At 39.3% G+C, this 72,089-nt stretch overlaps 1 pseudogene; it reads right to left on the reverse strand.

Annotated features, from left to right (window-relative positions):
- Positions 1-24,213: 24,213 nt before the first annotated feature.
- LOC133256059 (large ribosomal subunit protein eL31-like) lies at positions 24,214-57,377 on the reverse strand (annotated as a pseudogene).
- Between the last annotated feature and the right edge of the window lie 14,712 nt (positions 57,378-72,089).

A 72,089-nucleotide genomic window follows, 5' to 3' on the forward strand; every position in this document is an offset into this window, starting at 1 on the left:
TCTCTATTTCTGAGTCTAGTGTTCTCTGTGTGAACCAGTCTGGTGCTCAGGTCACACTGAAATGGAGCGAGATTCTATGGTCCTTATCCCCCATCCCCTGTCCTCAGCCTGCCTTTTGTCTGTGGAAAACTTGAGTCAAAGAATAAGTTTTATCAGAGAAGTGAGAAATGCGGGAACAAAGGAAAACAAAGGAGACTAAATAATAATAATGTAGTCATTAAACATTGTCAAGGACCTTCAGTTCTTTTTCAATGGCTATAGATAATTTTCTGAGCCATATCCTGTGAGCTGTCTTATAGATACTAAAACACCAGGTGGAAGAAGTTAAATACATGATGACAAGACCATACCCACTACATGAGCCACCACAGTTCTGAGAATTGACCTCAAAGAAATGGAAACAAACCATTTCTTTGAGAAATGGAACTCTGGAACTGAAGACTAACTGTACCTGAAACAACCAAGATGGTGCTGCTCAGACCATTGATGACCAGTTTGAAAATGACTGTCAGAGATGACTGCTGTTTCTGCATGTAGCCCCCAACTCTTTCTATAAAAGCTCCGGCCCTACTGGTTGCCAGTGGTAGAGGTGGGGAGTCAGCCTTAGGACAGATGTCCACTTCCACCCGTCCCCTACTTGCCAGCATCTGAAATAAAGAAAACTTTCCTTTCCACCAACCTGGGCCTGTTTATTGACTTTTGGGTGGCGGTGAGCAGCCAGAATCTGCACTCTCTGGGTAACAACACACTTCCTTGAAGGCATTTAAACTTCAGTTTTCTCTGCACTGCTAAGCAACTCTTCCATTGACTTGCTGCTGCTGCTGCTGCTAAGTCGCTTCAGTTGTGTCCAACTCTGTGCAACCCAATGGACAGCAGCCCACCAGGCTACCCCGTCCTTCAGATTCTCCAGGCAAGAACACTGGAGTGGGTTGCCATTTCCCTCTCCAAAGCATGAAAGTGAAAAGTGAAAGTGAAGTTGCTCAGTCGTATCCGACTCTTCGCGACCCCATGGACTGCAGCCTACCAGGCTCCTCTGTCCATGGGATTTTCCAGGCAAGAGTACCATTCAAAAGTCTATTTTCTTTTCTTGTTTTTTTTTTTTTTCCTCGTCTTCTGGTTTTATACCATTTTTATTACATTATTCATTTTTGTAAATTTTAAAGAGGAATCATATATGCACATGTTTGGATGTGTTGTGTTCAGGAGGTGATCTCATGTGTAGATCTCATACTGCAGACACAGTGACCTTCCTTCGGATCTCTGACAGAAAGCACATCACTAACTGCTAGACATTACCATGGCCTGCCATCGGCTGCATTCAAATTCCTTCTCATGTCATTCAGGGCCCTTCGTGGAACTCTGACATAAACCACATCACTCACTTCTTAGACATTACCATGGCCTGTCATCGTCTGCATTCAAATTCCTTCTCATGTCATTCAGGGCCCTTCATGCTCTATTCTGTTCTGTCTTCTGTAGCTCTGTGCTTGTGAGCTGCCATGCTCAGGTTCTGATTATATCAAAGCCCTTGAAGTTTCACTGAAGTGGCATTGTCAGGCTTTTGTTTTTAACATACTATTCCCTCTGCATAAATTCTTCTTACCCTGTGACTCTCTGACTCAGGGATAGATCATCAAAGAATGAATTGTTAAGTGTGCTTCCTATGTACTTCCTCTATTTGGTGTTAAAATTATTCAGGTTCTTGTCTTCAACCTGGCAAAACTTTAGGCACTTGTGGTAAAAGGCTAACTTTTCACTGACTTATTCCCTGATTTATTCTCAGTAGCTACTACAGTACCTGGAATACAGTTGCCAAATCTATAATTAAAAGTTGACAAACAGTTAAATTTATTTTTATTTCTATAACAGAATAAAAATGATGAGTGGATAATGTTGACATGTTAAAAGTGTTCCATCTCTAGATGTAAAACAAATAATTCTTCAGTTCAGTTCAGTCTCTCAGTCATGCCCGACTCTTTGTGACCCCATGAATCGCGGCAAGCCAGGCCTCCCTGTCCATCACCAACTCCCGGAGTTCACTCAGACTCATGTCCATCGAGACAGTGGTGCCATCCAGCCATCTCATCCTCTGTCGTCCCCTTCTCCTCCTGCCCCCAATCCCTCCCAGTATCAGAGTCTTTTCCAATGAGTCAACTCTTCGCATGAGGTGGCCAAAGTACTGGAGTTTCAGCTTTAGCATCATTCCTTCCAAAGAAATCCCAGGGTGATCTCCTTCAGAATGGACTGGTTGGATCTCCTTGCAGTCCAAGGGACTCTCAAGAGTCTTCTCCAAAACCACAGTTCAAAAGCATCAATTCTTCGGCGCTCAGCCTTCTTCACAGTCCAACTCTCACATCCATACATGACCATAGGAAAAACCATAGTCTTGACTAGACGGACCGTTGTTGGCAAATAATTCTTAGATCTCCTCAAACTTACACTCTAAGACTATCTACTGGAGATACAGTTATGATTTCTAGTTTGAAAGTGAAAGTGTTAATCGTTCAGTCATGTCCAACTCTTTGTGACCCCATGGACCATAGCCCACCAGGCTTCTCTATCCATGGAATTCTCCAGGCAAGAATACTGGAGCGGGTTGTCATTTTCTTCTCCAGAGGATCATCCTGACCCAGGGATTAAACCCGGGTCTCTTGCATTGCAGGTGGATTCTTTACCACCTAAGCCACTCCTAAAACATCATCAGTTAATTAATAATATTATACTTAAAGGTTTTCTACCATATGTTTTTAAGCTAGTGCTTTTTATAACATTTTCTTTTTCATTTTATCTACTAACCCCTCAACTTGTTTTATATATTACTGGAAAATTATGAACTGGACCTCAGATAGTCTGTTCTGGTTCAAAGATCAAGCTAATAACTTTGCAGTATACTTTTGGTATATTCAGTTCAGTTCAGTTCAGTCACTCGGTTGTGTCCAACTCTTTGCGACCCAATGAATTGCAGCATGCCAGACCTCCCTACCATTACCATCTCCCGGAGTTCACTCAAACTCACGTCCATTGAGTCGGTGATGCCATCCAGCCATCTCATCCTCTGTCATCCCCTTTTCCTCCTGCCCCCAGTCCCTCCCAGAATCTGAGTCCTTTTCAATGAGTCAACTCTTGGCATGAGGTGGTCAAAGTACTGGAGTTTCAGCTTTAGCATCATTCCTTCCAAAGAAATCCTCGGGCTGATCTCCTTTAGAATGGACTGGTTGGATCTCCTTGCAGTCCAAGGGACTATCAAGAGTCTTCTCCATCACCACACTTCAAAAGCATCAATTCTTCGGCACTCAGCCTTCTTCACAGTCCAACTCTCACATCCATACATGACCACTGGAAAAACCATAGCATTGACTAGACAGACCTTTGTTGGCAAAGTAATGTCTCTGCTTTTCAATATGCTATCTAGGTTGGTCATAACTTTTCTTCCAAGGAGTAAGCGTCTTTTAATTTCATGGCTGCAGTCACCATCTGCAGTGATTTTGGAGTGCAGAAGAATAAAGTCTGACACTGTTTTCACTGTTTCCCCATCTATTTGCCATGAAGTGATGGGACCAGATGCCATGATCTTTGTTTTCTGAATGTTGAGTTTTAAGCCAACTTTTTCACTCTCCTCTTTCACTTTCATCAAGAGGCTTTCTAGTTCCTCTTCACTTTCTGCCATAAGGGTGGTGTCATCTGCATATCTGAGGTTATTGATATTTCTCCTGGCAATCTTGATTCCAGCTTGTGCTTCTTGTAGCCCAGCGTTTCTCATGATGTACTCTGCCTATAAGTTAAATAAGCAGGGTGCTAATATACAGCCTTGATGTACTCCTTTTTCTATTTGGAACCAGTGTGTTGTTCCATGTCCAGTTCTAACTGTTGCTTTCTGACCTGCATATAGGTTTCTCAAGAGGCACGTCAGGTGGTCTGGTATTCCCATCTCTTTCAGAATTTTCCACAGTTTATTGTGATCCACACAGTCAAAGGCTTTGGCATAGTCAATAAAGCAGAAGTAGATGTTTTTCTGGAACTCTCTTGCTTTTTCGATGATCCAATGGATGTTGGCAATTTGGTCTCTGGTTCCTCTGCCTTTTCTAAAACCAACTTGAACATCTGGAAGTTCACGGCTCACGTATTGCTGAAGCCTGGCTTGGAGAATTTTGAGCATTACTTTACTAGCGTGTGAGATGAGTGCAATTGTGCGGTAGTTTGAGCATTCTTTGGCATTGCCTTTCTTTAGGATTGGAATGAAAACTGACCTTTTCCCATCCTGTGGCCACTGCTGAGTTTTCCAAATTTGCTGACATATTGAGTACAACACTTTCACAACATCATCTTTCAGGATTTGAAATAGCTCAACTGGAATTCCATCAGCTCCACCAGCTTTGTTCGTAGTGATGCTTCCTAAGGCCCACTTGACTTCACATTCCAGGATGTCTGGCTCTAGGTCAGTGATCACACCATCATGATTATCTGGGTCGTGAAGATCTTTTTTGTACAGTTCTTCTGTGTATTCTTGCCACCTCTTCTTAATATCTTCTGGTTCTGTTAGGTCCATACCATTTCTGTCCTTTATTGAGCCCATCTTTGCATGAAATGTTCCCTTGGTATCTCTAATTTTCTTGAAGAGATTTCTAGTCTTTCTCATTCTGTTGTTTTCCTCTATTTCTTTGCATTTATCACTGAAGAAGGCTTTCTTATCTCTTCTTGTTCTTCTTTGGAACTCTGCATTCAGATGCTTATATCTTTCCTTTTCTCCTTTGCTTTTCGCTTCTCTTCTTTTCACAGCTATTTGTAAGGCCTCCCCAGACAGCCATTTTGCTTTTTTGCATTTCTTTTCCATGGGGATGGTCTTGATCCCTGTCTCCTGTACAATGTCATGAACCTCAGTCCATAGTTCATCAGGCACTCTGTCTATCAGATCTAGTCCCTTAAATCTATTTCTCACTTCCACTGTATAATCATAAGGGATTTGATTTAGGTCATACCTGAATAGTCTAGTGGTTTTCCCTACTTTCTTCAATTTAAGTCTGAATTTGGCAATAAGGAGCTCATGATCTAAGCCACAGTCTGCTCCCGGTCTTGTTTTTGCTGACTGAATAGAGCTTCTCCATCTTTGGCTGCAAAAAATATAATCAATCTGATTTTGGTGTTGACCATCTGGTGATGTCCATGTGTAGAGTCTTCTCTTGTGTTGTTGGAAGAAGGTGTTTGCTATGACCAGTGTGTTCTCTTGGCCAAATTCTATTAGCCTTTGCCCTGCTTCATTCCATATTCCAAGGCCAAATTTGCCTGTTACTCCAGGTGTTTCTTGACTTCCTACTTTTGCATTCCAGTCCCCTATCATGAAAAGGACATCTTTTTTTGGGTGTTAGTTCTAAAAGGTCTTGTAGGCTTCATAGAACCGTTCAACTTCAGCTTCTTCTGCATTACTAGTTGGGGCATAGACTTAGATTACTATGATATTGAATGGTTTGCCTTTGAAATGAACAGAGATCATTCTGCCGTTTTTGAGATTGCATCCAAGCACTGCATTTCGTACTCTTTTGTTGACCATGATGGCTACTCCATTTCTTCTGAGGGATTCCTGCCCGCAGTAGTAGATATAATGGTCATCTGAGTTAAATTCACCCATTCCAGTCCATTTTAGTTCGCTGATTCCTAGAATGTTGACGTTCACTCTTGCCATCTCCTATTTGACTGACCACTTCCAATTTGCCTTGATTCATGGACCTAACATTCCAGTTTCCTATGCAATATTGCTCTTTACAGCATCGGATCTTGCTTCTAGCACCAGTCACATCCACAACTGGGTATTGTTTTAGCTTTGGCTCCATCCCTTCATTCTTTTTGGAGTTATTTCTCCACTGATCTCCAGTAGCGTATTGGGCACCTACTGACCTGGGGAGTTCCTCTTTCAGTATCCTATCATTTTGCCTTTTCATATTGTTCATGGGGTTCTCAAGGCAAGAATACTGAAGTGGTTTGCCATTCCCTTCTCCAGTGGACCACATTCTCAGACCTCTCCACCATAACCTACCTGTCTTGGGTGGCCCCACAGGGCATGGCTTAGTTTTATTGAGTTAGACAATGCTGTGGTCCTAGTGTGATTAGACTGACTAGTTTTCTGTGATTATGGTTTCAGTGTGTCTGACCATTGATGCCCTCTCGCAACACCTACCGTCTTACTTGGGTTTCTTTTACCTTGGGCGTGGGGTATCTCTTCATGGCTGCTCCAGCAAAGTGCAGCCGCTGCTCCCTACCTTGGATGAGGGGTATCTCGTCACCGCCACCCCTCTTGATCTTGAACATGGAATAGCTCCTCTAGGCCCTCCTGTGCTCACACAGCCACCTTTCCTTGGACGTGGGGTACCTCCTCCCAGCCACCGCCCCTGACCTCAGATGTGGGGTAGCTCCTCTCGACCGTTCCTGCATCGTCACAGCCTGGCACTCTCGGCTGCTGCCCCTGACCTCAGACGTGGGGTAGCTCCTCTTGGCCGCTGCCCCTCGGGCATGGGGTCCTCCTGGCTTCTACCCCTGACCTCGGACGTGGGGTAGCTCCTGTCAGCCACGCTTGTGCGCTGTCGCAGCAACCTTAAAACAAAACAAAACAAAACAAGACTCTAAAGCTAGTCAAAAGTCAGATAAAAGGTGACATGTTTGCAAGTCATGGTTGAACCGTTCTTCATAAGCACTTGAGGGAAAATGAAGCAATAGCATCAGAAGGCAAAGTAAGGATTTACCCAGTGAAAGAACTTAATTATTTTTTGTGCATCTGCACAAAAGCGACTTGTGCTGTTGCTTCAGTAGTGTCTGACTCTTTGCAACACTATGGACTCTAGCCCTCCGGGTTCCTCTGTCCATGGGATTCTCCAGTCAAGAATACTGGAGTGGGTTTCCATGCCCTCCTTCAGGGGATCTTCGCCACCAGGGATTGAATCCACATCTCCTCAGTCTCCTGCATTGGCAAGCAGGTTCTTTACCACTAGTGCCACCTGGGAAGCCTGATGACTTTTTGCTTCTTATTTGTTTATTTACACACTTATAAAGGATACAAACCCCAATAACCAAATAAATGGAGAGGTGCACTGAGCAAATTGTGGGAGTGGGAGGAATCATGGAGCTTCCATGCCTCTCTGGACACAACCCTCTCCTAGCACTTTAAATAACATGTTTATTGACTACTTTGGGGCTTCCCAGGTGGCTCAGTGGTAAAGAACCCACCTGCCAATGCAAGAGAACCAGATATGATCCCTGGGTGGGAAAGATCCCCTGGAGGAGGAAATGACAACCTACTCCAGAATCCTTGCCTGCATAAGCCCATGGGTAGAGGAGCCTGGCAGGCTACATTCCATGGGGTTACCAAGAGTTGGGCACGACTGAGTGACTGAGCATGCATGCACTATAATAAAGCTGATTCTTTTTTTTTTTTGCATGAAGTCATTAAAACATAAAGTAAGACATTTAAAAAAAGTCAATCCTCAAGTGCTCTCTTTTCAGTTATCCAGAATTAGATGTCGATGCTATGTTAGCATGCATCTATATTAATAGGTTTCAAGAGATTAGTGGATAAGATCAGAGAATGTAGACATTAACTCTTTCATTTGCTAATGTAACATGGCTAGAAAGTACGATTTAGTGTATTAAGAGGAAGTGGAGTCATGGGGTATAATTGGGGGCATGGGGTGGAGAGAAAGTGGAGGAAGGTACATCAAATTTTACTCTAATTGGCTTCTTAGCTTTTAGAAGATTTAGGATAAAATCACTAAAGTGAGTGACAATCTTATAAAAGAGAACAAGAATTTTTAAGATAAAAAGAAATAGGATGAAAGAAAGAGAGAGAGGAAGAATGGGTTGGGGGGAGAAATGCTTCTTTTTAAAAATGTGAATCGTGTGGTCACTGTAAAGGCATGGGAGGTCTCCCCCAGGGGCCGATTCGTGTGGCTCCTTCTGACAGGTTCAATAATGTCACAGGTAATTGCTAGCAACCATGAAATACCCTTTTCACCTTTTTGTGTGTGGCACTCAGACTGTTCAAAATGTCCAGGTTAATTAATATGAACTCTGCCTTTTAGGTGGAGAAGGAAGATGGTCCTAATTAGCCTTGCCTGACTGATGAGCAAGTGTGGTCATAGAGGTTGGGACTCTTGCTCAAGGTCATTCTTTAGCTCAGCTGCACAGACTGAATTGAACAAGGTCTCTTGACACCCTGTATGCAGCCTTTCTTCCTCTTTCCCTCTCTCCCCCTTTCCTTCTATTTCTGTGTCTCCTCTCTTTTATTCTGTTTTTCACTTTACTGTATGCAAACAAAATCTATAAATACTGGGATAATTTTTAATCTTTAGGTGAGTCATTATTTCATTTTCAGTATTTGTTCATCACAAAGATAGTTGAACCATCTTTTATTCCATGCTCTTCTTTTTACCTGCTAGTGTGACTCAAGGTGGATAGTTTCACTTGAAGCTGTTTAATTGGGCTTTTACCCTGGATGAGGATTTGTGAAATTTTTCTTGAAAACTTTCATGACTTTGTTTGCTTTTAGCTCTGGAATTTTAAAAAAGAAATCTCCTTTGGATCAGCTTGCCATTGAGTCCCAAATCAGGCCCACTAGCTGATTGTCAGTGGCCAGCTTGTCTGGTTTTGATCACTGGGTTTGTCTTCAGTGGCTGTTTGCTCTAACATTTCCAGAGGTAGAAAATTCTGAAGCTATGTCGTTCTTCTTTTAAAACTATATCATGATGCTTTTTAAAAAAAATTATTTGATTTTATTTTTGGCTACTCTGGGTCCTTGTTGCTGTGCACGGGCTTTCTCTAGTTGGCGAGTGGGGGCCGCCCTGTAGTTGCAGTGCGCAGGCTTCTCATCGCAGTGGCTTCTCTCGTTGTGGAGCATAAGCTCTAGTAGTTGTGGCATGTGGGCGCAGTAGTCATGGCTCCTGGACTCTAGAGCACGGGCTCAGTGGTTGTGGTGCACGGGCATGGTTGCCACATAGGTGCACCATGGCATGTGGGATCTTCCCAGATCACGAGTCAAACCGGTGTCTCCTACGCTGGCTGGTGGATTCCTTACCACTGAGCCACCAAGGATGTCGTGAAGCGATTTAGTTCTGAAGCATAATTTCTTTCACACACAGAGGTGATACACAGATGGGAATTTCTCCCCTTTTGCCTCGATGGTCTCCATTTCTTTAGAGTTAAGAACTCATTTGGATGGATTCGTGCTGATTTTCTTTGGTGAACGATTACATTGTAGAGTTGTGATCTGTGTTTTATAATATGTTTTGGGCCACACCAAAGAAAGAGGAGCCATCTGGAGTGTAACAGCTTAAACAAAAGGCAGCAGAGAATGTCAGAAGAAGTTAACCCAAAGGCAGCATTGAAAAACAGAGGTCAGGGGAGGGGGCAGGAAATGGAAGCACAGCTGAAGTAGGCATCAGTGGGACAGGCATTGGGTCACAGAATAATATTCTCTGGAGGAGAAAGATACTCTTAAGCCTTTGGAAAGAAATGCAATAAATATTTCACAAACCTGCCAAGAAAAGCAAGAGGTAGAGAAGTTATTTATTACCCAGAGACTTCCATAGAGTTGTTTTCCTCCTATACCAGGAAAGGCAAACATCTTTTAACTTATCTTTATGACATTTTTTGTTTGTTTGTTACAATGAAATTGGACTGAAATAAGAAAGAACATGGGCTGTCAAAAAGTTCACATAAATAAATAATGGATGCCTATTTTCTGCCTGCAGTGCAGGAGACCCGGATTCGATCCCTGGGTCAGGAAGATCCCCCTGGAGAAGGAAATGGCTCCCCACTCAGTATTCTTGCCTGGGAAATTCCACGGAGAGAGAAGCCTGGCAGACTACAGTCCATGAAATTGCAAAGAGTCAGACATGACTTAGTGACTAACACTTTCACTTTTCACACAGGTGAATGTGCTGTTGTTTTTTTTTTTTTTCCTCCCTAGGTATGACTGAAGTAGCTGTAGAAATCAGATTTCTTCTTCTCACTATTTGCAGCCCCAGGTTTCCTACTTCTTTTTCTTCTTTGCACAGAGAATCATGCATTTCAAGCCAGAGAACGGGCATGTAACCATGCCATTGGAGAACACTGGGCACAGGTGGCTGGCATAATGGCAGCCTTCCCAAAGTGACACTTAAGCTGAATCTTAGAGAGTAAAAAGGGGGTTGGCAAAGGTAAGTGCTCCAGGCAGAGAATTGCATGGGCATAGTTCCAGAGTGACTCCGTGCCTGCTGTTGGGGAATTGCCTGTAGTCAGCCTGCCCAGCCTGCGTTGTGTTAACTATCTATGAAGGTGAGGGTTGACAAAACCCAGCAGACTGCAAACATGTAGGGTTCAGAATGGTTGGGTTCCAAGCTTGGCTTTGCTGCTTACTGGCTGTATAACTCTGGACAATTTATGTGGCCTCTGTAAGCCTCAGTTTTCTAATCTATACAATGAGAATAATAATATTAATTCCTCCTGTGGCTGTCTATAAAATCATGCATTTAAAATGCTCAGAGCAGGGCCTGTCATATCATAAGGAATCAGTGTTAACTTTTATTTGATTGTAATTAATGTTGCAATTTTACTATTTGATTGTTCACCTCTAATTATGCATGCGTGTTCAGCTTTTAATGGTGATTATTGCTAAATTATCCTGTTATTGCTGCTTGATGGAGCTCCCAGCTCTCTTCTGTTGGCTTCAGAGATTTCTCTACTATTCCAATAAGACTGACGTCCGCATTACATTTGTTACCTTGTGGACTAATAAAAGAATATTATAGGCCTCACTTTGAAAAGGATTCGCTGGCTGGAAAGTATAATACAAAAGGCCTTTGTTAGTGTTTCTCAGTTGCAGTCCAATTAATTTAACCAAAGAAGGGAGTCATATTTTATGAATTGTGGTCCTCAAAGGTTGAGCTATTACCGAGTTTCCTTAATGGAGACACTTTTTCTTGGGGTGTTAAGTCCTAATGCAGGGTTGGAATGAGCAAAGTAACCTGCTATACAGGTCTGAACAGCTAGAAGATTAAGAAGCAACACCTCAAAAATGTTCCTGCTCGAGAACAAAAGAGTTAATATTGTTCTTGATGCAAAAAAAAAAAAAAAAATGGATATCACATTAAAAACAGAGTGGAGATGGCTTATAGCTGACAATTCTATATCCTCATGTAGGGCTACTGAAGAAATCACCGGGTGTACTAGAGGATTTGACCCCTGGATCAGAAAGATCCCCTGGAGAAGGAAATGACAACCCACTCCAGTAGTCTTGCCTGGGAAATCCCATGGACAGAGGAGCCTGGTGTCCTACATACAGTCCATTGGGTCGCAAAAGAGTCGGATATGACTTAGCAGTTAACAACTGAGCTGCCACGGGCTGCTCATGCTTTGCAAAATTAAAAAAATTATTAGTTGTTTCTGCCAGTGGGCCATATAGGAGAAAATTTCCTTAAAATCATACCATCATCGGTTTTAAACAAAGGTTATAATAATAGTTTCTACACCTCAGAATTTTGGGGAAGGTTAAATGATATGATACCTGCCGGGGGCTTTCCATAGTGCACAGAAGAGTGGGAGGACTTGGTAAATGGCACTGGATGCTACCTCTGCTAGGAGGGCACGGCTGGCAGAGTTTGGTGGTTAGAGGATGTATTTGTTGTTTAGTTGCTAAGTCATGTCCGACTCTTTGGACTGCAGCCCGAATACTGGAGTGGTTTCCAGGAGATCTTCCCGACCCAGGGATCAGACCCGTGTCTTCTGAATTGGTAGGTAGAGTCTTTACTGCTGAGCCACCAGGGAAGCCCCATAGAGAAAATATAGCCTGGATTTGAAGCCCAGCTTATCACTGAGTGCTAAGTACCAGTGGGCAATTGCTTAACCTTTCTGTGCTTCTGTTTCTTTACCTGTTGAAGGTAGACAGGTATCGTTATCTGCCTTACAGGGGAGTTTGAGAAGTACATGAGTGAATACACACAAAGCATATGCATTAGTGAGGGGACCACAGTAAGGGCCAAACTAAATATGAGCTCTTAGCAGCAGCAATTGTAGTGCAAAACAATTTATATCTGTCTGAAAAGCACAGGATTAACCATACTTTTTCATTAAATTGACCTTTTTAGATAATAATTTATGATAGTTTACAGATTTGTCTTGCTGAAATTTGTTGTTTTGTCTATAGAGGACTCACAGATTCTATATTATTATTCTAATATTAACTAACTGTTCTGGCAAATATTACTGAACCACCTCTGACCTACTTTTGGGACTTCAGAGGTATTATTTAGGATTACATTTTTTCCAAGGAAACAGTTCAATAACTCTTTAATATCTCTTTCCCTCTGGGATCTTGGTGGTGTGGTAGAAGGCAATATTGATTATTTACTTACTGTTTTTACATTTTCTTTCATTTATGGGGAAACAGATGGATTGCTTGCAGGCAACACCAACCTTAGGAGCTAAGGGCACACTTTAGGGTTTTTGCTTTTTTTTTTTGTTTTGACATTAAACTGGTCAAAAAACTAAGCAGGGCTTTGAGAAACATTTTTTGAGGCAATTCTATCATCTCTTTTATCCCTTTACCTCCCCTCAAAAAATAAATAAAAATCTGTAGCTAAACTCTACATTATTAAGTCACCGCAACATACAATTAAAGAATGTCAAAAAGTGTGAAACAGTAATTCTGTCTTTCTGGTAAACACAGCATTCTTGATGGACCTGGGGAGAGTTAGTTGAATTTGTCCATTGCTGGGGAATCTGGAGAGGAAAGAGGTCAGGAGAGATGATTGTGATAAAGAGAATTCCAGGCAGAAAGGCTCTCAGACTCCCATAGCAGAGAGAAGAGGGTGGTCCTCCCCACACCAGAAGAGCAGTTTGAGCACTTTTATGACACTAGGTGTGGCATGAAAGAACTATAAGGTCTGATATACTAGCTTTGCAAAAAGGCCTGGGCACCCATCACCACATCTGGACATTGAGTCTCCAATATGGATTTTCCCAGACATGCTGAAGGTAGCCAGGGACTAGCCCATTTAACATAGTATAACTTAACAACAACATAAGAAGATTGGCATGTGGGCCTCTGACACTGAGTCATAAATAATTTTAATTCCAATCATTCATTCATTTGTGAATATTCACTGAGGGCCTGCTATGAGCTGGGCACCATTATTGATCCTAGATACAGAGTGGGAAGCAACAGAGACAAGATTCCTGCCCTCATGGAGCTTATAGTCTAGTGGAATAAGACAGATAATAAATATGCAAATGAATTAATGGACCAGATACTTTCAGAGGGTGATAAGGCCACAAAGGGGTACTTGATGTGGGGCACTGCGACTGGGGTGTTGAAAATCCTTCCTGAGCATTTTGGGGAAGCAGCCATCCATCCATATGTAGACCTGGAAGCAGAATATTCTAGACTGAGGGATCAGCACATGTAAAGAACATGAGGCAAAAGTGAGCCAGTGTGGCTGGAGGGAGTGAAAGGAGGTGAGGCACAAGAGGCAGGCAGGAGCAAGCCAATCAGGCTTGGGTGGGCCTTGGTGAGGGGTGTAGATTTGATTCTAAGTATGGTAAGAAGCCACTAGGGCTTTAAGCAGGGGCATGCCACCACATGATACACATCTTACGAAGTTCCCTCTGACTGCTGTGGGCAGAGGGGCAAGAGTGGAGGCTGTGCTCCCTGTTGGGAGGTGGTGCGCATTGTGAGATGGTGATTTCCCAGGCGAGAGTGGTCTCAGTGGAGAGGGAGAGAGTTAGATGGATTCGGGATCAATTTGGAGATAAACCCACAGGACTTGATCAGCTGGGAGGAAGAGGGAGAGAAGAGTCAGGGGAGATGTCTTGGTCTTTGTAGAGTCCATGATGTTGACAGGTACTGAGGATAGATGACAGAGGAGAGTGGGAACAAAGAGATTTTGGAGGGAGAAAAAGAGTTCCATATTAGCCATGTCAAGTTTAAGATGTAAATAAACAACCCAGTGTAGAGGTCAAATGTGAAGTTGGGGAACTTCCCTGGTGGTCCAGTGACTGTGACCTTTTCTTCCAATGTGTGGGGTGTGGGTTTGTTCCCTAGTCAGGGAGCTAGGGGTCCCACATGCCTTGTGGCCAAAAAACTGGAACATGAAACAGAAGCAATATTGTAATGGGTTCACTAAAGATTTTAAAAATAGTCCATATAAAAAAATCTAAAAAACATTAACAAATTTGAAGTTGGATATTTGAACTTGAAACTCAATGAAGAGGCAGAGATAAGGATAGCAATTTGGGAGGCATGGCTGAATAGTTGGTATTTAAAGCCAGGAAAGTGGGTGAAGTCCCATGAGGACCATCAGCTTTTGAACAAGCAATCTCTAAATCAAACCAAAACACGACTCCTGAAACATTTCATGTTCATCTCAGTCATTGTTTTACCTTTTGACTCTCAAACAAATACTCTTACAATACTAATGCTATTAAAATACATATTTTATTGGATATTTTAACATCCTCTGTTACTATCATGGGAACTCCTTCACTTCAAGTCTTGATTGGTTTCTCTGTCTCTAGTTTTGTGTCTGTATCTTTAGACTCTAGACAAAGGCAGCTGATGCTCCATAATTCCCTTAGGCCATGAGTGTCTTAATGAGGACTCAGAAGAAGCATCTAAAGAGTTACACAATAATTTATTTGAGCATGAACAGGAAGTGCCATATTTAGATAATTCTCTTTTCACAGCATCATTATCTCAGAATGCTTCTGCTGACAGCCTTAGAGATAATAGCACTGAATATGTAAACAATGAAACAATACACATGGTAATGAGGGAGACTCAGAAAATACAGTAGTAATGAAAAAATAACAAGACAGCGATTCTAATATTGTAAATACACAAGTTTGTATTAATGACATATTATCTCTGTAATGCCAAGCTGAAGTAATTTAGAAACCAATGTAACAACTGCTGATCAACATAGAGGGTGTCAATCCAGTGCCAGTTAATACATTTAGAGAATTAGGGAGACTGTGAACAGTTAGGAGTGTATGTGAATCCGGAGTGAGCAGGTTGCTGTTAAGTATGGGAGTGTGGAAGCCACACAGCAGTTGACATTGAGAATGGTTCTAGGCAGGCGCACACAGGAAATCAGAGACAGAAAAATACCTTATTAAAACCCAATGGCTTTTTGAATTATGATTTTCTCTGGGTATACGCCCAGTAGTGGGGTTGCTGGGTCATATGGTAGTTCTGTTTTTAGTTTTGTAAGGAATCTCCATACTGTTTTCCATAGTGGCTGTATCAATTTACATGCCCACCAACAGTGTAAGAGTGTTCCCTTTTTTCTGAACCCTCTCCAGCATTTATCGTTTGTAGATTTTTTGATGATGGCCATTATGACCCAAGTGAGGTGATACCTCGTTGTAGTTTTGATTTGCATTTCTCTAATAATTAGTGATATTAGGCATCTTTGGCCATATGTATGTCTTTGGAGAAATGTCTAATTAGGTCTTTGGCCCAGTTTTTGACTTGGTTGTTTGCTGTTTTGATGTTAAACTGCATGAGCTATTTTCTATTTTTGGAGATTAATCCTTTGTCAGTTGCTTCATTTGCATGTATCTTTTCCCATTCTGAGGGTTTTCTTTTCATCTTGCTTTGAAAACTGTAAATCAAAAAGATACATGCACCCCAACATTCATTGCAGTACTAATTACAATAACCCGGATATGGAAGCAACCTAAATTTCCATCAACAGAAGAATGGATAAAGATGTGATACATACATACAATAGAATATTATTCAGTCATTAAAAGGTGTGAAATTATGTCATTTTCAGAGATGTGGATGGATCTAGAGATTGTCATACAGAGTAAAGTAAGTCAGAAAGAGAAAAACAAATATTGTATATTAATGCATAGATATGAATCTAATAAAATAGTAGAGATGATCCTATTTACAAAGCAGAATTAGAAACACAGACATAGAGAACAAACATATGGATACTAAAGGGAAGGGGGCAGTGAGATGAATTGCCCACTTGGGGGACTGGGACTGACATATATACATCACTGTGTACAAAATAGATAACTAATGAGAACCTACTGTATAGCATGGGAACTCCACTTGGTGCTCTGTGGTGACCTAAAAGGGAAATCTGTAAAAGAAGAGATGTATGTATACATATAGGCTTCCCTGGTAGCTTTACTAGGCTTCCCTGGTAAAGAATCTGCCTACAATTCAGGAGACACCAGTTTGATCCCTTGGAGAAGGGGTAGGCTACCCACTCCAGTATTCCTGGGCTTTCCTGGTGGCTCAGATGGTAAAGAATCCGCTTCCAATGTGGGAGACCTGGGTTCAATCCCTGGGTTGAGAAGGTCCCCTGGAGGAGGGCATGCAACCCACTCCAGTATTCTTCCCTGGAAAACTTCATGGACTATATAGTCCATGGGGTTGCAAAGAGTGGGACACAGCTGAGTGACTAAGAGTTGGACACAGCACAGCACTATACTATATGCATAGTGCTATGTACTATATGCACAGCACAGTATACTATATGTATACATATAGCTGATTCACCTTGCTATATAGCAGAAAGTGACACAGTGTAAGGCGACTATATTCCAAAAAAATGGGGGGCGGGGGCGATGACTTGGCTATATATGCAATAAATGTACAAAAAATCATTGCAATCACTTTGTTAGTAGGCAAAATGGTGCATGTGCTAAGTTGCTTCAGTCTGTGTCCAGCTCTTTGCAACCCTTTGGACTGCAGCCTACGAGATTCCTCTTTCCATGGGATTCTCTAGGCAAGAATACTGGAGTGGGTTGCCATGCCCTCTTCCAGGGAGTCTTCCCAGCCCAGGGATCAAACTCGTGTCTCTTACTTCTCCTGCATTGGCAGGCGAGTTCCTTACCACTAGTGCCACCTGGAAAGCTGAAATCTGTGTCATACAGTAGGAAAGGACTTCCTTATTCTTCATCCTTCCTCTTCAAACATGCTCCATTGGATCGCCTTTTCCCTACCCCTTGTTTGCCTCACAGGAAAAATTCATACTTTTCCAGTATTGTAACAGTCATGTTTTAATTACTGAAGATTCATACTGAGTGCTAAAGGTTTTGGTGTTGTCTAAAATCAGAATATCAATCTCATGTTCATTCCACGGCTTCTCTTTTCCTGTTGGCTTAGGCTTGACCTCCCTAAGGCACATCTTGTTTTGTTTTCTTGTTTCCTACTTTTCACTTCAAGCCCAGTTATCACACCTGAGTCTTCCAGGGTCAGCAGAAGAGAAGGTAGCCTAAAGGAAGTCTTGGCTTGCTTGGAGCTATTGAAATTCAGCACTGCTGCCTTTTGAGACAGAGGTCTGGATGTTAGATCCTTCATGGGACATGAAAGAATTTGAGAGTTTTAGGAGAGTCATTCCTATTTAAAATACATTTATTTCTGCTTAAAATTCTGCACTAGAGTCTCTTTCTTTGTGTTAACAATGTACACATTACTCTTTCCAAATGCAGCAAAGTAAGATTACAGATGGATAAGGCAATGGCACCCCACTCCAGTACTCTTGCCTGGAAAATCCCATGGACGGAGGAGCCTGGTAGGCTGCAGTCCATGGGGTTGCTAAGAGTCAGGCATGACTGAGTGAGTTCACTTTCACTCATCACTTTCATGCATTGGAGAAGGAAATGGCACCCCACTCCAGTGTTCTTGCCTGGAGAATCCCAGGGATGGAGGAGCCTGGTGGGCTTCCGTCTATGGGGTCCCACAAAGTCAGACATGACTGAAGTGACTTAGCAGCAGCAGCAAGATTACAGATGACAAAGCAAAATATATCTATCTCTCCCGTGTGTGTGTATGCGCTCAGTCGCTAAGTTGTGTCTGACTCTTTGAGATGCCATGGGCTGTAGCTGGCTAGGCCCACTGTCCCTGGGATTCTCCAGGCAAGAATACTGGAGTGGTTGCTATGCTGTCCTCCAGGGGATCTTTCTGACTCAGAAATTGAACCCATGTCTCCCGAGTCTCCTCCATTGGCAGGTGTACTCTTTATCACTGAGCAATCAGGGAAGCCCCCCTGTCTTTCCTACCACTGTGTTAAATAAGGTTGTTGTGTTAGTCACTCAGTTGTGTCGCACTCTTTGCGGTCCCACTAACTGTTAATTCCAGGCTTCTTTGTCCAAGCAAGAATACTGGAATGGGTTGCCATTGCCTTCTCCAGGGTATCTTCCCCTAGGAGCAAACCTAGGTCTCCTGCCTTGCAGGCAGCTTCTTTACTGTCTGAGCCACCAAGGAAGCCTATTAACTAAGTTTACTGTAGTGACATTTTTATAGTGTCCAGCACAGTGCCTGATAAAAAATGGACACCTTGGCACATGTTTATTGAGGAAATGAATAAATGAATCATTATATTCACTTGTGTGAATAAATAGCCTGAGGTGACCTATGGAACTTGATCTGGAAAGGACTACTTCAGGGGGAGGCTGAGCTAACAGGTTCCTCTGAAACCAGAAGTAAATCAAAGGTCTCTGGAGGACCGGAAGTTGGGGAGAATATGCGGGAGGGAGGTGTGAGCCTCCGAGGACAACTTTGTCAGTTGGGGTTGTTCTGCTTGTATTTGCCTCTGGCTATTCTGAACATGCAAATGTTGATCAACATATTTATTCTACCATGAGTAGAATAGTAGTTTGAGACCTTTGGTAAAATAAAACACTTTTAGAACAGTTGCGTTATTTTTCCTTCCAAACAAAAGTTAAATCTGGTCTCAGTTTTAACGGGGCTTCCCAGGTGGTTCTTGTGGTAAAGAACCCTCCTGCCAATGCAGGGGACGTAAGAGCTGTGGGCTCCATTCCTGGGTTGGGAAGATGGCAATCCAGTATTCTTGCCTGGAGAATCCCATGGACAGAGGAGCCTGATAGGCTACAGTGCATAGGGTTGGACGGAGTCAGACATGACTGAAGCAACTTAGCATGCCCACACGCAAGCTCAATCTTGATTTGGGGTGTTGTTGGCATCTAGCCACCCAGCCATTTGGGACTCACTCAGTAGAAACTCTGTGTATCATCATAGATGATAGAAATAGAACTCTTGGCTGAGCATCCAGATACCACTTAGGATCATTTGGAAGCTTTTGTTTCATTTAGTACATGAGGCCCTTTGCTATATATTAAAAACAAAGCACCATATATATTTTATCCTTTTTTTTTGGCTTTACCTGTATTCTGTCTTTCCATGTGATCTTTCATCTTACAATTTCTTATAATGAGTTTCTTTGGATAACTGGAGTACATTGAAAATGCAATACTGTGAAAATTTCTAGTAAACTGATGTTTTAATGAGGTTATCCAAGATTATTCTAACCAGTCAATGTTTAGACCAAGTTTTTTAATGAGAATCATAAGAATTAAAATCAATGTATAGGAGCCAGGCAGAGATACATAAGGTTATTGTACTTTTGATACATTCTTATTTACTTAAGCTAGGCTCTGAAATTAGTGTTTAATTATGCTTAATAATTAACGTAAAAAGTTTTTTTCACTGATATGTTTAGTTGTACCATGGGGAAGATTTTAATATTTGATCATAAATGATAATTTAGTGATTAAAAAACTGAGTTAAATATCTCTGTGTTAAATATAAACATAGATTTAATTTTCTATTTCATGTCATGCTTCTTAAAGTTTGTGAATGATATATTGGTATAACTTCATATTTTGCTAGCATAGACTTGCCTTAGTCCATGTATGCGTTACCAGTTTTAAATTATTCAAGTACAATAAAATAAACAGATGTTCAACGTTGACTGTAACAAAAGCTTTTCTTTGAAAATGAGAAAGGACTTTAGTATTTCTTAGGTATCAGAATTATCTTGTGGACATCCTTTATATTTGTATTTGCAAAGCACAAATGTGTTGGTAACAGACACTGATAGATGCTATTACTACAGTGAATGAAATGTTGAACTAGTTGAAATATATCCAGAAAGTTAATATTGTAATGTGCTGAGTTAAAAGAAAAATATTTTTAAACTTGTCAAAAAAATATTTTTAAACTTGTCAGTTACCCTTGACAGCTAGAAGGACTATTTGAATGAGATATAATGCTATAGCTCTAAGTCATTAGATGTTTTACCATGCTGCTGCTGCTGCTAAGTTGCTTCAGTTGTGTCCGACCCTGTGCGACCCCATAGATGGCAGCCCACCAGGCTCCCCTGTCCCTGGGATTCTCCAGGTAAGAACACTGGAGTAGGTTGCCATTTCCTTCTCCAATGCATTAAAGTGAAAAGGGAAAGTGAAGTTGCTCAGTCATGTCCAACTCTTCACGACCCCATGGACTGCAGCCTACCAGGCTCCTCTGTCCATGGGATTTTCCATGCAAGAGTACTGGAGTGGGGTGCCACTGCCTTCTCTAGTTTTACCATGCTGGAAAAAGGTAAAATATTAAAGGAGTATTTAATTTGTGTACCTGTGGGTTAATGAGTGATTTCTAAGTAATATATTTTTTGTGGAGGGAAGAAAATCAAGGGAAGGAGATGAAAATTTTAAAAAGATGGGCAGGTAGCTTTTTCACCTGTGCTTGCCTCTTATTAGCCATGTATACCTGGTAATTCTGGGGATTTCCCCAGTGGCTCAGTGGTAAAAATCCACCTGCAATGCAGGAGACACAGGGCATGCAAGTTCTATCCTTGGGCCGGGAAGATCCCCTGGAGGAGGACATGGCAACCCACTCCAGTATCCTTGCCTGGAGAACCCCATGGACAGAGGGGCCTGGTTGGCTGCAGTCCACAGGGTTGCAAAGAGTTGAACATGACTGAAGCAACTGAGCACACACTTGCATGCACCTGTAATTTATCATTCTCTCGCGTCTTAACTTCCACAACTTTAGAAAAGAGAAAACAATTCTTTCATTTGTGGAGACTAAGTAAAATAATGTATATAAAGTAAGTTGTTTAATGCCTGCAGCCATACTTTGACACAATAAATGGTAATTCCTTTCCTCCTTTTTTTTTTTTTAAAAGGCTGTTAATACATGAGACTGTCCAAATGGAATCATAAAATTATAGAATTATAGAGATGTGTTGCTCACTTAGAAATTGCCTAATGCAATTCTTTTTAATTTTGAGATGCAAAATAGGATTTGGGGACCAGTAGTGTCCTTTAAGAAAAAAGAGAAAGCTGTTTTGATTTTTTAAGTTTATATTAAAAAGATCACTTCTAATATAATGCTTTAACAGTTCTGGAAAATGGCTATTTTACAAAATAAATAATTTTAGTATCCTTGCTGATAGTCATAGAATTTTAACGTCAGAATTGAGAGTTAGACGAAGTCTATGAATTATTCAACTCTATTCTTGAGGCTCAGAAAGACAGGATGACTTGTCCAGTTTCACAATGGTACTTTATTTGGGGAACATAAGCCCAGAATAGTGAAAGGTGGAAAGAGGAGAGGGAAATAACATATAAGACAATAAACAATGAAACGCAATCATTTTAATGTGTCAGTCACTACATCCACAAGTTACCTAGTGGGTATATTTGCTTGGCATATAGGACTTTCCTGAAGACTTGCAAAGAACTGCACTTTGGAGCAATCCAAGATTAGAGGAAGAGGAGAAATTTATCTACTTAGTTTCATTTCATTCTCATTTCCCAGTGGTGACATTTACTCCACAGGAAGCTCACACTCTCATATATCCAGGTAATTTATCTAGCACCTTGGTGTTCTTTCAACAAGCCAGATCCCTAAGATGTGGCTCTTCATCTAATCATAAAGGAGCTATTAGGCATGGGCAACATGCTGACCAGGAAAAAGAAGAAATGAGGGCAGTCAAGGGAATCTGCAAAGAAAAATAAGATTTTTACCTGAAACACATGCATTATCAGGTTGAATCCTTAAAACAGTCTTAGTATATGGTATTATTGCTCATTGCTGTACCTAATGGCAATCAGCACAGGTTGGTCCATCTAAATGATTAAATGAATGGATAAATGAAACTCTGTTTCCTCTTTCCCAAATTGAGACACTTCCCCTTATATTACAGCCTCCAAAGTCAGGTGGAATCTTGCATTTGTATTTTGTCAAACTCTGACATGAGAGCTAAAGAAATGATTCAGTCACATTTACATGCCTGGTCCATTTGTCTTAAACATGTAGAACTTGAGTCTGAAGTCAAATACCTTCAGGAACCAGTCACATAATGTAAATGAATAAATCAATATAAAGCAATAGACTGTGGACAGTACAAATGCCACCTAATGTCATTTAAATTTCAGCCAAATAAAACAGGTTTGAGGCCAAGGTAGGCTCTCACTAATCTGCTCTTCACTTTGCATTAATTTCTCCTCTTACTGATATTTTAGTACAAAAATCAGATGCCTATATACCAAACAGAAAGATCTTTGTTTTTATGATAAATAATTAATATCACATGCTATTAACACTGAATTAGTATATGCAATCTCCAAAATCTCCTTTTCTAAAATGTTCCAAAGTCTTATTTAGGACATACACTGACATTCCTGATGAACCCTCTTTCCATTCTCATTGGACTTTGTCAGCACAGTCTTGGAGCTTGGGACTTAACATATTACCACTAAGAGGTGTTGGTATGCATATTAGGAATATGTAATGAATCTTAATAGCATTAACTTATTATCCCAGAATGCTCAGTCATACTCATGCAGGTTTGCACTGGCGTACACATGCTCATAATTAAGGAAGGGATATTTCTTCACCCTGGTATCTGGGCTTCTCTGATAAGTTGTTATGCAGCTGGCATTCAGTGCAAATTGGAGTTTGCTGGCTTCTGATATCCGTACATGCACTAATCAGCAGATTACTTGTGTGCAGGCTGCCCATCTCTAACGCTATGCTGTCACATTTAGAATAAATAATAGAGTCTTGCTTTGAATTTATAAAATACTGAACTGTCTAGTTCAGACTCATAAAGTAAGCTTGGTGAATATGGTTTTCCTGTGTTAAAAAAAATTACTGGACCTTGTAAAGTCTAGAAAATGAACACTATCATTTCATTATAACAGTGAGTACAGCTGAACAAAATTTGTCATAAAGTGCTTATAGGAACTAAAATACAGAAAAATTATTAATTAATGTGGTCCCTCTGGTCTGGACTAATGAAACCCTTTCTGAAAATGCTAAATATCCCCCATTAACAACTAGGGAATTAAGTTTAAAATATCTTTTCAGACTTATTTTAAGCTACTAAGGCTTCATTATAAAAAGTGTCATTAACTCAGACTGATGACTTTAGTAGTATTCATTGATGATGAATGAAGAACTGTTGACAAGAAAGCAACAGGTTTCTGAATAAATGATAACACTGAGAGCAAAATTTTAGTAAATACAATTGAAGATTTTTTTGGTGAAATTTTAAATAAGCTGAGAGATCAAAACAGTTAGATTTCAGAATAAATATTAATAAAAATATGCACTACAAATTGGGTCAGAACAATGATAAACTCTAGACTGACTTTGTTAAAATAATCCTCATAATGGTTCAGCATGGAAATTTTTCTTTTTAGATGAGAAAACTGAGATTCGTAGATGCTGTTATTTACTCAGCTAATAAATGGTCAATTTATACTTTTATCTGCTGGACTCCTGAGTGTTTTCTTTATCACTATCCATAATCACTAGACTGTCTTGGTGGCAGGTTGAGAACAGAGTTAGGTTAACAGAGAAATGTGAAGCAAGGATCTTGAAGAGGACAGGATTTTTCAGACTACTGTTTACATGCTGCAGCTTAATGCTAAATGAAAACATGCTTTCAAATCTTTTTTTTATAAAAATAACTCTTGAGTTTTCAATGAGGCTCTTCTAAAACAATTTAGCTAAAACCAGAAAGTTGTTCAATACAAGTGAAGGCAGATGTTGAATTTACAATGCTAAGACACCTGTAAAACATACACACGTACTGCTGCTGCTGCTGTTGCTGCTGCTGCTAAGTCGCTTCAGTCGTGTCCGACTCTGTGCGACTGCATAGATGGCAGCCCACCAGGCTCCACCGTCCCTGGGATTCTCCAGGCAAGAACACTGGAGTGGGTTGCCATTTCCTTCTCCAATGCATGAAAATGAAAAGTGAAAGTGAAGTCGCTCAGTCGTGTCTGACCCTCAGCGACCCCATGGACTGCAGCCCATCAGGCTCCTCCATCCATGGGATTTTTAGCAGATGTCAACTTTATCCCTAAGAACCAGTTTCTTTTTTCTTTTTTGGAGGTTCAATAACTTTATTGGACAATCAGCAGTTAGTTCTCATCCACATTAACTAAAGATTTTCTAAGGTGATGGCATGCTTCTAGGTAACCAAAGTGTAGGGCTTGTTTGGGGAATCTTTGTCTTCATTACATTTTCCGCACAACTGCACGAAGATCCGGTATGGGACATTCCTTATTCCTGTGGCCCAGATGCGTTTGTTGAACCTGGTGTTGATGCTCATATCGGTCTTCCCATCTCCTTCATGGCACATTTCCAGATTTCTTTGAGTGTCCTAGGGGCACACTTCTTGAAACCCACTCCATGGATGCACTTGTGAATATTGATAGTGTATTCTCTGGTCACCACCTCGCTGATGGTGGACCAGCACTGCTTCTTCTCACCACCCTTCTTTGCAGGAGCTGGGTTTGGAATGACAAGATCCACTTTTTAACCTTTTAGGAAAGAGATTCAGTTTCTATGAGTGGCCTTCTAATAAATTACCATCATGTAGCAATGGCACCCCACTCCAGTACTCTTGCCTGGAAAATCCCAGGATGGAGGAGCCTGGTGGGCTGCAGTCCATGGGGTCGCTAGGAGTTGGACACGACTGAGTGACTTCACTTTCACTTTTCACTTTCATGATTGGAGAAGGAAATGGCAACCCACTCCAGTGTTCTTGCCTGAGAATCCCAGGGATGGAGGAGCCTGGTGGGCTGCAGTCCATGGGGTCGCTAGGAGTTGGACACGACTGAGTGACTTCACTTTCACTTTTCACTTTCATGATTGGAGAAGGAAATGGCAACCCACTCCAGTGTTCTTGCCTGGAGAATCCCAGGGATGGGGGAGCCTGGTGGGCTGCCGTCTATGGGGTCGCACAGAGTCAGACACGACTGAAGTGACTTAGCAGCAGCAGCAGCAGCAGCAACCATGTTTACTTTTAGTGTCTCCAACTACTGAGGGACAGTTCCCCCTACTCTGGTTTCAATACCATTTAAATAGACAGTGTCACTCTAGATTATTAACACATTTATGCTGGTGATTATAAATTTAAATATACATGTGCCAGATAAAGAAAAACAGGTAGAGGTTTGTGGGAAAACTTTTTTAGATGACACGTACTCTTAATACTTTTGGGATAATCCTATTGGGTGAATTTTGAATAGTAAAAGAGAGAAATTAGTATTTTCTGAAATGTAGAATTTTCAATGCTGCGTGTATTCAGATACCAAGGCTGATGGTCATTACCAAAAACTACCTTTAGCATTGATAGTGCAGCTTATCTTTGTGTCTTGGCTATATTTGTTCTTTGCGCTCCATAACAAAATTACTGCACACTCAGTTGTTTAAAACAACACCCATTTATTAGCTCAGGGTCTCTTATGTCGGAAGCTCAGAATAGCAAAGCTTAGGGTTCTCACAAGGCCAAAATCAAGATATTGAGGGAACTGAGTTCTTATTTGGAGACTCGGGGGGTGGAAATCTCCTTCTAAGCTCATTTTGTTTGCAGAATTAAGCTACCCATGACTATTTGGCCCAAAGTCCCCACTGCCTTGCAAGTTGTCAGTTGAGGGCTGTTTTCAGTTTCTAGAGGATGCCCTTGGTCCTTTGCGTGTGGCCCCCTTTCAGCTTCAAACCAGAAGCCTTGTTTCAACTTCTCATCCCTGAAATCCACCTCTCTTCCTCCTTTGCTACTCTCTACTCACAAGAGAAAACTCTGCTTTTAAAGGGATCATGTGATAAGGTTAGGTCTGCCTAGGTAATTTGATTTTCATTTTGATTATGTGTATGTATGTGTTCTCAGTCATCTCCAACTCTTTGTGACCCTGTGGACTATAGCCCATGAGGCTCCTCTGTCCATGGAGTTTTCCAGGCAAAATTATTGGAGTGGGTTGCCGTTTCTTTCTGCAAGGAATCTTACCAACCCAAGGATTAACCAAAGTCAATTTAGTGGTAATCTTAATCTGCAAAAATCCCTTTTTCCATTTTATTAGAGTTATTCAGGAATGAATAGGTCATTCATTCCTTGGTCCATGTTTGGATTCAATATCAATTCAATATATTGAATCCAAACATGGACCAAGCCACTTGAAACTTTGGTCCACCCCCTACCCTATCTAGCTCAAATGTTATCAGGAACCAAGTGGTCAGTTCTGAGCAGTGGTAGTGTAGAAAGGATCAGAAAAGGTTAACCAAAGGTGAACTCAATCTAATTACAAACTGCTCAGCCAAAATTCAACTTGACTTTTGAAAAAAAACAAGACTAAACTAAACTAAATCATCATCTATGTGCTCTAATTGCCAAAGACAGGAAAGAACTTAAATTCTCTAGAAAATAAACAAAATAAAGTTCCCCCCCCTCAATCGTATCTTAAGCCTCTATTATTTCTTTATTCACAATGCTTGGAAATCAGTTATATGAAACATACAAAGAAGCAGAAACAAGTGACGCAAAATCAGAAGTAGTCAGTAAGAGCAGACCCACAGCACTTGGGAATCCCAGAAGAAAAAGAAAGTCATGTAAAGTACATTTCAATAAATAATAGTCGATTTTTTAAAAATTTAATTAAAAATATTGACCCACAAGTATCATAAGCTCATTAAATGCTTTTCATCAGATGAGCACCTTACACCATACACACAGAGGCACATGACTGTCAATCTGCTGAAATCCAAAACAATAGAGAAAAACACTGAAAGCAGCAGAAGAATAAGCACACATTACATATACGGGAACAATGATATAAATTTTGCCTAATTTGTTATCAGAAACAATGGAAGCCAGAAGATAATGGAATACCATTTCTGAAACACTTAATGAAAAAGAATTGTCATGATAATTATGTGCATAGTTGAAATAATCATTTAAATATGAAGGCATGTTTTCAGATAAGCAGAAGTTGAGAGACTTGTTGGCAATAGACGCACATAGCAGACATGCTGAAAGAAGTTCTTTAGGCTAAAGGATCATGTAAATGCAGAAATTTGGATCTATAGGAAGGAATAAAGAGTGGTGGAAATAGTAAATATATGGGTAAATAAAGAATAATTAAATTAACAAGCAATTAAAGCAAAAATAATTTCAATTAATTTGGGTTATATAATTAATACTATATATGATGACAATAGCACAAAGGACAGGAAAGAGGTAAATTGAAATGTACTGTTACAAGTTTCTTATACTATATGTGAAGGGTATAATAATAAGTAAAGTTTGATTATTATGAGTTAAGGAAGCATAGGGCCAGCATGAGAGTATCCATTAAAACATTAAGACACTGAAGTATAGCTAGAGAACCAATAGAAGTGATAAAATCTATTAATAAAAAGTTATCCAAAGGAAGTAAAAGAAATAAGGGAAAAGAAACAAGAACAAACAAGGGGTATAGAAAACAAATATAGTGGTAGTCTTAAGCACAATTTAAGGTATCATAATTAAGAATCAATAATTTAAAACTTAATATTATATTCTATGTCAGTTCAGTTCAGTTCATTCGCTCAGTCCTGTCCAACTCTTTGCGACCCCATAAACTGCAGCATGCCAGGACTCTCTGTCCATCACCAACTCCCAGACTTCACTTGAACCTCTGTCCATTGTGCTGGTGATGCCATCCAGCCGTTTCATCCTCCATTGTCCCCTTCTCCTCCTGCCCGCAATCTTTCCCAGCATCAGGGTCTTTTCAAATGAATTAGCTCTAAGTATTGGAGTTTCAGCTTCAACACCAGTCCTTTCAATGAACACCCAGGACTGATCTCCTTTAGGATGGACTGGTTGGATCTCCTTGCTGTCCAAGGGACTCTCAAGAGTCTTCTCCAGCACCACAGTTCAAAAACATCAATTCTTCGGCGCTCAGCTTTCTTCACAGTCCAACTCTCACATCCATACATGACCACTGGAAAAACCATAGCCTTGACTAGACGGACCTTTGTGGACAAAGTAATGTCTCTGCTTTTTCATATGCTATCTAGGTTGGTCATAATTTTCCTTCCAAGGAGTGAGTGTCTTTTAATTTCATTGCTGCAATCACTGCCTGCAATGATTTTGGAGCCCAGAAAAAAAAAAAAAAAAAAAAATCAGCCACTGTTTCCACTGTTTCCCCATCTATTTCCCATGAAGTGAGGGGACCAGATGCCATGATCTTCGTTTTCTGAATGTTGAGCTTTAAGCCAACTTTTCACTTCTTCTTTCACTTTCATCAAGAGGCTCTTTAGTTCTTCACTTTCTGCCATAAGGGTGGTGTCATCTGCATATCTGAGGTTACTGATATTTCTCCTGGCAATCTTGATTCCAGCTTGTGCTTCCTCCAGCCCAGCATTTCTCGTGATGTACTCTGCATATAAGTTAAATAAGCAGGGTGACAATATACAGCCTTGACGTACTCCTTTTCCTATTTGGAACCAGTCTGTTGTTCCATGTCCAGTTCTAGCTGTTGCTTCCTGACCTGCATATTCTATGTAAATGATTTAAAAACTTAAAAGGCGCAGATTGCTGCTGCTGCTTCTAAGTCGCTTCAGTCGTGTCCGACTCTGTGCGACCCCACAGATGGCAGCCCACCAGGCTCCACCGTCCCTGGGATTCTCCAGGCAAGAACACTGGAGTGGGTTGCCATTTCCTTCTCCAATGCATGAAAGTGAAAAGTGAAAGTGAAGCCGCTACGTCTTGTCCGACTCTCAGCGACCCCATGGACTGCAGCCCATCAGGCTAATTATTAGGATTAAAAAAGGCAAAACCCAATCCTTGCTGCCTACAAGGGATCACCTTAAGAGACAAGTAGTATCCTGTGAAATAAGTAGCATACTGTGAAATAATCATTAATCATAAAATCACAGGTGAAATTAGAAAATATTTTAAACAAAAGACCAAAATATCAAAATATGTGAGATGCATTTACAGCAAAGCTTTGAGGAAACATTATATCTCTAAATGCCTATATTAGAAAAGAAGAAAAATTCAAGTTACAAAGGTAATAAAAAGAGTAAATTAAACCCAAATAAGTAGAAAAAAGGGCATGACAATAAATGGGAAGTCAAATAGAGAAAAGGAAAAAAGAGAAAAATCAATAAATCTGAGTTAACTATTTGAATGGAATAATGAAATTGACAAATTTTTGCAAAGATGATGAGGAGCAAGAGAGTGAGGAAGAAAAGAGGAGATGAATTAACAGTATCAGTACTGAGAAATCCTATAAATGTAACACATAATAATGAACTATTGTGAATAACTTTATGCAATGCTTAAATTCCTTGAAAAGCTCAACTTACATAACTGACACACACACAAAAAGAAAATGTTGATAGCCCTACATTTGTGAAAAAAATTGAATCTCTAATTAAAAATTTGTCCCAAAGAGACCTCCAGGCTTAGATCCCTTCACAAGAATTCTTTCAAATATTTAAGGAAGAAATAATACAAATCTTACCCAAATTATCTCACAAACCATGGTAACAGGGGACAATTCTAACTTATTTTATGAAACTAGCATAAACTTGCTATCATAATCTTAATGACAAAGACACAACAAGTAAATAAAATTATAGACCAAAAATGTATTATATTTCTAGATGTGAAGCATCATCAGTCAAGTAAGCAACTTTTATTCGTGGCAAGTAACGCTTCTGTGAAAGTCGGTGTTACTTGTCATTGCAGACAGCCATCTCATAACGGTGAATTCAGCTCAGTGGAAAGTCTTGTCTTCTTGGTCGATGGGTTGTCTCTCCCTAGACTGCTTTTGATGGGAAAATATGGCAAAAATTGAGTAGGCACTGGCAAGTTGAGCCTGTGTGTGTGTATGTGTCTGTGTGTATTTGTACGAGTGTCATGGTTCTGAATATCTTATTTGAGATAAGTTGAATATAAGGATTGTGGTGAAGGATACAATCTTTCTTATGTAAAAAGGATTTGGTTTTGGACTGGGTTTATGTAAATGTTTATTGTTTGCTCACTATTATTAAAATACAGTAGCACCCAAAATCAAAAAAGTAAACTCTCTGTGATGTATGGGAAATTTTCAAAGGTTGCAAAAAATTTGAATTAAATGCGATCTAAGCATATCCCTTCAAAAAAATAGAGTTTACTTTTTAGAGCAGTTTTTAAATCTTTAAAATTTTTTATTGAAGTATGGTTGATTTAAAATACTGTGTTAATTTTAGATGCACAGCAGTGTTTCAGTTATACATACATATATGTCTATTTTTTTCAGATTTTTTTCCTTGATAGGTTATTACAAAATATTGAGTATAGTCTCCTGTGCCATAGAGTGGGTCCTTGTTAGTTACAGCAGTTTTAAGTTCGTAGTAAAATTGAACAGAAAGTGCAGAATGCCCACATAGACCCTGACTTCATACATGTGTAGGCTCTCCTATTATCAAGATCCCTAACCAGAAGGGTTGGAGAAGGAAATGGCAACCCACTCCAGTGTTCTTGCCTGGAGAATCCCATGGATGGAGAAGCCTGGTAGGCTGCAGTCCATGGGGTCACACAGAAGCGACTTAGCAGCAGCAGCAGCAGCAACCAGAAGGGTACATTTGTTACAAGTGATGAACCTACATTAACACACCATTATCACCCACACCATTATCACACGGAGTTCAGAGTTTACAATAGGATCCACTCTTGGTGTGTTGTATATTTTATGGATTTGGATAAATATATAATAACATGTATCCATCATTAAAGTATCATAAAGAATATTTTTACTGCCCTAAAAAGCCTTGTTCTCTGCCTGTTGTCTTCTAGGAGTTTTATAATTTGATGTTTTACATTTAGGAGTGCTACTGTGAATGGTGTGTTTTAATAATTCTACTTGTTCATTGCTGGGACTGGTATATAGGAAAGAAATTTACTTTTGTGTATTAACTTTGTATCCTGCAACTTTGGTATAATTTCTTATTAGTTCCAGGAGGTTTATTGTTGTTGATTCTTTTGGATTTTCTACTTCGGCAAGCATGTCATGTGTGAGCAAAGACAGTTTTATTTCTTCCTTATCTGATCTGTATACCTTTTATTTACTTTCTTGTTATATTTCATTATCTAGGACTTTCAATACAATATTAAAAGGGAATGATGTGAGAGAACATCTTTGCCTTCATCCTCAGGTCTCAGACAGAGGGTTTCTAATAGATTCTCACTATTAAGTATAACATTAGCTGTAGGTTTTCTGCAAATGTTCTTTATCAAATTGAAGAAGTTTTTTTTTTCTAATTTGCTGAGTGTTTTTATCATGACAGGGGTCAGATTTTTTCAAATGCTTTTTATGCACGTATTGATATAATCATTTGATTTTTCTTCTTCTTCTTTGATATGAGGAATTAACATTAGTTGATTTTCAAACATGCTACCAACCTGCATACCTGGATAAATGCCATTAATCATGATATATAATTCTTCTCATACATTGTTGGATTCGATTTGCTAATAGTTTGTTGAAAAGTTTTATGTCTGTTTTCATGAAAGATATTGGTCAGTAGCTTTCTTATTTTGTAATTTCTTTGTTTGGTTCTGATCACCTGATGTGAAGAACTGACTCATTTGAAAAGACCCTGATGCTGGGAAAGATTGCGGGCAGGAGGAGAAGGGGACAATGGAGGATGAGATGGTTGGATGGCATCACCAACTCAATGAACATGAGTTTGAGTAAACTCCGGGAGTTGGTGACAGACAGGGAGGCCTGGTGTACTACAGTCCATGGGGTGGCAAAGAGTCAGACACAACTGAGCAACTGAACTGACTGAATTTTTCTGGTTCGGTATTAAGGGTCGTTCCAGCTTATTTAACTTATATGCAGAGTACATCATAAGAAACGCTGGGCTGGAAGAAGCACAAGCTGAAATCAAGATTGCCGGGAGAAATATCAATAACCTCAGATATGCAGATGACACCACCCTTTGCAGAAAGTGAAGAGGAACTAAAAAGCCTCTTGATGAAAGTGAAAGAGAAGAGTGAAAAAGTTGGCTTAAAGCTCAACATTCAGAAAACGAAGATCATGGCATCTGGTCCCATCACTTCATGGTAAATAGATGGGGAAACAGTGAAAACAGTGTCAGACTTTATTTTTTGGGGCTCCAAAATCACTGCAGATGGTGATTGCAGCCATGAAATTAAAAGACGCTTACTCCTTGGGAGGAAAGTTATGTCCAACCTAGATAGCACATTCAAAAGCAGAGATATTACTTTGCCAACAAAGGTCCGTCTAGTCAAGGCTGTGGTTTTTCCAGTAGTCATGTATGGATGTGAAAGTTGGACTGTGAAGAAAGCTGAGTGCTGAAGAATTGATGCTTTTGAACTGTGTTGTTGGAGAAGACTCTTGAGAGTCCCTTCAACTGCAAGGAGATCCAACCAGTCCATTCTAAAAGAGATCGGTCCTGGGTGTTCTTTGGAAGGACTGATGCTGAAGCTGAAACTCCAATACTTTGGCCACCTCATGTGAAGAGTTGACTCATTGGAAAAGACTCTGATGCTGGGAGGGATTGGGGGCAAGAGGAGAAGGGGACGACAGAGGATGAGATGGCTGGATGGCATCACTGACTCAGTGGACAAGAGTTTGGGTGCACTCTGGGAGTTGGTGATGGACAGGGAGGCCTGGTGTGCTGCAATTCATGGGGTCGCAAAAAGTCAGACACGACTGAGCGACTGAACTGAACTGAACTGAACTGAAGCCTCATAAAATGAGTTAGGAAGTATCGCCTCTGCTTCTATCATATCAAAGAGATTGTAGAAAATTGTTGTAATTTCTAACTTAAATGTTCAGTAGAATTCACTTATGAATTCATTTTTGGTCTGGTGTTTTCTGTTTTAGAAGGTTATTATTGATTCAATTTATTTAACAGATATAGACCTGTCACATTGTCTAATTCTTCTTGTGTGAGTTTTGGCAGACTGTGTTTTTTGTGGTATTGGCCCATTTCATGTAGGTTATCACATTTTCTCTTTAGGTAATGGTTATTTGTGTGTCTAGTGCAGTAATACTTATGGTTAATTGTTGATAATCCTCAATAACATCTTTAGGAGGTGGGTATCAATAAACCAAACTTCCTATTCAGAAAAAATAGCTAAGAGAGTTTTCATAGACTGGGACTGCATATTATGATTATTTTGTAATCTCAATAGATACTAATCTTACCATTAGGTATGCACATTTATTCATACATTAGAATTTTGAGTAAGTATCTTGGAAAGGCCAAGCTCTATCTTAAGGTTCAGGGACTCTGGGTTAGGTACCATTGAGTTGGCATAATATATTAAACACAGGCTATTCACTTCAGGAAATTAGTGTTTTTACCTTTTGGCCAAATATATATCCATGGTTTTCAAGCAAGCTTGTTGCAGCTTTTCATGGATCAAACTGTTGTATCTCATATGTAGTCTTCTTTTCAAAAAAAGAAATATATATATATAGTATAAACAAATGGAAATGTTCTAATTTCAGACTATTGTATACTATATAATTGTGTTTTTTGAGCCATGGGCCAAAACCCACACATTGTTAAGTGGAGGATTTTTCCCTGAAGGGAATAATTGTTAGCCTGGAATCAGGGATTAAGGATCACAATGTTGGCCTTGCATTGAAGGGAGGAAAATCATTTACCTTCTCTTGAGGGTTTAGAAGCAGATTGGCCCAGATCTGAAGCCCTGAGATGCCTAGAACATTTGTACTGATGGAAGGTGAGGGTATGGGTGACGGAAGTTGTCAGCTGCTCTTTAGCACATGATACATACCATGCTGGAAACAGAGGAAGAGCTGTCTCGGAAGAGTCTCTAGAATGATCTGAGTCTGACAGGAGTTTAGGCTAATTTATTATCCTTGCACCTTTCATAAGGTCTTGTTGAAAAGTATAGCCCAGTCTCTCCTATGCCAAGAGAATGTTAGGAAAACACTAGTTTATATTTGGAGAAATTGATAATAGTATTGCATTGTTTTCCATCCTTTTATCTACTTTCAATATTGCCCACTGGTTATGCCCATTAAGTAGCATGGATCCCAGCAGAGAGCTCATGAGAGTCGCTTGAGGCAAGGAGGTAGCAAGTTAAAAAGGCTGAATTGAAAAACCTGATGGACTTGTGAGAAGAGAGGCAGACAGCTGGGACAAAATTCAAAGGGGAAAATTTCAGGCATAAATTCAGAGAAGTCTTGTGGCTTGTAATTTGTATTATATGTGCAAATACACAAACCCAAAGATTATCAAAATGTACCATTGATACTCACAACACCATCACAGTGGTTTCTGCCTCATGAGTTGTTATCTGGATGGGTTGAGTTAGGACACGAGACAGTCTGCATTTAACTTTTCCTGTTGTCTCACTTTTGCTATCATTGTCCTTCTTTTTCTAAAGTATTATAATTTAAAAAATATGATTCATCATTTTCATCCCATCTCTAGTTATCTAATTAAAGATTTTTAGAGAGAAAAGAAACACAAAAGAATTTAATTATTTATAACCAGTTTTTATTTCCTTTCTCTTCCTTTCTTCCTCCCTTCATCATCCCTTGTTCTCTCTCTTTCTCAGAAGAGAACTTAAGTCTATTAAACATCTGCCATACGCCTAGCTCCATCACACACATTCAGTAGGTGCTGACAACAGATTACTGTAAGTAGCATAGTGCTTAAGGGCCTGCTAAATAGTCAGTTTGATTGGGTTGAAATCCAGGCTCCACCCTTATTAACCAGTGATAATTATGGTACAGATAATACTACATTTAAGTTTCATTTGAGCAAACAGAAAGACTACATGACTCCTTACAGTTAGAAGGTAACCTGTGAATGATTTTAGCCAATAAACTTCAGCAATAATTATATATATCACTTCTGAGTTGGGGGAGTTGTGTATTTAGTTTGCCTTCCCCGTGTTCTATACCCCTCAACCATCTCTACCTGCTGGCCGAGTGACACTAGTGTGAAACTGAAGGTACAGGAAAGCAGAGCCCCAGGAAGGAGGGAGCCTGGATCCCTGCAAAGCACCTAGAACAAAGTTGCACAGGAGAGCTCCTTTAACCTTGGGTTAGAACTGGACCTTGTGTAAAGCCACTGAAGTTTTGAGATTATTTTACATCAATTAACACTGATTACTCTAGTACATTACCTCTGGCAAATTACTTAATATCTAAGCATCAATTTCCTCATCAGTAAAATGGAGATAAAATTAACACTTCACAGAGAGTCATTACAGATATTAAATGGAGTAAAGCAGCAATTGTCTGAGTTACAGTAATTTTGTAAAGCAGTAACTTTTATGTTCAATTTTACAAGTTAGGACACCAAAGCATAGACATATTTGGTAGGTTGTGTCATTGTTGCTTATTTAAGCAAACAGAAAATTATTTTATTGCTAGATATTTCAGTGGGTGAATCTGGCTGTCAGACATATCTGGATTCGGAGATATAAACAACGTTATAAGGAGCTCTCTATATTTCTTTTGATATACATCCTCAGCTCTACTTTCTTTCTTTTGAAAGAAATTAGAATTTCTTTCTAATTCTCATTAGAAAGAGAATTAGAATTCTGGCTTAATAGCAAAAAATGGCCACCATCAACTTAGCAATTACATCCACCAGGGAGAGTCTTTTTTTGACCTGGCCCTGTTCATATTCCAAACCCTGGACCTGTCACTACTTTGCAGAGGATGGCTTACAGGTATTGACCATTCTAGCCTTGAACCCAGTGACTGGCAGAGAAGCTTAGACTGTGTATTTTACAGCTTCACCAAGACTGCATGTTATCAGGATGGGAGGACTTCTCAAAGGAAAATGAAGACACTGTGACTCAGGAAAAGAGTAGAGGCAAAAGCAACAGATGACCACTGTAAAAGCTGGCAAAGGCCTGTGTATCACAACAAGGATATCAACCTAGGCTTGTGTGATTTTGAGACCAAGCTGCCACTAACAGACATTTTGGTTGGTGATAGACTAACTTGTAAATGTCCTGAACTTGTCTCCAGTACTCATTGCACTGTTAAACTTGAAAGGGCAGTACAAGACAGAGAGTTGAATTTTAGGTACTCAAACTGATACTTGTCCTGAAAGGATAGCTGCTTTGTCCTAAGTGTGCTCTAAAACTATAATTACAATAGTATTGATTTATTCATTGCCTCTTACTGTTTATGAAGTGAGGAATACAGATTATACATATTACTTTCCTAAGATTTTGCATCATCTTTAAGCACAGAAGATTAGTTTAACACCTTTGGCATATATTCCAAGTAACAGAATATACTCTAATTAGATCTGCAAAAGCTGTTACCTTGATTACCAGATATACTAGTTATCTTGTCTGTCATTGATCTTATAATTATAAGGGAGGATGCTGTTATTTTCAAATGATCTGGGCTAAATTCTGCCCTTGAGTTCAGGGGCTTTAATTGAGTCTCAGCTCAGTAGATGTTTACTGCTATTTCTGTGCACACAGCAATTAGCTGCATTTCTTTATCCTCAAGGCTTTAAAATTAAAATACTTTACAATCATACCAAATAGGCTCAAATCACCTAATCCCATCACCCTAACATAACAATTTAATTTTAAATCCATAAAAGGTAAGATGAAGAATTATATTCAGTCTTTAATTAAATTAGCTTAATTTTAATCCATAGATATTATCTGTAGGTTTTTCTTAATGTGTATCACAGTTTGCATAGAGTGTTTTACATTGTTGATTGAAAAGATAATGGTCTTTTTTTTCACTTATATGGGATTTATAAAGAAGTGTATTTAACTCAGTTATGTTGTGTATTGCTTTCAGAACATATTACATATACAGTCCTTTTCTGTCGGAATAAACATATTTTACCATATCACCATACATCTTCAGGCTAGCAGATAAATGTTTTCCTCTTTGTAACACTCACAAGCCTTAGGACTTAGTTCACATTATTAAGTGCAATACATATCTTCCACCTCCTTTACAGAACAGGTGTGATGACTGGGCATTTAGAAGCCAGCAACTGCAATAGCACACTATTCTTTAAATTCTTCAAACATCTCCCGAGCTCTACTTTCCTGGCCTGTTGACTTTTACCCAGACACTATCAACAAGCAACCCATTTTCAGGAAGGCCTCATTGTTTACACTGAGCTAGAAATCTGATTTGTTCAACTTTGATAACTTTTCCATATTGACTTAATGGATTTGATATGACCCCTTGGGTGACCGCAGCCATGAAATTAAAAGACGCTTACTCCTTGAAAGAAAAGTTATGACCAATCTAGATAGCATATTGAAAAGCAGAGACATTACTTTGCCAACAAAGATCCATCTAGTCAAGGCTATGGTTTTTCCAGTGGTCATGTATGGATGTGAGAGTTGGACTGTGAAGAAAGCTGAGTGCCGAAAAATTGATGCTTTTGAACTGTGGTGTTGGAGAAGACTCTTGAGAGTCCCTTGGACTGCAAGGAGATCCAACCAGTCCATTCTGAAGGAGATCAGCCCTGGGATTTCTTTGGAAGGAATGATGCTAAAGCTGAAACTCCAGTACTTTGGCCACCTCATGTGAAGAGTTGACTCATTGGAAAAGACTCTGATGCTGGGAGGGATTGCAGGCAGGAGGATAAGGGGATGACAGAGGATGAGATGACTGGATGGCATCACTGACTCAATGGACATGAGTCTGAGTGAACTCTGGGAGTTGGTGATGGACAGGGAGGCCTGGCATGCTGCGATTCATGGGGTCGCAAAGAGTCGGACACAACTGAGCGACTGAACTGAACAGAACTGAACTTGGAATGACACAATACAAGTCTAAGTCTTTTTTATGCTACATTGTTAATGAGAAACAGTCATAAAAGTGCTTGCTTGTATGAGTAAAAACAATATCCTGAACAAGCTTGAGATGGAAGTTCAGTGGTTTGAAGCCCTGCCTCTACCACTTCCCCAACCCTTATCCCCCAGTGGTTTTTAGCAGACCAGTTAAATTTTTTAGCTTCAGTTTACTTAACTAGAAATTAAAGGCAGTAATATTAACTCTATCATCTAAAAGTTTATTTTTTATCTTAAGTTTATGGTTATATAATTTTCACACCCCAAATTTTCCCTCCAGAAGTGTAGTAAAGTCACATACTTGATACATCTCAAAAAACTCTCATGTGCTTTGAAACCAGTTCCCTCTACCAACTTCCAAGCCAGGCCTCAACAGTATGTGAACCATGAACCTCCAGATACTCAAGCTGGATTTAGAAAAGGCAAAGGAACCAGAGATCAAATTGCCTACATCTGTTGGATCATTGAAAAAGCAAGAGAATTCCAGAAAAACATCTACTTCTGCTTTATTGACTATGCCAAGCCTTTGATTATGTGGATCACAACAAACTGTGGAAAATTTTTCATGAGATGGGAATACCAGACCACATGACCTGCCTCCTAGAAATCTGTATGCAGGTCAAGAAGGAACAGTTAGAACTGGACATGGAACAACAGACTGGTTCCAAATCAGGAAAGGAGTACGTCAAGGCTGTATATTATCACCCTGCTTATTTAACTTATATGCAGAGTACATCATGTGAAATGCTGGACTGGATGAAGCATAAGCTGGAATCAAGAGTGCTGGGAAAATAGCAATAACCTTAGATATGCAGATGACACCACACTTATGGCAGAAAGCAAAGAAGAACTAAAGAGCCTCCTGATGAAAGTGAAGGAGGAGAGTGAAAAACTTGGCTTAAAACTCAACATTCAGAAAACTAAGATCATGATATCTGGTTCCATTACTTCATGGCAAATAGATGGAGAAATAATGGAAACAGTGACAGACTATTTTTTGGGGGGGGGGGCTCCAAAATCACTGCCGATGGTGACTGCAGCCATGAAATTAAAAGACGCTTAACTTACTCCTTGGAAGAAAAGTTATGACCAAGCTAGACAGCATATTAAAAAGCAGAGACATTATTTTGCCAACAAAGGTCTATCTAGTCAAAGTTATGGTTTTTCCAGTAGCCATGTATGGATATGAGACTTGGACTATAAAGAAAGCTGAGTGTCAAATAATTGATGCTTTTGAACTGTGGTGTAGGAGAAGACTCTTGAGAGTCCCTTGGACTGCAAGGAGATCCAAGCAGTCCATCCTAAAGGAAATCAGTCCTGAATATTCATTGGAAGGACTGATGTTGAAGCTGAAACTCCAATACTTTGGCCACCTGATGTGAAGAACTGACTCATTTGAAAAGACCTTGATGCTAGGAAAGATTGAAGGTGGGAGGAGAAGGAGACAACAGAGGATGAGATGGCTGGATGGCATCACCAACTCAATGGACAAGAGTTTGAGTAAACTCAAGGAAGCCTGGCGGGGAGGCCTGGCATGTTGCAGTCCATGGGGTTGCAAAGAGTCAGACGTGACTGAGTGACTCAACTGAACTGAACGTGAATGTGAAGGTGTTCAGTCGTGTCTGACTCTTTGTGACTCCATGGACTGTAGCCTACCAGGCTGCTCCGCCCATGGGATTTTCCAGGCAAGAATACTGGAGTGGGTTGCCATTTCCTTCTCCAGGAGATCTTCCCAACCCAGGGATTGAACCCAGGTCTCCCACATTGTAGGCAGATGCTTTACCATCTGAGCCACCAAGGAAGTCCCTGAACTGAACTGAACCAACCTCCAGTCCCTGGCAATCACTTATCTGATTCTTGTCTTTATAGTTTTGTCTTCTTCAGATTGTCATCTAAATGTAACCATAGTGTATATAACTTTTGTATCTGGCTTCTGTCAGTGAAGTGCTTAGAGATTCTGTCACATGTCACACTGTTGCATGCACCTATAAATTGTTCCTCTTTATTGCAAAGTAGTATTCCATTATAGCCATGTACTATAATTTGTTTACTGATTCACCAGTTGATGGACTTTTGGGGTTGTTTACAGTTTGGGTGATAAACACTTGCATATAGGTTTCTGTAACTATATATATTATCATTTCTCTTGGTTAAATATCTAGGAGTGGAACTGCTGGGTTGTATGGCCAGTGTAATAAAGTGTCTAACTCCATTTTTGATGTTTGACCATAGATAACTTTAAGCCCCACCCCTCTCCCTTTCTTTTTCCACATCTGGGCAAGCCATAAAAAGCCCCAAATGCTCCCTCCCTTAGTGTCAATGGACAAGTTCAAACTACTCTGTAACCTCTACCTTGGTCTTCACCACAGTAAAGAACAAAGTCATGACTCCTTCAAACCATCTTGAACTGGCTTGGGAGCTTGCCTTGCTCTTCCCAGAAAGCCTCATTATGTGAGTAATAAACTTTTTCTTATTCTCCTGATGCATATGTGGCATCAATTGTCTTGACATCTGAACCAATTTTGAGAAGGGGGATTGATCCTGCCTTCAGCAAGACTACCATAAAATATTAAGCATGGGTTTAACTTTTAAATCCATACTCATATATTTCTTATAAAATATATTTTATATGAAAATGTCAACTCTCTTCTAAAATAGCTCTACCATTTTGTATTTCTACCACCAACTCACAAGGGTTCTAGTTATTCTGCAACTCTGCATCTTCAGTAACATTTAGCATTTTCAGCCTTTATCAATTTAGTCATTCTGGTAAATATAGGTTTTTAATTTGCATTTTCCTAATGATTAATGATGCTGAACACTTTCCCCCATGTGCTTATTTGTAATCACTTGCAATTAGTATATTTTCTTTGGTTCAAAGTCTGTTCAAACCATTTGGCTCCTTTTAGCTTGATTGTTTCTTATCTTATTATTAGATTTTAAGAGTTTTTTGTGTATGTATTTTGATATAAGTCCTTTATAAGATATATTTTGTAAATATTTATTCCGATATGTGGGTTTTTTTCATTTTATTAATGTCTTGCAAAGAACAGAAGTTGGTTATTTTGTCAAAATACAGTTTACCAGTATTTTCTTATGTAGTTTGTGCTTTTGTGTCATATCCAAGAAATATTTACCTAATCCAGACTTACAAAGATTTCTTCATTTGATTTTTCCCAGAAATTTTAATTTTTAGCTAATTTTATATGGTTCAAGATAATGGAGTAAAGATTGAGATTCCATTTGATATTGTTTCAGCTTTACAGATGGATATTCACTTGTCCAGTATTTGTTGGAAAAAGGTGTCTATTGCTTTTGAATTACCTCAGCACCCTTGCTGAAAATCAGTTGGCCGTGCATGTGTGGGTCCATTGCCAAACTCCGTTTTTCTCCATTGATACCATCCTTATGTCAATCCTCAGTTGCCTTGATATTTCGGTTTTATGAAGTCTTGAAATCAGACAGAATGAACTCTCTATCTTTAGTTTTCAAAAGGGTTTTAGTTACTTTAGATTCTTTGCATTTCCATATGAATTTTGGGTTCAGTTTGCAAATTTTTTAAGCTTTATTATATTGTATGACAAGGTATATATAAATAGTATATTCATTTTTAAAACACATTTATTGAGCTATGATTCATGTCATGTAATTCACCTGCTTAAAGTGTATGGCTCCTTTTTTCAGTATTTCACAGAGTTGTGCAAGAACTACCACAATTTTTTATTTTATTTATTATTATAATTTTATTTATTTTAATTGGAGGCTAATTACTTTACAATATTGTATTGGTTTTGCCATACATCGTCCAGTGTTGTCTCCTTTAAAAGAAACCCGATACTTGTAAGCAGTCACTCTAGCCCTTCTTGTTGTTTAGTCTGTAAGTCATATCCAACTCTGAGACCCCATGGATTCTACAACCCCATGGTTGTAGGCTTCTGTCTGTGGGATTTCTAAAGCAAGAATTCTGGAGTAAGTTGCCATTTTCCTCCTCCAGAGGCTCTTTCCAACCCAGGGATCAAACCCACGTCTCTTGTTTGGCAAGCAGATTGTTTACACTGAGCCACCTGGGAAGCCCACTCCATCCCTGCTGCTGCTGCTGCTGCTAAGTCGCTTCAGTCGTGTCTGACTCTGTGCGACCCCAGAGATGGCAGCCCACCAGGCTCCCCCGTCCCTGGGATTCTCCAGGCAAGAACACTGGAGTGGGTCGCCATTTCCTTCTCCAATGCATGAAAGTGGAAAGTGAAAGGGAAGTCACTCAGTTGTATCTGACTCTTCGCGACCCCATGGACTGCAGCCTACCAGGCTCCTCCATCCATGGGATTTTCCAGGCAAGAGTACTGGAGTAGGGTGCCATTGCCTTCTCCGACAATTTAGATGGTGATTATTAAATACTGTCCTGGGGAGGATTAAAGGTACAGGCTCTGGAATCAGATTGATATTGACTAGAGCCCCAGTCTCTCCATGTATCAGCTATGTTACTTTAGAGACAATTTATTAAATGTCAATCAGCTTTAGTTTCCTCATATGAAAAATGATAATAATGACCACCTCATAAAATTGTTACAAGGAATACATAAATATATGTTATTATATATACATATGTCTCCTGGAGGAGGACACAGAAACTCCCACTCAAGTATTCTTGCCTGGAGAATCCAGTGAATAGAGGAGCCTATGGGCTACAGTTCATAGGGTCACAAAGAGTCAGCCACAAGTGAAGTGACTTAAGCACACATATGTATATATATGCAGTTATTACTACGCTTGGCAAACATTGTATCACTAATACCAGTAGTTGTTATAATGGACATTTATGTGTAAGGAGCTTTATACATATCACTCCACTAGATTTCTAGAACAATCCTAAGAGAAACACACTGTAATTGATAAATAAGTGGTAGGTTTGTAGATATATCAACTGGGTAGGAGGATAGAGGCAGTGTTCCCTGTTACGAATATCTGCTTTTACTTAGGAGTTCATAGCTTAAATTTCTGTATTGTGTTGTCTGTAAATTTAGGTCTTTAGGGCCTTTACTCTCTCTAAGAATTATTCTACCTGTGGCATTACTACAGGACTGCTAAGATGGGGATTACTGGCATTACTTACTCAAATAACATACCTTTAAATGAGAGCAATCATTGATCTTCCTGGACAAATAGACATAAGCATAATCCTATGTACACATGTATTCTACATATACATATTAAATAGGTCAAGCCAAAATGTCAATTCAAGTCAATTCATGTGGGCTGAACTCCCCTTAGTGCTGTGAGGTACATAGAAGAAATCTAAGTGCTGCTGATACTCTGTGCTGGCCAACCCAGCTCACATTTATTCTCAACTCTTTTTTTCCCTTGCCTCCTTCAAGTATAGGATCTGAAAGAAGCCAAATACTCCATAGCTTTATAGCCTTCCTTGCGGATAGAAGGGACCATGTGACACACTTCTGGCCAAGGAGATATTACTAGTGGAGACTTACTAAGAAATTTTTTCATGAAAAAAAGAAGAGAGACTGCTAGAATAGATCCATTTTCTTCTCTGCTGCCATGAACTTGAGACAATGGCAGTCATATTGCAACCATAAAGCTTCATGCATAAGAATGAAAGCCAGTATGCAAGACAAGAGAGGCTGCATGAAATAGAAGACCTGATATTAGTAAAAGCAGCTGGATTTGTAGGCCATCCACTGGCTGTGTGGCTCCAGAATTCTCTTATATTTTTCAACATCCTAGGGGGACGGACAATTCCCTACCTGGGAATCAGAATTCCTCTAACTTGCAGTCACAGAAGTATTCTGAACGTAGAGTAAGACAGGGAACATAAGAAATCAAGGATTCTCATATTTTCCAATAGCCCATGCAGTGGCAATGATGGAAATACAAATTGTGCAACATTTCCTCCAGAGGAGAAAAAGTCAACAGTAAGAAGAAATTATATTGAACAAAACTCATGCTTTCAATCTAATTGGAAGACAGAAAATTTTAAAAGTCCAAACTGACTCTAAATAGAAAAATATACATCTGAGCACAGTTAGCTATCTCCTTACACTTCTGCACTCCTGCTGCCAGCCTTCATAGAGAACAAGTACAGTTGGCTATCATCAAAAAATCCACAAACAGCAAGTGCTGGAGAGGGTATGGAGAAAAGGGAACCCTCTTGCACTGCTGATGGGAATGTAAGTTGATACAGTTACTATGGAAGACAGTATGGGGATTCCTTAAAAAACTAGGAATAAAATCACTATACTACCCAGCAATACTACTTCTAGGCATATACTCTGAGGAAACCAAACTGAAAAAAAAACACATGTACCCCAATGTTCATTGCAGCACTGTTTACAATAACTAGGACATGGAAGCAACCTAGATGCCCATCAACAGATGAATGGATAAAGAAGCCATAGTACATATATACAATGGAATACTACTCAGCCCTTAAAAAGAACACATTTCAGTCAGTTCTAGTGAAGTGGATGAACCTAAAGCCTATTAAACAGAGTGAAGTAAGTCAGAAAGAGAAAAACAAATATCATATATTAAAGCATACATATAGAATCTAGAAAGATAGTACTGATGAATCTATTCACAGGGCAGCAATGGAGATGCAGACATAGAGAACAGACTTATGGACAAGGGTGGGGGAGAGGATGAAATGAATGGAGAGAGTAGCATGGAAGCAGATACACTAACATATTTAAAAGAGATAGCCAGTGGAAATTTGCTGTATGCCTCAGGGAACACAAACCTGGGCCCTGTAACAACCTAGACCTGTGGGTAAGGGCAGGAGGTGTGCATATGTACATCTCTGGCTAATTCATGTTGATGTATGGCAGAAATCAAACCAATATTTTAAAGCAATCATCAATAAATTAAAAATAAATATAATTTTTAAAAAGCTATATGGAAGAGATGAGATAGAAGTGTGCTCCAGGCTAAGATTGTTCTAAAGCCTTTACCACTAAGAGAAAGTTATCACCTAGGCTAAAAAATCATGCCATAGATCAAAGCACTGCTCACCGGGCAGGTACCTGACAGTGTCCCAGAAGGCAGCCAAGCCTTCTTAGTAAAGGAATACTCCAGGGGAGAGACGATGATATCATTGAGGGAGAAATACCTTCAGGAAAGAAGGTAGCAAAGGTAAAATGCAAGGGAGGTAGGTGGATTTAGATGCTGCAAAGGAAAAGGGAAGACAAAAAGGGCAAAAACTTGATTGCCACACTTCACTTCTCCACTCGGTGCTCTCTCCAACCAAGGGCTTAACTCACCCGTTCAAAGAAAAAGACTTTAAATGTGTGCTTCATGAATTAAAATCCAGCTATATGGTCTATACAAGAAACTCATGATCCCTAAAGGCAAAAATAAATAAATGAGAAAAAGATAAATGAGTACCAGCAAATGGGAAGAATGCAGAGATATTGGTGTCAGAGAAGTAGAATCAAAATATACAGCAACGACTGAAGTGACCTAGCAGCAGCAGCAGCAGCAGCAGAGTGATAAAGGATACGTTTCAATGTTAAAAGTACAATTCAAAGTAAAAACGCTAAACTTATGTAAACATAGTTATAAACATCAATGCACCTAAGAACAAAGAAATCACATTTATAAAGCAAATAGTAGAAGATGTGCAAAATCACATAGAAAGAAACGCACTAGTAACAGGAGAATGTACACACAGCTAAGTAGGAGACAGATCAAATAAATGAAAAATAAATAAGAATTTAGAAAATCTAAATAATGCAATCAATGAGGCAAACTTTTTGGACATATATTGAACTTTACATGCAGGTAATAAAGAATGAACTTTCTTCTTGAGCACACATGAAGACATTTACAAACATTAATCATACCGTAATTAGAAAAGAAAAAACTCCAGAAAGTTCCATAAAGTAGAGATATTACAAAAATCATTCAATCACAGTGCAATAACCTATACACACTAATGCATTTTAAGAAATGTTTTCTTTTATTTAAAAATTTTAAAACTTTTGATAGAGTCAAAGTAGAAAGAAATACAAAAATTAAAGAATTTCTAAAAAGCAACAATGATGAAAGCACTACATATTAGAATCTATATATTAGCAATCACTGAAACTTTTTCTATATCTTTTCAATGTACATTAAAGAACTGAGATAAATGAATTAATATCTGGGAACAGAAATCTAGAAAGAAATAATTAAACCAGATAAAAGTAAAGGGAAAAATAATAAAAGTAGAAAATAATGAGATAGAGAGTAGTAAAACAATAAATCTGATAATAAATAATCTCTTGGCTTATTTTTAGTTAAAAATATAGATAAACCCTTGGCTAACTTAATCAAGAAAAAGTGAGGATGCACAGATATACAAAGTAAGAAATAATTAGGGGAAATAACTATTTATATAGAGGAAAGTTTAAAAAATCATGAGAATGTTTTGCTGGCCTTCTCACAAATAAGCTTAAACATTAAATGAAGTGGATAATTTTAAAGGAGAAAAGTTTCTAAAATTAACCATATTAAAGATAGAACCTGGGCATATACCTGGACAGAACCTGAGCACATACCCAGACAAAACTATGGTTCAAAATGCTGTGAAAGATTTAAGGAGGGAGGAAAAGGGGATGACAGAGGATGAGATGGTTGGATGGCATCACCGACTCAATGGACATGAATTTGGGTGAACTCCGGGAGTTGGTGATGGACAAGGAGGCCTGGCGTGCTACAATCCATGGGGTCACAAACAGTCAGACACAACTGAGTGACTGAACTGAACTGATGATTCAAAAAGATACATACACCTCTACGTTCATAGCAGCAATATTTACAATAGTCAAGACATGTGTTATGTGTGTAAATCACTTCAGTCTTGTCCAATTCTGTGCAACCCTATGGACTGTAGCCCACCAGGCTCCTGTGTCCATGAGATTCTCTGGCAGGAATACCGGAGTGGGTTGCCATTCCCACCTCCGGGGGATCTTCCCAACCCAGGGATCAAGCCAGCATCTTTTACATTTCCTGCATTGGCAAGCAGGTTCTTTACCAGTAATGCCAGGTGGGAAGCCAGGACATGGGGACAACCTAAATATCTGTCAACAGATGAATGGATTGATAAGATGTGGTACATGTATACAATGACTCAGCCTAAAAAAGAATGAAATAATGCCGTTTGCAGCAACATGGATACAACTAGAGATTATCATACTAAGTAAGTTGGGCTTCCCTGCTAGCTCAGTTGGTAAAGAATCCAGCTGCAATGCAGGAGACCCCAGTTTGATTCCTGGGTCAGGAAATTCCCCTGCAGAAGAGATAGGCTACTCACTCCAATATTCTTGGGCTTTCCTGGTGGCTCAGACAATAAAGAATCCACCTGAAGTGCAGGAGACCTGGGTTTGATCCCTGGGTTGGGCAGATCCCCTGGAGGAGGGCATGGCAATCCACTCCAGTATTTTTACCCAGAGACTCCCCATGGACAGAAGAGCCTGGTGGGTTACAATCCATGGTGTCACAAAGAGTCAGATGCGACTGAGCGACTAAGGATGCACAAGTAAGTCAGAAAGAGAAAGATACCATATGATATCATTTATATGTGAAATCTAAAATATGGTACAAATGAACCTATCTACAAAACAGACTCACAGACGTAAGGGACAGACTTGCAGTTGCCAAGGGGGAGCGGAGAAGATGAGGGATGGATTGGGAGTTTGGAGTTAGTAGATGCAAACTACTACATTTAGAATGGAAACAGCAAGGTCCTACTCTATAGCACAGGGAATTGTATCCAATCTCCTGGGATAAACCATGGAAAAGGAAGAAAAAAGGAGATCAATTTTCCTAGAGAAAATTATCAAGGAATGAGCATGCAAAAAGCTACCAAGCCTGGATGATTTTACTGTCATCCAGAAACTTCAAATATTTTTCCAGAGAATTAAAGATGAAAGAGATTGTTCCAGTACTTATGAAGAAAAGACAATATTGATGTAAAATCTGAAGCTGTTTAAAAAGAAATTAGAAAATGCTATTATTTATAAGTATGGAGGCGAAAGTTCCAAACAAAATATTAGTGAATGGATTTAACAACATGTTAAGAAAATACTAAGCCATGATCAAGTGGGATTTCTTTCATAATTGCAAACTTGATTCAATATTAGAAGATCCATTAATATAATAAATCATATTGCTAGATATAAGGAAAAACCATACAATTACCTCCATAGAGGCTGAAAAAAAGTCTTAGGTAGAGTTCAATGCTTGTCTTTTTGGTAGGGGCATGGGTTAGCAGTGAAGAAACTAAACACATATTCTAGGATTAGGCAAATAAAATATGCAGTGGATGATGGAAGCCAGGTTTTTTATTGACAGAGAAGGAAGTTACAGTACAGAAAGGATAGAATGAACTTTGTGAGGCTGGGTAGTAGTTGTAGGTATCAGTGTGAATTCATTGTTTTTAATAGTTTCATTAGTGATTCTTAATTGAAGACAGTTTGCCCCCCAAAGGAAATCTGTCCATGTCTACAAACATTTGGTTTTTGAATCTGGGAGATGGGGTATGGCATCCAGTGAGAGGCTAGGGGCACTGCTAAACATAGAGAGCAGGTGCAAAGCACAGGACAGCACCTCCACCTCTCCAGCAACAACTACCTGATCCACTGTATTAATATCGAGAATGCAGAGGGTGAAAACCCTGAGATAGATAGATAGAGGTAGAGAAGCAAATATATCCTGATGTGCAAGTGTGGCTGAATGTGTAAATCTATTTCTTAGCTCTTTGTGCTGAGAGTGCCTTAAAACAATGACCCACTGAGAGCCCAAATGTTACTTTCTAATTACTAACAGGAACCACAGCTCCTCAGTGAAGTGGCTGCTTCCTGGATAGGGCATAATAGGTTCGTCTTGTCTGTGTGTGTATGTATGTACGTATCAGAAAATAAGAAGATTCTCAAAGAATGAAGGTATGTCAAAAACACAGAGGGGCCAGCATGAAATGGTTCACTGAGGCCAAATCTGGGATTATTTGGCCATCAAAATAAATAGTGAGAGTAAAGAATTACAACTCATTGAACAAACTAAGAGCTCATGACTTCTGTATAGAAATATGTACGTACATTCATATGTAACACTTACCTAAATGGAAAAGAAAGAAAAGCTCTTGCTTACACTAGAAAGTCAACCAATAAACATGATGGAATTAGCAAAATCATCATTGGAAATGTTCATAATAGTGCTTTATTCAGGCAGAAATCATCAGCTAGTGCTAATGCTAGGATATTTACATAGCCTCAAACTATGTTCCCACAAGATAGTTATTAGTTATAAAGGAAAAAAGTATTAATTTTACAACAAGGACCTGAAAGTCACCACCTTAAACAAGTGAGCAAAAAACAAACAAAAAAACCCCACCAGCACTGGGATAAATTGACATCATGTACCTCTTGATACATTGCTCTGAGAAGAAAACAATTTCTATGATATTCCTGGCCCAACATGCATATATTGAGTTGAATCATAAGAAAACATCAGACAAACCCAAAATGAAGGCCATTCTACAATACAGTAAGATTGTGCTCTCTAAAAAAATCCATGAATGAAAATGAAACCTTTCTGAGAAACTTTTTTAGATTAAAAGAGACTAAGAGATATTACATCTGAATGTAAGAACTGAGATTTTCTTTTGCTCTAAATTGCATTGTTGGTATAATTGGTAAACTGAATGAAGTTTATAGGGTATCTAATAGTATCAATGTTAATTTCCTGATATTAATGATTGTACTGTGACTCTGTAAGACAACTGTTTTAAGGTATGTACATTGAAATATTTAGGCATGAATACACCACCACCTGCAATTTACCCTTAAGCAGTTTTTAATGTATATATTAAGAGTTAGAGTGATAGAGCAAGTATGGTAAAATATCAACATTTAGAAAATCTGGAGAAGGGTACGTGGAAATTGTAATTCTAGAAAGTATTCTTGCAATCTTTCTGTAAGCCTGAATTTATATAAAAAATGAACAAAGATAGAAGTCTTGTTTTTCTGTCTAAAAGAATCTAAAAAATCCCTCTTTTTTTCTATGCATGAAAATAAATAACAAGTGAAATACTCATGCTTTATAAAATGATAAAATTAATATATTGTCAATATCCAATTAATGCAAAGTAGCAATTTTAGAAATAACTCCTTATAAAAGAATATTCATGTTATATCTTTGCCACTTTTAATGGCATCATTAAGGCCAGACTTTATTTATTGCTTAATATATTTTCTATCCTCTTGACTCAACACATTTATTGTTTCATTTTATTCCACACTTTTCGGTGATAAGTATTGACATTGAGTCAAAATCTATGGGTTTTTCTTTGAAAACTCTGGACTATATTTTGAAAAATATATCAATTTTAGGACCAAGGAGGCAAATGGATTGCTTAGTTGTTAAATAATCTTAATGAGATGTCAACAGCAGAAAAATATTCTCAATCCTCAGCAAGGTCTTCAGGTAATGAAACATTGATTTTTTTTTAAACCTCTAAAGTCATTTTGCTTACTGTACAGGAATTAAATGAAAAATAGTTATTTGTTTCCAAGGGCAAAATCTATTTTCAGATAATTTAATAATTAAGATTATTTATAATTTTTCTGCCTTTATTAGCTACTTGTTTTGTTTGCACTGTTGCTTTTGTTTTTGCACTGTTGATTTTTTGAGTAAACATCTCAGGTTCGTTTTTGAAGCAAGTCTCAGACCAAGACTGACCTGAATTAAATTGTTAGAGGGATTATACTTGTGGGGAAGCATCTGTATTTTAGCTAAAAATTGCTTCATGAACCAATAGACATGATGTAAGAATTTACTGTCCTAACTTATTTTTATTCTTTCATTTATTTAAATATTAGCGCAATTGAAATTACTTAGCCATTTGGGTCAAAGGTTTACAGTATTCATAAGAATTATTCAGAATCCAAAGTCTCTGTTCGTCCAATTTGAATTCTTTAGTTCTACATTAAAACAGAGCAAAAATTTAAAAAATCTGTTATTAAGTTGAAAGAATAGTAGTTGTCCATTGGCTTCAAAATCATGTTAAATAAGAATTAACACTCTATTTTGGGGAAATAGCAATGTGATTCTGAGAGGTGCAGATGAGCCAAACTGGGGTGTTTTCAGAATGTCATGGAAGCTCTACTCTCCAGATATAGAAACAATTTCTAGAGTATTCAAACTTTGGAAACTACTACTTCAGAAAAGATGAAAAGCCATGTTTTTCTCAGAAAATACCATAAATGTAGACAATTTTCACCTATTCTGGTTTCCAAATGGAAGCATTTTTGTCTGCGTTTGAGGATGATTAAGCATGTTTTAAGATAGAGTGAATTTTGGCCTTGTTTTGGACTCCAGGAGAAGTCACAAATGTGGTATTTTCAGCTAGTTTTGATCCTGGTTTTGACAGTGAAAACCCAATGGATCAGTTAACTATTGAATAAGAAGCTACTTCAAGATTTAGTGGCTTTCCACAAGAATCATCTATTAGTAAATGCTTCTCATGGCTATGGAAAAGATACAAAAGAGCAATCAGATCTACTCAGATCTTGTTGAGCGGTATAAGTCCCATGGTCAGTCCAAGGTCAAGGGACAGACCTGCAGAATCACAAGACTGAAAGTATGGATACTGGGAGGGATGAAGAATTGGGTCCAATAATGCAACCTATACAAACATGAGGAAATATCTGATAGATTGTTTTAGAAACAGTTCCTATTCTGCATATTACTTCCTCTCAATGTTTTTTTTTTTTTTTTTGATGATGAAAATCGTGTTGGCTCACCGAGTTACCTTATATCACCTTAGGGGGAGGACTAGCGTTTACAGAAATCATGAATGTCTTTTTCAGAACAATGGGGTATCAGATCATTAATAACTGATACTAATTTGGTGGCTAGATTTTAGGAGAGATTCAGTTTTTAATGTTCTTCAGAAGAAAGAATCTTATAACCCCTTTGCAGCAAAGAATATCAAGAAGTGATGAATTGGCAGGAAAACAGTCACTTCTAAACTATAGAAGTGGTAGGAAGCATGAGCTTCTAAGGAAGAATTTGCACAGCTGGATTCTGGTGATAAGACTGGTCCTCCCTCTGTTACAGTGGAACACAGGAACTGTCACCCCAAGGAAAACAGAAAGACAACCGCAAAGTGTCATCACCCAGAGGGCAGTCATTCTGATGGCTTGGATGTGGAGAAAGACCATTTTCAGGTTTAAGCATATTGCAAATGATTTTAGAATTGTACACGTTTTGTTTTCCATTTGATAAAACATTGTAAGTGCCCGAGATGGTTTTTTGCATTTCTAGCAAATACTTCTAAATTCTTTTTATTGTGGAGATAGAAATCTTGTTTTTATGCTTCAGTTGTCTGAATATGAACTGAATGCTTATAAGCTTATTATAGACACCCGAAGAGAGAGGGTTTACAGTGACAACACGTAAAGAATCTTAACAAAGGTGCTAATACAATGCAATGACAAACAGCATCCATTTCCAGCAGTGGTGCCGTAGTGATGGTGTGAGTTCACAGCATCTGACTGGTAACTGCCAACATGTTATCTGTCAAATCTTAGTCGCAGTTACAATTATTCAGAAGACATTGATTTTTCTCATGCTGACAGAAACATTTATCACTTTAAGATATATCTTATCTAAGCACATATTATACTCTGATTGTATTGGAAATCAAGATCCCTAGAACCTGAGATCTAGTCTACCCTTCCAGTATTTACCTATATGACCTGTGACAAGTCCAGCTTTCAGCTCCTCATCTATTGAAGGAGGGGGTAGGAAAAGAGAAATTCTTAGATTACTTCCAGCTTTAATATTCACTAACACTACTGTGCTGGTTCAGTGTTCATGGGGCATTCCCACTTGACCCACCCAGGATGTGTTTCATAGATCCTAGTGCTGCTTCAAGTAATAGGTAAACCATGATAAAACCATGAGCTGTAGATGGGTTATACTGTCATGAAAAAGCCCATGAAACCAATACTTCAAATATTTGAAAAATATGATATATATTTCTGTTTATGAGAAAAATACAAGGGAATTTTCTTATGGTCTTTGAACTAGTGGTTAATAAATGCAAAACACCCTCTTCAGTGACTGATCAGAAAGGGAAAGGAAGAAGAATTTGAAGATCAGCTGAATCATTTTCCTTCTTATTTTGGTGGATGAGAAAGGTAGCAGCTGTGTATTAGGACTTTGCTAAATTAGAGAAGAGTATCATTTTAACTGGTGTTTAGGGCTGGCACATATGAGTATGCACGTTGTAGGCCAGACAGTCCAGAGGATGTGGTTCCCTCAGTTTCTGACATGAATGTCCTCACAGAGTTGAGTAGCCCAGAGCCTGTTTGACTGTGGAGTCCCTGCAGCACAATAGCTTAACATGGCATTTCTGTGTACATGACCTCCCAAGAATCTACTGGGGTAGGATGAAAGTAGAGCCAGCTTCATGGGCACGTAACATGCAGTTGCAGAGGGTCTTGGGCTTACAAGGGCCCATATCGGTTTACTGCTCTGCTGTCACCATCTTTTTTTTTTTAATTAATTAATTTATTTTAATTGGAGGCTAATTACTTTACAATATTGTATTAGTTTTTGCCATACATCGACATGAATCAGCCATAGATTTACATGTGTTTCCCATCCAGAACCCCCCTCCCTCCTCCCTACCCATCCCATCCCCCAGAGTTATCCCAGCACACCAGCCCTGAGCACCCTGTCTCATGCATCGAACCTGGACTGGTGATCCGCTTCACATATGATAATATACACGTTTCAATGTTACCTTCTCAAATCATCCCACCCTCGCCTTCTCCCAGAGGCCAAAAGACTGTTCTTTACATCTGTGCCTCTTTTGCTGTCTCGCATATAGGGTCATCATCACCATCTTTCTCAATTCCATATATATGTGTTAGTATACTGTATTGGTGTTTTTCTTTCTGGCTTACTTCACTCTGTATAATAGGCTCCAGTTTCATCCACCTCATTAGAACTGATTCAAATGCATTCTTTTTAATGGCTGAGTAATATTCCATTGTGTATATGTACCACAGCTTTCTTATCCATTCATCTGCCGATAGGCATCTAGATTGCTTCCATGTCCTGGCTATTGTAAACAGTGCTGTGATGAATATTGGGGTACACGTGTCTCTTTCAATTCTGGTTTCCTCAGTGTGTATGCCCAGCAGTGGGATTGCTGGGTCATATGGCAGTTCTATTTCCAGTTTTTGAAGGAATCTCCACGCTGTTCTCCATAGTGGCTATACTAGTTTGCATTCCCACCAGCAGTGTAAGAGAGTTCCTTTTTCTCCACACAGTCACCAGCACTTATTGTTACCATCTTGAAATTCTTCATTTTTAAGCAGGGAGCCCAATCTTTTCATTTTTAACTTGGTACCAAACATTATGCAGCTAGTTCTGGATGGATGTGGGAACAATTATTTTAAAAAAAGGACTATAATAGCAGGAATGTAAAGAGGAAGGAAAGTTGCTTTTCAACTTCTGATATGCAAAAGAGATTTTTAAAGCATTATTTATTTATTTATTTTTGGCTGTGCTGGGTCTTCACTGTTGTGCGGGCTTTTCTCTAGTTGTGGCGCAGGCTTTTCACTGCAGTGGCTTCTCTTGTTGCAGCGGCTTGTGGACTTAGGGCATGTGGGCTTCAGTAGTTGCAGCCCATGGGCTCTGGCAGCTCGGTAGTTGTGGCATGCAAGCTTAGTGCTCCACAGCATGTGGGATCTTCCTGAACCAGGGATTGAACCCACGTCTCCTGCATTGACAGGTGGACTCTCCACCACTGAGCCACCAGGGAAGCCCCAAAAGAGCATTTTTACAGCAAGACTTGAAAGCCAGGATTTAAGACAGCAAACTAATTTTCTACTTTCTTTAGTAAATCAAAGGCCAAATTTGCAGGATTCAGATTATACAATTTTGCCATAAACATAGAAGAAATGATCTCTTCACATATGAGCAAATGTCTATTGTCAACATTTGTAATTATTTTATTTTATTTTGCAGTGTAATCAGTAACTTATCTGGGCTAGATAATACCTTGTGTTTACCTTTGGCATAAATTTACATAGACTGATATTCTGCCACCTGGCTTAGTTAAATTGATCCACAGATGTCAAACCAAATAGAAAATTTTCCTATGTGATTGTCATTCATATTCAAAAGATATGAGTAGCTATGTGTGTTTTGCATGAGTGTAAAATCCATTTCCCTGGTGGACTTGGACATTTTCCTTGATTATTACTATTTTTTTGATTCAAATAACCTAAAAGTGAGGACATTTAAGTTGATCATATTGAGTTGTATATTGTATACTAACATGGCCAGCTCAAATAGTCATAATCCAAAATGGATTTTAAAGCTGAAATTATTCACTTTATTTATATTTACCATTAAAACTCACAAGAAATGTGAATACTAAGAAATCTAATAGTCAATAGTTGTCACATTCCTAAAAAGGAGTTAGCTGTGATTATAATATTTGAATCTTTCCAGTTAGAAACTGAGTAGTACGTCTCTCATATTTTGAGGGAGAGAGGGGAGAGAGGGAAGCAGGGAGGGAGAAAGAATGGTGATAATTAGGTTAAGCAAGTTATTGACCCTAAACCTGTTGGTGACATGCCAGCCCTTGTGAGCGAGATGATTTCTTAGCCTCTGCAGTGTTGACATACTGGCATGAGGATTGGGCAATTCTTTGCTGGGGGGAGTGTCCTCTGCATTGCAAGATGTTTGGCAGCATCCCTGTCTCTACCCTCTGGATGTTAGTAGCATACCTCCTCTTCAGGTGTGATAACCAAAAACGTCTCCAGATAGTGCCAAATCACCATCAGCTGAGAACCACTGGGCTAGACTGACCTGAGGAGGTCCTGAGGGGGCTGGTCTGCTTAACACACAAAAGGAGGACAAGTGGTCCTCCTGGCTCCTCTTTCCTAGACTGATACCTTGATTCTGTACTTGAATGTTGAAGAGGTAACCCAGAGAAAAGTGAATGTCTTCCCGTATGTTAGAACAGTTAAACTAGACTGCTTATCCCAGGGCCTTGCCCAGATATGCGCTTTTGTGTGTGGTTTTTGTTGGGGGGGCATAAGAAATTATTCCAAGCTGGGGGTAGCCCCAGTCACCCATTCCTTCTTTATTTGCATGAGAACAAGTAATACAGTAAATGACCATGGTCTCAAAGAGCACTGATCCACAAACACACTGAGTTAACACCACAGCAACTTGTTTTCAGCTTCATTAGTGATTTTTTTAAAGGTCTATCCCCTAGTATGATGGCTCTACCTACATCGCTATCCTTTCTTTGCAGAATGCTTGGTTCAGAATGTTTGGAAGGATTTGAGAACTCCTTAGACCTCAGGGTACCTGAGAACTTGGAGATATAGTCCCCACAAAGTGATAATTTTTTCCTAAGATTTAGAACAACCACAGCCAACACTTAATTGTGCCTAGTCACTTAGAAAATTTGAATTACTTTCCCCACTTTCATCCATTTCAGGTCTTCAATAATTAGTTTGCCTGAAAATGAGTAGCAGATCATCCATTTTTAGGGCCTGTTGAGACGAGCCCTGAATTTGATCCCTGGGTCAGGAAGATTCCCTGGAGAAGGGCATGGCAACCCACTCCAGTATTGTTGCCTGGAGAATCCCATGGACAGACGGAGTCTGGCAGGCTACAGTCCATCAGGTTGCAAAAAGTCAGACATGACTGAAGTGACTTAGCATACATTATTTACTGTTGGTTCTATGCTTCTCTGACATTTGGAAAATATACTGACCAGCTCATTTAAAAAATCTTGCTGACCCATGGAAAGAAGAAAGAAGGTATAGATCCTTTTAAGCTGTAGCATAAGGAAGTGTTCCATAAAGATAACATTGTTCTGTGATTTAATCTGAGTGGGAAATGGTTGTATACCACTTCTGTTATGGGGGAAGAATATGTATCTAAAATTACCTATTTTGCTGTGAGGTATTTGTATAATTGCTTCCATCCTACAAAGAAAAATACTTTCTAAATAGATAGTGCAGAGGAATGCACTGTAATTACTCAAATATTCCACGATCAGACTAAGGCATGCTATGTAATATGATTTGCTCCTAAGATTTTGTTGCTTCTAATTTTATTTATTTTCTTTGTAAGATAGATTATTTAAAAATAAAGTTTTACTGAATATCTACAGGCTTGGTTAACATATTCATTTCAAAACACAGAATAAGCTTCCTTGTGTGTTAAAAAGTACCTCTTTATTTTACATGTAAGGAAATGCAAACAGGGAAGTGGAGAGATTTACCTAAACTTGCAAGGTGAGCTTAGGCGCTTTCTGCGCCCGGTGGCCGGCTGACAGTCCATATGAATGCCTCTTCTGTTTTTAGTGTCATCACTTTGGCTGCTTTCTGGGAGCAGCATGTGGGGAGGCTGTGTCCCTTTCCTCTTCCCCTCTGACTGATAACACATTGAGGTATCCCTTAAATTTTATATTCTGTGTTTGATCCCTGCCCACAGTTAGGCTCACAGAACTGGAATGTCAGGAAGCTGAGAGACTGAAAGTTATTCAATGTGATGAAAGGATAACAACATTTTCATTTTGATAAGAAATGAAAACTATTACCCATCAGTGCTTTGACTTAGTATCTTTAGGGTACATTCAAAAAAAGAAAGAAGGAAACATTGCAAATTAGGAGTCTACAGTTCCTTTCCCTATTCTGGCATTTGTTACCTATGTAGTCTTAGTAAATCATTTATTCTGGACTTAATCTCCATTCTTCAGTCTTGTTTCCTCTGGAAAGAATCCTAAAACATCATGATCACCGTCAGCATGCCCATGACTAATAATCACTACTGTTGGTGGGAGTATGGGAAAAAAGAGATTCTCACTCACTCTTGGTTGCACTATAAAAAAACCTTCTTAGAAAATCATCTGGCAAGGCTAATTAAAATGTAAAACATATACATCTCCCTGACCAGCAGCTCCATTTTCAACTACTCATTTACTAGATATAGAAAATATTTAAGTGTTTAAAGACATATCTGTAAGAAATTTATCACATGATTTTTGGAAACCAAGAACTGGAGGCAATCTGAAGAATCATCAATAATGGGATAATGGAACGAATTGGGTAATTCATATTCTGATGTGCTACACACATTTTAAAAAGGACAGAGATCTATGTGAATTGACTTGGAAAGATCTCCATGATGCATTTATAAAGTAAAAAAAAAAATTACAAAATGCAATATATTGTTACCTCATTTGATAATAAATCCTCATATGCATATATATATTATGCTTGTGATAAGCAAAGGAAAATATAGATAAATACATCCAAATTGGCAATAGATAAATCAAAGAAAGAGAATACTGCTTTTCTCAAGATGTGTCTCTGTCCTGTTTGCATATGTACAAGAAGCATATTACTTTTAGTAAACAATATTTTTCCAACATTTTATCATGAAAAAATCTAAACGTACAGCAAAGCTGAAATAATTTTGCAGTATGCAGCCATACATATATATTACTTGGATTCTATTCCATTCGCATTTTACTATACTTGCTTTATTATGCATCCATCCATTTATCCCTTTTTCTATCCATTCCTCATTCTACTTTATTTTTACTTGATGCATTTCAAACTAAATTTCATACCTCAGTCCACTTTCTCCTACATACTCCACCTTTCAGAATAAATGACATTTTGATTGAAATTTAAATATAGTACATTTTAAAGAAAGAGCTTTGATTGTAGCTTCACTCACTAAGCATCTTGGATTTCTTCTCCCTGCCCTCAACATAACAAATCTTCCAACATCTATAAAATTTAGGGTTGGTCCTGAGGTTTGAGGGCAGGATCTTAGAAATATTAGTGAAATTAATGTTCTTTCCTACGTTCTTTGGGGATCTATAGACCAACATATCTCTTAGTAAATGCTTTTTGGAATTCAATGTAAATTGTCTGTACATCATGAAAATGTGAGCCAGAGATCCCCAAGGAGGTTTCAGGCTTTTGGAGACATAGAAGGTATACTGCTCAGAGTTCAGTTGTCAAGAATAGAATCCACTCTACCTAAGCATGCAGGGAGTTGTTACATGGTATTATATGATTTAGAGAATCACAGTTGGGGTGGGTATGGGGCACTGAAGAAAAGCTGCGTGATTTCAGGAAGCATTTAAAATTCACACAGTGGAACTGGGCCGGGGAGGTGCTGCCTCTATTGTAATCAGAAACATTATTTCAGAATGAGAATTATGCCTTCATGACTGCCTATTCCAGAAAGACACTTCAGCCTTTTCTAGTAATCTGCCGAAGGAGGAAGCTACCCATAGAATCAGGAAATCGTTGCTGTAGTTGTCCATTCCAGAACCAGGCTGCCTTTACCATAATGTGCACAATCAACACAGAAGTTCCTCACTTTGCTTGCTTCCTGAAATGAATCAGCAACCAAACTCTAAGATAATACCTGGAAGCTCACCATAAGGAAATCTAGGAAATGTTTTATGAACACTATTAGTTGACTGAAATAATCAATTTTCTTCTTTTTGAGTATATAGGTACATTCTGTTTTCCAAACTCCCCTAAAGTTATATGTGGCTCTATGTCAAAGTTCTTTCCTGGAAGATGCAAGTAGAGGTAATATATACCTTAAGACAGTGGTCATGCCTCACCCCAAATTTTCCTCCTTCTTGTTGGCTGGAATCTGACCAAGATTCAACCATGTGGATGATGGTAGTGCCAGAGGATGTAGCGCTGCGTCACTGCCTTGAATTTCTGATGACTTTGTGGAGCAAAGTCCACTTAACCATTTTGGATGATTACAGGAGTGAGGAGGAAAAAAGAAACTTGAATCTTCTTTTCGTCACTGGATTATTGTTTGGTCTTTTGGTTATAACAGTCTCACCCTATCTCTGTATCTGCTGCTGCTAAGTCGCTTCAGTCATGTCTGACTCTGTGCGACCCCAGAGATGGCAGCCTACCAGGCTCCTCTGTCCCTGGGATTCTCCAGGCAAGAACACTGGAGTGGGTTGACATTTCCTTCTCCAATGCATGAAAGTGAAAAGTAAAAGTGAAGTCGCTCAATCGTGTCCAACTCTTCATGACCCCATGGACTGCAGCCTTCCAGGCTCCTCTGCCCATGGGATTTTCCAGGCAAGAGTGCTGGAGTGGGGTGCAACCCAATCCCCAGTGCCCTCCTGAACAGGGTTCCTCTCCCTTCAAAACACACTATTGCTCTCCTCTTCTCTCCCTCGTCTCTCTCATCACTCAGAACCAAACACACCACACATTACACATACACAAAAACAGAATCTATCTTGTTTGTTGTTAGGACCTCTTATGTCATAAATGTTTAATAAATATTTGGTTAATTAATAAATAAATGAAAACATCTTCACTTTTGAGGACTACTGTGGGGACAGCTTATAATTTTGTCTTTGACATATTTCGGTGAAAGGTGTGCTTTTAAACCTCGGAAAGGATTTCAACATATTGTAACGGGTTGAGGGCATTCTATCAGCAGAAAAGTATGCTTGAAGCATAGCAGTGTAACAGGGCTGAACATAGCTTGTGAGCTGGCTGTTGTGCACGGTGGGAAGGCTGAAAAGGGGGGTTTGGGTTGAGATTGGATTCAGATTGGGCAAGCTCTTGAAAGCTCTCCTGTGGCATTAGCAATTCTATCAGTCAAGAAAACATCAAAGGTTTGTTTTGTTTCCGTTTTTGATTTTTGCTCTCTCCTTGTACTAACATGCTTGGATCTGCATTTTACAGAATGAAGTGCTGGCAGTGTGGAGGAGAAGACCTGAGAGAGGACGAGAGAGCCTGAGACGGGAAAGGCCAGGTAAGGGACTGTTTGAATTTCCCAGGAAAGAAAAATGGATGTCTAACCTTGACAGAAGTCAAGATACACTTGAGGGATATTTTGGAGATAACATTAAAAGAACCAAGTGACTTATTGGATGATAAGTAAAGAGGATCTCTAGTTTCTAGATTCAGTTGATAGTGCTATTGACTTAAGACAGGAAATGTAAGCAGAAAAGTACATTGTGTTTGGGGTGGTGAAGTAATAAAATTTGTTTTTCTAACTATTGGAAATATTAAGGAGCTAGATGGTAATACGGGTCTGGAATTCAAGAGAAAGATTAAAGCACTGGTGACTTGAACTTGGAAGTCATGAGCAAACTCTGTGACATACTCTATTAGTATGTTCCAGGAGGTCATCTGTAAACATTTGCATCAGAGATCCTTGCTTCAGGATGCTTGTAAAAATGAAGATTCTTGAGCCTTATATATTGCAAATATATTCAATCAAATTCCCTGGAGGATGCGACCTGGAATCTGGTTTTCTAATTCATGATTATTCTAATGCATTAAAAATTTTGAGAACAAATAAAGGTGATAACTAAAGCATGATAGATAAGATTACCCAGGATAATTTACTGAGTAAAGAAGACAAATGGACAAAGTTATGGACAAGAATGGTACTGGAGTACAGAAACTGCAGAGTTTAAAAACTGTTTAAAGAGGACAAAAAATAAGAGATTCTTGAGAGTAAGTAGCAGTGAGAAGAGAAAAGTTTTACGGAGGTGAGGTGGTGATGGCTCCTGAGAGCTACATCAGGCTCTGTAAAGAAGCTGCCTAGAATGAGACAGAAAAAGAGGATACTGGCTTCATCAATTTGTTGGGCATCAGTGACCTGTGAGGCAGCAGTTTCAATAATCTGATGGGAGGGAATAATGTGACATCACTAAAGCATTGAAGGAACAAAGGATTCAGAGACAGACTATTTTGAGACTATTTGCCTCTTCTAAGGAAACAGTACATATTGTTTAAAACTCAGTGTAATTTCTATTTCAAATTTTCATTTTTCTAAGGAAGAGAAAATGTGATATTAGTTGGGGATTTCCCCCGTGCCTCTTTCTCCTAGAATGTGCAGCTTTCCACTCTGTGCTCAGGTGGGCCCAGGCAGATCATTGCTGAGATGTCTCTTGGCCCATCTTCAAGGCACCTTCCAACCTGACAGCTTTCTCTTTCCTCATGGGTCATATTCAAGTGGGGGGTGCCTGTGAGGAAGATGTGGCCTGGTTTGTAGAGTTGTCCTGTACAGACATTTTATCTTGGAGTAAGCCCTCTTTCTGGAATATTCTCGAGTATCATATGCGCATCCTGCAGTTCTGTTGTATACCAGGGCTACCATGTGACACCTGTCAGACACCAGTCCTGGGGTGCCTGCTTCTTCCCTTGAAACCCTCTTCCTCCTCCCTAGATGACATTCCAAACATGTTACACATACAGTACACACACTATTTGCTTAATCCTCTTAAGTAATGTCAAAAGATCTTTACTATTGCTGGTAACTTACATTTAGCAAGAGTCACAGCTTGAGCCTAAACTCCATTTGAGGCTTATGAGTGTGAGTGTAACTATGAGGAGGTGAGAGAGACCTGCGTGCCTGGGGAAGAGCCAGAGTAAGGAGAGGAGCTCTTTGGAAGAGAAGGAAGTCCAAACATGATTTGTGGGGAGTATACAGGAATGATTCCAAGTGTGACTTGGTGTCTATTGGATGGTACCTGGCTTAACTCTCATTGTAGTTCTGCCAAGTCCTAGGGTGAAGGGGTGTAACAATAGAGTTAATGTAAATTAAAAGAGTCATTTCTGTAAACTCCCTGTAAGACATTGACATGCATATTGTCTACTGCATTCGGAATTGCTGGTCCCCGTAGGAAAAACAGTGGTACAGGCAGTAACAGATTGGCTATAATGATGGCAATGATGTTAAAGACAGGCACCTTTTTGTTACTGTCTTCTGTCTTTGATAATCTGCAACCTTTCTACAGATATGGATACTCTTAACCCTTGGACAATGGCAACCTTACAGCCTTTGGAAGGCAACAGTGGGGAGCGCTGGCATAGATGCCACTTTCTGCATCCTCAGAGGGCTTAGGTACCCCTCCTGTAGGCTACAGGAAGAAGGGATAAACAAGGTTGTATGCCCCATGACAGGCAGGAGGACTAGGTCTTGGAGCAGTGAGCAACCAGGAGGAGAATTTTGGAGGGATTTGATAGGGATGAAGCTCCCATGAAACAGGTCAGAAAGTAGTAATAGGGCTACCCTTCTGTATCAGTTATTAATTGGGCTTCCCTGGTGGCCCAAGACAGTAAAGAATCTGCCTGCAATGCTGGAGATCAGGGGTTTGATTCCTGGGTCGGGAAGATCCCTTGGAGAAGGAACTGGCCACCCACTTCAGTATGCTTGCCTGGAGAGTACTATGGACAGAGTAGCCTGGCAGGCTACAGTCCATGGGTAACAAAGAGTTGGACACGTCTGAGCAGTTGAGCATGCATGCGCATGGGGAATAAACAGATTAGTTTATTCATTAGTCTATTTTTAAAAACTTATCTTAAATGCAATGAACAAAATAGATGAAATTGATGAAAAAAAAAAAGTTTAGAGACTTAAAAAAACTGGGGCAAAATTCTACACACAGCTGATGAGTTGTGGGATCATTTGTCCATTCATGCTGCTATCTTCCTGTTTGGGACAGAGAGAAAGATGCCAGGACAGAAAAAGGATTGTAATTATCTACCAGTAATCGATGACAGGGTCTTGAAAAAACTGGGAGAGGATAAGATTAAGAGGGTAGTTGGAGGAATTAATTAAAGATATTTAGAAAATGGAATGTGAGGAACTCAAGCAGAAGTGTTTCAGGCAGAAGATGATGAACATATGGAATTAGATAAGAAAGCTAGCTGAAGTTTCAGCATACAAAGTAATTAAAGAAAGACATCTGGAACAGGTGAGAAATAAGAAAGCTGAGGAAGTAAAAGGTAGGTTTGAGATAAACTAGATATGCTGGTAAGGCCAGATGTTTTTTTTTTTTTTCTCCTTTGCTTAACATATATTATGTCTTTCTTAACCACAATCCCCAAAATATTGCACATTTCAACATGTTGTATGTGTTTCTGAATATATCTAGGAACTACATAAATTTATCTTCCAAAGCAAATGATTTAAAGATCCGCATGATGTGTTTTCTATGGCTAACTAAGCCTATGTCTAGCTTCCCACAGAAGTCTAGAATGTATATCTCTGGTTACATATCTTGGGCTACAAAAATAACAACAGAAATGGCTACTTTTTTTTTGATTTTTTTAAAATTTTATTTTATTTTTAAACTACAAATTGTATTAGTTTTGCCAAATATCAAAATGAATCCACCACAGGTATATATGTGTTCCCCACCCTGAACCCTCCTCCCTCCTCCCTCCCCATACCATCCCTCTGGGTCATCCCAGTACACTAGCCCCAAGCATCCAGTATCGTGTATCGAACCTGGACTGGCAACTCGTTTCATGCATGATATTATACATGTTTCAATGCCATTCTCCCAAATCTTCCCACCCTCTCCCTCTGCAACAGAGTCCATAAGACTGTTCTATACATCAGTGTCTCTTTTGCTGTCTCGTACACAGGGTTATTGTTAGCATCTTTCTAAATTCCATATATCTGCGTTAGTATACTGTATTGGTGTTGTTCTTTCTGGCTTACTTCACTCTGTATAATAGGCTCCAGTTTCATCCACCTCATTAGAACTGATTCAAATGTATTCTTTTTAATGGCTGAGTAATACTCCATTGTGTATATGTACCATAGCTTTCTTATCCATTCATCTGCTGATGGACATCTAGGTTGCTTCCATGTCCTGGCTATTAGAAACAGTGCTGCGATGAACATTGGGGTACACGTGTCTCTTTCCCTTCTGGTTTCCTCAGTGTGTATGCCCAGCAGAGGGATTGCTGGATCATAAGGCAGTTCTATTTCCAGTTTTTTAAGGAATCTCCACACTGTTCTCCATAGTGGCTGTACTAGTTTGCATTCCCACCAACAGTGTAAGAGGGTTCCCTTTTCTCCACACCCTCTCCAGCATTTATTGCTTGTAGACTTTTGGATCGCAGCCATTCTGACTGGTGTGAAATGGTACCTCATAGTGGTTTTGATTTGCATTTCTCTGATAATGAGTGATTTAAGCATTTTTTCATGTGTTTGTTAGCCATCTGTATGTCTTCTTTGGAGAAATGTCTATTTAGTTCTTTGGCCCAGAAATGGCTATTTAACATGGTTTTCCAGAGCAATAGAAAACAACATCCAGTAAAGGACTTCTACAAATGTCTTTCATCAGGATCTTCTCATGCTAAGAGATGAAACAAAGCAATTATGATGATGAAGATAGAGATGCATTATCCATTTGTTTCTTGTTGAACTGGAGGTAATCATATCTATGGATGATGAGAAGGTCTCACTTTACATGAATTCTTCTCATTTGTGTTTGAAGTGTAACTTCAGCTGGTGGAATGTCTTTGGTCATTGCCTGAACTATGGCGGTGCAGATGGCTGCTGATGCGGTGTGATGGGGGCAGGCACCAAAGAATGTCCTGCTTACCCTCAAATATTTTTCACTCTGACTGGCTGGATTTGGGTATCACTGAGTGTTGTCATTTCCCAAAGGACAAGGGAAACAGTGAATGAATAGATTTTACAATAAAACAGATCCTTTTGCCTTGTTTAGGAATGTATTGTTTACTCATTGGGAATTGGGGGTATCAAATCTTGGTAAGTTTTTTTTTTTTTTTTGCAATGAATTCAGATCTTTATTTCATTAAAAAACTTTTTTGTTGACGTATAGTTGCATTACAGTATTGTGTCAGTTTCTACTATATAGCAGAGTGAATCAGCTATACGTATACATATATGCCCTCTTCCTTGGATTTCCTTCCCATTTAGGTTACCACAGAGCATTGAGTAGAGTTCCCTGTGCTACACAGTGGGTTCTCACTTGTTATCTATTTTATACATAATATCAATAGTGTGTATATGTCAATCCTAATCTCCCCATTCATCCCTCATGATACCAAATCTTTGGATGGGAACATTGTTTGGCTAAATTGTTTCTGGCACAAAAGACAGCAATGATACAGAATTGCTCTGGCCAGAGAAACAGCCTCCCAACAAAAGGATTTGTGGTGCTGAGCTCTGCCATTTCCAAGGTTTACTGATAAACTATGTATGGTACAGCTGGTCATGGCTCTGAGCAATCTGTCAATCTGTTGTCCTTGGGGCGGATTTTCAAGAAAAAAGATCTACTCAAAGTGCCTTTAATAAGGAGAGATGCCAGATTATTTGCTCTTTAATCTATGAAAGACCAGATATATTGAGAGATCTGAGAGGGTTTCACATTCACACTATTAGAGTCATTGATTTATTCAGTAAGTATTTATTGAACAACTATAAAGTGCCAGCATCTATGCTAGGTAATGGAAACATAAGGATAAATAAGGGGACACGCCAGTCTTTGAATATCTCAGAGTTTAATGGGAAAATGAGGACAATGCAAAACCCACCAAATTAAAAAAAATAAATAAATAAGGTCATCAGCAATTACGTAGACTACCTATACAAAGTATTGGGGAACACAGAATAGAGGATAACTAATTCTTCCTAGAAGTAATCAGGAAAGATTCAAATAAATTATATTTGATTTGAGTGAGTTTAATTTTTCAAAGGAGCAGAGAATTTAAGTATTCTAAGAAAGGGAGAAACAGCTTATTAAGATGGTAGTACTACTATGGGCTGAAGGTTTGTGTCATTCCCAAATTCATATGTGGAAATTCAAGTCTTTGGGAGTTAATTAGGCCATAAAGGTAGAACCTTGATGATGTGAGTACTGCCTTTATGAGAAAAGGCACAAGGAAGCTTTCTCTCTTTCTCTCTCTGCCATGTGAAGACAAAACAAGAAGACGACCAACTACAAACCGGGAAATGCTCTCACATATACCAACTCTGTGAGTGCCTTAATCTTACACATCTTATTCTCCAGACCCATGAGAAATAAATATCTATTGTATAAGTCACTTGGTCTGTGATCTTTTTATAGCAACACAAGCTGACTAAGTACTCAATAACTCATCAGAATAAATGTAAATCATAGTGATTAGCTGTCACTGAACAAAAGCTGAGAGATGGTCACCCTCAACAGATAAATTTCACTGGGCTGGAACATGAAGAATTTTCTAGGGGGAGGGATCCAGCATTAATGGAAGTCCCGAACATTATGAAGTCACTGGAAAAGCTGGTGGGTGAGCAACTGGCATGGAATAAAGGATGCGGACAGAAAGGGGAAGACCAATAGGAATAAATTTTTCCTTCTTAATAATTTTACTGAGGATCAGCCCTAATCAATTTTATCCCACCAGAGCCCATGTATCCAAATCAAGATGACACTGAAAATATGGAAAATTTAAAATCAATGCCCATGACTGTAATAAAGAGCTGAACTCAGCTTGCACCATAGAGGGTGTCAAGATCTAACTCCAGGCCTTTTAAATTCTGTAAAGTGATGAGCTATGAAAGCATACTGTGCCTGCTCCAGAATGTCAAGTAACTATTATGAAAGTCAGAGCATACTCCTATAACTCCAGGTTTTCCTAGCTTTTGAACCCAAATATCTATCTGTCTATATATATATGTATTTAATTTTTGCTTCCTTTAGGTTTTTGGATTGTATCTGCCTTATAGATGAAAAAAGTCACAATGAGGTCATAGAGATTTTGTTTTATAAAAGCAGCCACTGACTATGAACAAGCTCTCAGAGAAAGTCTAAACAGTAACACAATTGTGAGGGTGTCATGAGGCATCGTAAAAATATGCCCCCAAGTCTCCACATTTTAAAAGTGATGTTTAGAGGCCAAAAGCAATACTGCATTTCTTAGAATCAACACTATTGCTAACAGCTTCCTTAAGATAATACATAGGTCTGAAAATTTTTATTAAAAAAATTTTAACATGAGAATTTGCCTCAGTTCAGTCAGTCAGTTCAGTCGCTCAGTCGTGTCCGACTCTTTGCGACCCCATGAATCGCAGCACGCCAGGCCTCCCTGTCCATCACCAACTCCCGGATTTCACTCAGACTCACGTCCATTGAGTCAGTGATGCCATCCAGCCATCTCATCCTCTGTCGTCCCCTTCTCCTCCTGCCCCCAATCCCTCCCAGCATCAGAGTCTTTTCCAATGAGTCAACTCTTCGCATGAGGTGGCCAAAGTACTGGAGTTTCAGCTTCAGCATCATTCCTTCCAAAGAAATCCCAGGGCTGAACTCCTTCAGAATGGACTGGTTGGGTCTCTTTGCAGTCCAAGGGACTCTCAAGAGTCTTCTCCAACACCACACTTCAAAAGCATCAATTCTTTGGCGCTCAGCTTTCTTCACAGTCCAACTCTCACATCCATACATGACCACAGGAAAAACCATAGCCTTGACTAGACGGACCTTTGTTGGCTAAGTAATGTCTCTGCTTTTCAATATGCTATCTAGGTTGGTCATAACTTTTCTTCCAAGGAGTAAGCGTCTTTTAATTTCATGGCTGCAGTCACCATCTGCAGTGATTTTGGAGTCCCCAAAAATAAAGTCTGACACTGTTTCCCCATCTATTTCCCATGAAGTCATGGGACCAGATGCCATGATCTTAGTTTTCTGAATGTTGAGCTTTAAGCCAACTTTTTCACTCTCCACTTTCACTTTCATCAAGAGGCTTTTGAGTTCCTCTTCACTTTGTGCCATAAGGGTGGTGTCATCTGCATATCTGAGGTTATTGATATTTCTCCTGGCAATCTTGATTCCAGCTTGTGCTTCCTCCAGCCCAGCGTTTCTCATGATGTACTCTGCATATAAGTTAAATAAACAGGGTGACAATATACAGCCTTGACGTCCTCTTTTTCCTATTTGGAACCAGTCTGTTGTTCCATGTCCAGTTCTAACTGTTGTTTCCTCACCTGCATATAGGTTTCTCAAGAGGCAGGTCAGGTGGTCTGGTATTCCATCTCTTGAAGAAAATTCCACAGTTTATTGTGATCCACACAGACAAAGGCTTTGGCATAGTCAATAAAGCAGAAATAGGTGTTTTTCTGGAACTCTCTTGCTTTTTCCATGATTCAGCAGATGTTGGCAATTTGATATCTGGTTCCTCTGCCTTTTCTAAAGCCAGCTTGAACATCTGGAAATTCATGGTTCATGTATTGTCAAAGCCTGGCTTGGAGAATTGTGAGCATTACTTTACTAGCATGTGAGATGAGTGCAATTGTGCGGTAGTTTGAGCATTCTTTGGCATTGCCTTTATTTGGGATTGGGATGAAAACTGACCTTTTCCAGTCCTGTGGCCACTGCTGAGTTTTCCAAATTTGCTGGCATATTGAGTGTAGCACTTTCACAGCATCATCTTTCAGGATTTGAAATAGCTCAACTGGAATTCCATCACCTCTGCTAGCTTTGTTCATAGCTAGTGGAAAGTAAATGAAACTATAAAACAGTAGTGTCACTAGGGGTAAAGAGATTCTTCTGGTAGACAGCCATCCTTCTTGTTTGGAGCAGCAGACAATCTATATCACAGAGTGTTGTGCTTTCTGAACAATAGAATTTCTATTGGATTGACCAAAAATTTGTTTGGGATTTTCCATAAGATCTAATGAATTTTTTTGTCAACCCAATAAATACCTTGGAATAAAGGAAAACTTTGACCTAGTTATCATGGAATCAATCTTAGTTTCTGGTGAAGGAATATCTCACTTTATTTAGGACTTTGAGAAGGAAGGAGTTTCCCCTGGACCTTAGAAGTTATACCATAAAGGCCAGGCACTTTTCTCTAATCCTTGCAACAATCCCATTCTGTAAGAGAGGATACTGAGGTTCTGAGCGCAGAAATGATTTGGCAGAAGTGGACTTGAATCCACCTCTGTCTGCCTCTGTTGCTTCCTTACCCCATCCTGTGACTTCCCTGTGAAGACTCCCCATTCTGTTTAAAATATGACCTGGCCAGATGTTTTTCATGCAGAACCCTGATGATCACTCAGACCCAATTTTGAGGAGTTGGGAGACAGAACTTGAGGAGTGACAACCACCTTCTCCCATGTGATTTAGGACTGTAACAGATTCTTGAGGCATATGTCAATATGGGATATGTTTGAAATGCTTTACGTATATTAGCTTGATTAATCTTCATCCAATCCTATGTGGTAGGCACTATTAGTATCATTCCCATTTTAAAGATCATTTGCCCAAGATCACACAACTAGTCTTTGGTGAAGGTGGCATTTGAAGCCAGGTAATCTGACCAACCTAGATAGCATATTAAAAAACAGAGATATTTTTTTTTGCCAACAAAGGTCCGTCTAGTCAAGGCTATGGTTTTTCCAGTGGTATTTATGGATGTGAGAGTTGGACTGTGAAGAAAGCTGAGCATCAAAGAATTGATGCTTTTGAACTGTGGTGCTAGAGAAGACTCCTGCGAGTCCCTTGGACTTCAAGGAGATCCAACCAGTCCATTCTAAAGGAGATCAGTCCTGGGTGTTCATTGGAAGGACTGATGTTGAGGCTGAAACTCCAGTACTTTGGCCACCTCATGCGAAGAGTTGACTCATTGGAAAAGACCCTGATGCTGGGAGGGATTGGGGGCAGGAGGAGAAGGGGACGACAGAGGATGAGATGGCTGGATGGCATCACAGACTCGATGCACATTAGTTTGGGTGAACTCTGGGAGTTGGTGATGGACCAGGAGGCCTGGCGTGCTGCGATTCATGGGGTCACAAAGAGTCGGACACAACTGAGCGACTGAACTGAACTGAACTGAACTGAATCTGATTTGAAAGCATATACTTTTCGCCATCAGGCAATACATACATACATACATAGAGGTAATGTGTTTCTGTTTCTTTCTCCTATAGATAGATGTCTAACCAGTTCTCAGTAATCCAGAGATTGGTTGTCTCTTTTATAGCATTATTTCATTTTCCCATATTTTTTATCTCATGAAAATTTCATCAGAGTATATATTATTTAGACACATTGGGGAAATTTAAGACCATTCATTTATCAAATAGCCAATGAGCACCGACTCTGTCCAAGACATTATTCTAGAAAATAACCAAAAAATAAAAAATATGGTATCAGAATCCCTGACCTTATTATTATCTCAAGGGAAGATTAGATTAAGAGGTAAAACAAGAGAAACAGCATGAAACTTATATATACAGTTTAGGGTGGATCAATTAAGTGATCACACCTTTTTGCTGAGATGAGCAGAAGGGCTTCTAGGAGGTTTGATGTGTCAGAAGAGTTTGGGTAGCAGGGCTGACTGGCTTCTCTGTTTTATAGCCACACTGTCACACCCTCAGTTTCTCTTTCCTCCCTTTTAAAGTGCTCTGGTAATTCTGGGTGTTCGGAATATCTTTTTTGGGTAATTATCAAAGTTGCAATTTTATATGAATCTATAGTATTTGATTAATATCTATCTTACCCACTGGTTTACAAACTCCTTACGGGCAGAGGTTATGCTGCTTTTGCTCATGTTTGAATTTCCACTGTCTAGCCTGACACATAATAGGTGGTATTGAATAGACACTGGGTGAGCCAGTAGAGCCAGGGTTTTAAGTAGGGAGAGAAGTCATGTGAACAAAGGCAAGATGGCAGTACAATAATGGGTTCACTAAAGGAAGGGTTTACAGGGAGCCAAAGCTGGGAAATACATTGAGATCATGCTAAGGAGGGCCTGGGATGCCAGAATGAAATGGCTGTATTAAGTTGGAAGGCTCTTGGAGAAAAACCATCAGAGTAGCAATATGAACATAGCTGAACGCTTATCGGGAGTGGTGTAGAGGACAGATTAACAGGGAACATTAGTAAGGCTCCTAGAAGGGTCTGTATCCAAAAGCTTGGTCCTTCCTCCCACTATGTCTGTGTTAGACAGGGTTCTCCAAGAAGCAGAACAAGGAAGATGGGTATACACACAGACACATACACACACACACACACACACACACATATATGCTATATAAATATAGATAAAAAGATTGATAATTTCTTATGATAAATTGGCTAAAATGTTTATATAGGTGAGAAGTTTCACAGTCTGTGGTCTGAAAGCTGGAAACTCAGGAAATCTGGTGGTGTATTTCAATCCAAATCTAAAGACCTGAGAACTAGAGAAGTCAGTATTTATTTTTTTAATTTATTTTAATTGGAGGCTAATTACTTCACAATATGGTGTTGGTTTTGCCATACATCAACATGAGGTCAGTATTTAAATCCCAGTATGAGAGCTGAGAGGAGACACACGGGAAGCACTTTCCTCCACC

Source organism: Bos javanicus, chromosome 2 (genome assembly GCF_032452875.1).
Source record: "Bos javanicus breed banteng chromosome 2, ARS-OSU_banteng_1.0, whole genome shotgun sequence".
Lineage (NCBI taxonomy): Eukaryota > Metazoa > Chordata > Mammalia > Artiodactyla > Bovidae > Bos > Bos javanicus.